At 46.1% G+C, this 72,089-nt stretch overlaps 2 protein-coding genes and 1 pseudogene across 2 annotated transcripts; all 3 read right to left on the bottom strand.

The window, feature by feature from the left end:
• Positions 1 to 22,693: 22,693 nt before the first annotated feature.
• On the bottom strand, positions 22,694 to 46,294 carry LOC136493048 (uncharacterized). The gene is given in 8 exon segments (XM_066489079.1): positions 22,694 to 23,019; positions 23,441 to 23,535; positions 25,466 to 25,577; positions 25,580 to 25,676; positions 25,776 to 25,877; positions 26,028 to 26,110; positions 39,714 to 39,755; positions 45,810 to 46,294. Coding segments are annotated over 8 exon segments (921 nt in total). The 5' UTR covers positions 45,958 to 46,294; the 3' UTR covers positions 22,694 to 22,777.
• On the bottom strand, positions 43,060 to 44,744 carry LOC136493797 (uncharacterized; annotated as a pseudogene).
• Positions 46,295 to 56,674: 10,380 nt separating the features above from the next.
• On the bottom strand, positions 56,675 to 60,781 carry LOC136494183 (endo-1,4-beta-xylanase 4-like). The gene is made up of 6 exons (XM_066490342.1): positions 60,579 to 60,781; positions 60,456 to 60,490; positions 60,196 to 60,346; positions 58,617 to 58,792; positions 58,108 to 58,209; positions 56,675 to 57,998 (listed from the first exon to the last, which is right to left on the bottom strand). The coding sequence occupies exons 1-6, from the start codon at positions 60,685 to 60,687 to the stop codon at positions 56,844 to 56,846; spliced, it is 1,728 nt and encodes a 575-aa protein (XP_066346439.1). The 5' UTR covers positions 60,688 to 60,781; the 3' UTR covers positions 56,675 to 56,843.
• Between the last annotated feature and the right edge of the window lie 11,308 nt (positions 60,782 to 72,089).

The raw sequence follows: 72,089 nt of genomic DNA, 5'->3' as shown, positions 1-72,089 counted from the left end.
TAAATAAGCCCTACACTTAGCCCATTTCACCCCTTATGTCTAGAATGTGTTTCTATTGTTCTCCCATACAAAAGTTTTGCACCCTAGGTTCCAATCCTACTCTAGTATGACAATTGTAGGAATGTAAAGACATAAAATGAGTTGCTCAAATGTAAATGCTCAAAATAAAGAGAGGAAAAGGAACACGGCGATGTTTTCCTGAGGTATCGGAGAGTCTCCACTCCCCACTAGTCCTTGTTGGAGCACCCACGCAAGGGTGTAGCTCCCCCTTGACCCACGCAAAGATCAAGTGCTTTCTACGGGCTGATTCTTTGACACTCCATCATGGTGAGTCACCCACAACTGCTCACAACATGACTTGGGTCATCCACAAGCTCCACTGGATGATCACCAACATCCCAACCACCAAGCCATCTAGGTGATGGCGATCACTAAGAGTAATAAGCACAAACTCTCACTTGACCAAGACAAGCCTAATGAGAAAGGTGGATGCACACTTGCTACTCCCTATGCACTAATGAGGTCCTTAATCTTGGATTATCAAATCTCAATCACCCCACTAGGTCCTTGCTCTCCCTTGCACTCCAAAGGTGTTTCTCAGCTGAACAAATGGGCAAGAGACCTTAAATGGACGAGTGGGATATGTATTTATACCCCCCATTCAAAACATAACGGTTGAGGTCCAACTCAGCAAGTATTAGGGCCGGTCAAGGTGACCGGACGCTCCGGTCAAGGTGACCGGACGCACCGGTTAGTGTGGTATGTTAGCGTGTCAGAAAGAGCCATTTGCTTTGACTAGACTCTAGCCTACGTCTGGTCAGCACCCACCGAACACGTTCGGTCATCAAAAACCCTCTCTAGAACCTTACTGTTGTTGACCAGACGGCATCTAGAGTCTGGTCATTTCTCTGTTCAGCGTCTGGTCCGTGGTCAACAGCATGTCCACGCTGCTACAGATATGGCTAACATCGCGACCAGTGAGCACTGGTATCTAGTGTCCTATCGCACTTTGACTGTTGCTGCCGATCAAATGAACTGACCGGACTCTCCAAGTTATGTCTGGTCATAACCAAACCAGCGTCCGATCAGTCATTTGACTCTCCATTTACTTCCAATTCAAAATTCTTTGTGAATGAAGTTGACTTCTATCGATCTTGGGGCTATTCCTGAGCAACCTAGTGTTAAGTTTGACAAGTGTGCATCACACCTAATCCATTAGACTCACCTAGGTTAAGCTACTAGTCCATACCCCCCTTAATAGTATGGCCAAAGGAAAAACAAAATCATATACTACTCTAAGTGTCTCTCCAACACCAAACGACACTTAGAACTAGTCCGTCCTTAACCTTGGGCGTGTTTGGCTGGCTGGCTAGCTTTTTTCCCAGCCAGAGCAGTGTTTTTCTCTCATAAAATTCCAGGATGAACAGTGTTTTCCCGCTGCTATAGTAGAAATTTAATACCAGCCGAACACTCTCCTTGTCGTCCAACCTTTGAAAACCAAAATGATTTCCATTGACAGGGGCATGACAACTATGATTGCCCAATCAATTTCTATTACCATGACAACTCAAATTGCCTCTGCAAAACACACATTAGTCATAGTAATCTCATGTCGTCATTAATCACCAAAACCCAACTGAGGGCCTAGATGCTTTCACATGCGTTGCATATCTTGTCAAGTCATAACTTGGATCCATAGAGGGATGTACCATACAATCTTTCAATCTTTTTATTGATAAATACAATCTTTCAATCTAGGTGTGCAGGTGTGTCGAAGATGGAATGACTTTTTGACTCTTTTATTTAGAGGATACCTCTCCATTTATTTTGAGAACATGGATTTTTTTCTCTTTTCCCATTCATTATTTCTTTTCTCATATTTCTCATGTTCTCTTTTTCTCATATTTCCATAGTGCATACATGTTTCCAAAACTTCGTGAAGAGGGATCTTTATTTTTAGTCTTTATTTGGTGGAGAATGGGATGTCAATTGCTTACTTTTAGTGTAGAATTAGTGTAGTTGAGGTGGAGTGTGCATGAACTTGATTTTGAAAGCATGAAAATTCTCTCACTAGAGTCACAAGACTCAACACAAAATACATAGAATGTTTGTCAAGTAAAGCAACTTGCCATGATTTTCACTTTTTTCAAACAAAATTCTCAAAGGTATTACAACCTTATCCAGGACAAGATGTAGTGGTGTCAGCAGTGCTACTTTGTGTGGCAGCAACAGTGGGTTGCGATGGCTTCTCGTAGTCGTGTCCATGACGATTGCTCCTGCTATGCAGTGGTTAGTTTGGTGTGGTCATAGTGGTCCTACTTTCGATGCGGCCAAGCGGATACGTTTGTGGTGTCAGCATGGCTACTACCAGCCTTGGAGTATTATGAATAGTTTTGGGTGGTGGCATCCAATGAGTTCCATCTCAATGGTTTTTTTTGCTTTAGGTTGGCAGAAGTTGGGTTGGCTACCATCCATGTCAACCTAACAACCTACAAGGCTGCAAAAGACAATTCGTTGTGGATGGCGGTCTTTGCAGGGATGCTTGTGGTTTTCTCTATCTAGAACCTTATAAAGGACAACAATGTGCAACAGCATCGATGATATTAGCAAGATGTGGCTTCATGCAATGATCGGTGCCATGTACTCCGTCCGTTCTAAATTTCAAGTCGCTTTGACTTTTTTGGTACATCCATTTTATTATGCACCTAAATAAATAATATCTAAAATACATAACAAAATGTATAAACAAAAAAGTCAAAGCCACTTATAATTTGAAACGGAGGGAGTAGGATGGAGGTAGCTCTTGCAGCCTAACAATATGGGTCAAGCATGCCTCGACAATAGATCACGCATGCCTACATCAGTGCTAAGCAATCTCCTGCTAGTAACAGTTTCTACGCTCGTTGCCTTGATGGCTTGTCTCGCATGGCGATGGCAAATTCAATGCTGTTGTGACAATCCAAAACATGTTAGGGTTTGGATCTAGGGCAAAGAGGGTTTTCGAGCGTCTTGTAGCTTCTCCCAGAATTGCGATGTATCATGTGGTATACGTGGCACCACCACTGGTCTAAGTGAAGTTTCTTCCTTCTCCCAATTGGTCTTAGGCACGCCACCAAAGCACCGACTAGCCACAAAGGCAAGCTTCACTATCACGGAATGGGCCTTATGCCATGCATAGTGTTGGGTTGCACTAGCTAATGGGCCGTAAGATGACTTGTATGTCGCAGGGGTGTATTTCATGGGCTTGGCCCAATATCGTTTTGGTACTTGGACTAAAAACTTGCTGTGTGGGCGGTTGGGCAGTCAGAAATGAGAAAACCTAATTTCCCGATCCTTCCTCTTCCTTTTGGTGCTGACCAGTTCTGAGGTGGCGTTGCCGTGCTCCTCGCTGTGTGTATACGCCAGCAAACCCTCCTTGCATCTCTAGATCAGGACATTTGGTACCAGAGCCTCTCGATCCATCGTCGATACTAGATCCATAAAATCCCATCGCCAATGGTTGGATCCAGAGTTGTCGCGTGGTCATACACCAGATTTTTTCATCGCCGCAGCTGCCCGATTCATCCTTGTCGCCGTTCAGTTTGTCCACCACCTCCTTCCCCTACCTCCACCATCATCGATTCCACTATGCCACCAGTGTTCCTTCCACCCCAATCACTTCCCCACCACCGCTTTCGATCGATCCCTAATTTCCTGTCGATCCACCACCACCTCCATTTCCGTCACCTCACTCACTGGCGCGTAAACCCAAACCACCAACCCTCACCTCCTGCATGGCAACAACTGAGGAAAAGCTTGAGTCGCTCGGTGCCTAGATGAAGTCCATGCTCCTACTCATGGAGACCTTCAATCGCTGGCGTCCTAAGGTTGATAACTTCTCCAACGAGTTAACCAAGGAGATCCAGACTCTCACATCACACGTGGAGGCGTTGGAAGCGAACAACGCTCCACCATCGGCCCCGAAGCGTGAGGAAGAGGGGTGGGCCATGGGCCACGGCGTTGCCACATCACCATAGGGGAATGAAGGGGGACTTTGATCCTCACTCATCCCCTGGCCAATGGTCAGTTATCCTCCTCCACCTCCACAGTTCATTATCCTACTACGTCTACACACAATGAATGTTGTTTACCTAAGGCCTAGTTTCCCAAATTTGATGGGTCTCATCCAAAAGTCTAGAAAGAAAAAGCAGAAAAATACTTTGATATGTTCAATGTCCCGGTCCATCGCTGGGCTCAATATGGTACCCTACATTTCAAAGGGCATGCTGCCTTATGGTTGCAAACCTATGAGGCACAACATGGGGTGGATAACAAGGTTGATCTCTGCATTGCTATTGAATCTAAATTTGGGAAAGATCACTATCATAACTCCATGCAAGAATTACTAAGCATTAAGCAAATCTCTGATGTTCAGGATTATTATGATAGATTTCAAACTATCATGCATGAAGTGCTGGTGCATAATAATCATTTAGATGATGTGTTTTTTGTTAGTAAATTTCTTCAAGGCTTGCATCCTGACATCTGCATTGCTATTGTTTTACATAAGCCGAGAACAGTTGATGTGGCCTTGTCATTGGCTCTTATGCAGGCCGATGTGTTGGAATCTCAACCCAAGTATTTTGTCAAGTGCAATTATTGCGACTACAACAAGTATCCCGGCAAACCACCACCAGCTACAACACCTGGCGTTCTGGGAGCACCACCAGCCACCAACACAAAGCCAAAGTGGGAAGACAAGCTTGCAACATTGTGAGCTCAGCGACGTGCACAAGGCCTCTGCATGAAGTGTGTCGACAAATGGGGTCACAACCATAAGTGCCCTGATAAAGTAGCTCTACACGTCTTGGAAGAGTTCATGGAGCTGTTTTCAGATGACAGTATGCCTGACTAGAATACTTTAGATTCTAGTGATGAAGATGAAGCTATGTTTGCTCTATCTCAGTCCGCAGCAGTCGGTGTTTCAGGCAAGAAAACTATCAAGCTCCGTGGCATCGTCAACGATCAAGAACTGCTCATCCTCATTGATTTGGGCAGCACCTACACATTCATTAGCACCAAAATGGCTACCGCACTCAACTATGTACTGATGCCTGCTCCTCCCATTCAAGTAGTTGTGGCAAATGGTGATCAACTTTAGAGCAACCATCAGGTCCTCAACTTCAGCTGGTGGTCTCAGGGGCACACTTTCACAACTGATGCTCGTGTGTTGCCCTTGCAGTACTATGATATGGTGTTAGGTATGGACTGGTTAGAACAACACAGACCCATGTGGATACACTAGAAAAGGATGTTGTTGAGGTTCTCTTATCAGGGCAGCAGAATCAGCTTAAAGGGCGTCAAACATACCTTATCTAGTTGTCCCAAAGTGAAAGTTAGGAAATTACAAGGCCTTATCAGGAAAGGTGGCATAGCTCAGATGATTCACTTGTGTCAAGTAACACCACCTTTGCCTCCAGACACTATTCCTATGCTAGTACATCAGTTAGTGGATAGTCAGGCTCATCTTTTCAAGGACCTAGATTCCTTGCCGCCCTCTAGGGAGTTTGATCATCAAATTCCAATGTTACCTGGTGTGAAGCCTATAAATGTCAAGCCCTATAGATACTCATCGACACAAAAAGATGAGATTGAGCGTTAGATCATAGAAATGCTCTCCAATGGCATCATTAGGCCAAGTCAAAGTCCTTTTGCTTCCCCAATGATCTTGGTCAAGAACAAAGACGGCAGTTGGTGTTTTTGTGCTGATTATCGGCAACTCAACAACATTACTGTCAAAAACAAGTATCCATTACTAGTGGTCGATGAACTTTTGGACGAGTTGAATGGAGCAACTTGGTTCACCAAGTTAGATATGCGATCAGGCTATCATCAAATTTGGTTGGCCCCTGAAGATGAGGCCAAAATAGCCTTCCATACTCACAGTGGGCATTGGGAATTCCGAGTCATGCCATTTGGACTCACAAATGCCCCAGCTACCTTTCAAGCCTTGATGAACAATATCTTCTAGCCACTGTTGAGGAAATGTGTCCTGGTCTTTGTTCATGACAAACTTATTTACAGTCCAACATTGGAGACTCACCTAGATCATCTGCAACAAGTCTTCAACATTCTAAATGATCATCAATTCTTGCTTAAGAGGTCTAAATGTTCTTTTGGTCAACAAAAGTTAGAATATCTGGGTCATATCATTAGTGGACATGGTGTGGCAATAGATCCTAAGAAAATTGAGGCTATGGCTAATTGGCCCCCACCATCAGACACCAGACAGTTGAGAGGATTTCTCTGTCTATCCGGCTATTATAGGAAGTTCATCAAGAATTATGGCATCCTAAGTCGACCTCTGACTAACCTATTGAAAAAGGATGTTCTATTTCATTGGACACCACAACTGCAAACATGTTTTGACACCTTGAAACAAGCTCTCATTTCAGCACCTGTGCTAGCATTACCAAACTTCAACAAAGCCTTCATAGTTGAGACCGATGCTTCATCCACTGGTATTGGTGCAGTGTTATCTTAGGACACACACCCAGTGGCTTACCTCAGTAAGGCCCTTGGCCCCAAAGCTCAAGCACTCTCAACATATGAGAAGGAGTGCATGGCACTCATTTTGGCAATCACCAAGTGGAAACCTTACCTCCAGCATAAGGAATTCACCATTGTCACTGATCACAAGAGCCTCATTCACCTAGGGGAGTAGAAGCTACATGAGGGTATGCAACAAAAAGCTTTCATCAAGCTGTTGGGCTTACAATACAAAATTCTTTATAAGAAGGGTTTGGAAAACAAAGCTACATATGCTCTTTCTAGACAAGCTGAGCCTGTATCTTTGACTGCTATCACTGCAAGCACTCCAAAGTGGTTGGAAATCATTTTGGAGGGTTATCAGCAAGATGACCAAACCAAATAGTTGCTCACTAAGCTCAGTATTACTGGATCCAATGACAAAGTCTTTACTCTTAGTGATGGTTTGATCAAGTACAAAAATAGAATCTAGTTGGGAAACCATAAGGAAGCACAGCAAGCTATTTTATTGGCTCTTCACTCTAGTGGCTTGGGAGGACACAGTGGCATTATAGCCACATATCACAAGGTGAAGTCACTATTTGCCTGGCCACATATGAAGCAGTCTATCACGGATTACATTAATGCTTGTGAGGTATGTGCCCAAGCTAAACCTAAACACTGTAAATTACCTAGTTTATTGCAACCACTGCCTGTTCCTACCCATGCTTGGCACACCATTAGTTTGGATTTCATTGAGGGATTGCCTAAATCCAAAAGCTTTGACACTATCCTAGTTGTCATGAACAAACTCACAAAATATGCACACTTTATTTGTTTAGCCCACACCTATACTGCCTTTATAGCCCAAGCCTTCTTGGCCAATGTGTACAAACTGCATGGCTTGCCTTCCATCATCATCTCTGATAGAGATAAAATTTTCATTAGTGCCTTTTGGCAAGAACTATTCAGGCTCACAGAAACAACACTCAATATGAGTTCTGCCTACCATCCATAACCCGATGGCCAAACCGAACAATTGAATCAGTGTCTTGTGAAAGCATCTAGGCCCCTAGTTGGGTTTTGGTGATTAATGACAATACGTGATTATTGTGACTAATGTGTGTTTTGCAGAAACAATTAAGTTAGGTCACGGTAATGGAGATCGATTGGGCAATCAAGGTGGTCATGCCCCTATGATGGAAATCATTTTGGTTTTCAAAGGATGGACGACAAGGTTAAGGATGGACTAGTTCTAAGTGTCGATTGGAGTTGGAGAGACACTTAGAGTAGTTTAGGACTTTGTTTTTTCCTTTGGTCATACTATTAAGGGGGTATGAATGGGTAGCTTGACATAGGTGAGTCTAGTGAGTTAGGTGTGGTGCACACTTGTTAAAACTAGCACTAGGTAGCTCCAAAATAGCCCTTTGATCCAATGGAGCAAACTTCATTCACATATGATCAAGAGTTCGAAGTGAATGGAGGGTCAAATACTGACCAGATGTTGGCTTCGGTGTGACCAGACGCTGACTCAGTGTTCGATCAGTTCATTTGACCAAGGTGAAAGCGTCTGGAAGTGACCGGATGCTGAGAGGTCAAGTAACTGGACGCTGAGGGCCAGTGTCCGGTCGACTCTAGTAAGGTCCCAGAGAGGGAGAATCCTGATCGGACACATCCGGTCAATGTTGACCGGATGCTGATCAGGTTCCGGCTACTGATCGGACACTGTTTAGTAAGTGACCGGACGCTGGGGGTCTAGCGTCCGGTCGACATCAATAAGGTTCCAGTGAAGGGAAAATGTGACCGGACGCGTCCGGTCAGTGCTGATCGGACGCTGGCCAGCATCTGGTCAACACTTAACCACTGGAGTTCAGGGTGTACTGACCAGAGCATCCGGTCACCCCGTAGAGGCACATAACGGTTCGTTTTTTAGCCGGTGTTATAAATACAACCTCCACTCGTGTGTGGGGGTATTTTTGCTCATTCCAACAGCTAAGAAACACGTTTGAGAGTGCCAAGAAGAACAAGGTCCTAGTGAGGTGATTGAGATTTGAGAATCCCAAAGAGAGCCCTCATTAGTGAAGATCAAGAGTAGCAAAGTGTGCATCCACCGTTCTCGTTAGGCTTGTCGTGGTCAAGTGAGAGTTTATGCTTGTTACTCTTGGTGATCGCCATCACCTAGATGGCTTAGTGGTGATTGGGAGCTTGGTGATCATCTGGAGAGCTTGTGGATGACCCAACTCAAGTTGTGAGCGGTTGTGGGTGATTCACCATGATGGAGTGTCAAAGAATCAACCCGTAGAGAGCACTTGATCCTTGCGTGGATCAAGGGGGAGCTACACCCTTGCGCGAGTGCTCCAATGAGGACTAGTGGGGAGTGGCGACTCTCTAATACCTCGGCAAAACATCACCGCGTTCCTCCTTCTCTATTTACTTTGAGCATTTACTTTGAGCAATTCAATTCTTGTCTTTACATTCATAGAATTGCTATGCTAAAGTAGGGTTGGAACTTAGGTTGCAAGTCTTTTGTGCGGTAGAACAATTAGAAACACTTTCTAGGCACAAGGGGTTGATTGGGCTAACCATAGGACTTAATTATTACAAAGAATTTTAGAATTACCCAATTCACCTCCCCCCTCTTGGGCATCTTGATTCTTTCAATTGGTATCAGAGCCTCATGCTCACATATTTAGGCTTAACCGCCTAGAGCAAGATGTCTCACGGGGATGGACCTCCTTCTATCTTTGAGAGAGATGATTTTCCTTATTGGAAAATTCGCATGGAGGCGTATTTAGAAGCTCTAGATGTTGGTATTCTTAGAGCCACCTCACATGGCTTCCCAAAACCTCGAGATGCTACTCACCTACAAGGCGATGAGGTGAACTATGAGAAGTGGAATGCAAAGGCTTGAAACACCATCTTTAGAGGCCTTTGCAAAGATGTGTTCAATCAGGTGAGGAACCACAAAGACGCTCATGCACTATGGTCGGATGTTTGTGCGCTCCATGAGGGAACTAAGAGTGAGCGTGAGGAACGCTATCATCTTGTCATGAAAAAGCTCAACTCTTTTGAAATGCTTCCTAAAGAATATGCTATTGAGATGTATTCACAGTTGAATGTTCTTGTAGAGGAAGTCAATGGGCTTGGACTTACTCAAATGCAACCATCGGATGTTGTAAGAAAGATTTTGAGTGTCCTCCCCATTGATAAATATGGGCATATTGTGACCGTGCTCCATCAAGGTGATCTTTCCACCACTACACCGACATAAATCTTGGAAAAGATCAATGCTCATGAGATGTACATGCACATCATGCCACAAGATGGCTCATCCTCTACCAAGAAGAAAGATAAAGACTTAGCATTCAAAGCTAGCCAAGAGAAGGGTAAAGCAAGACTTGAGTATGAAAGCTCAAGTGATGATGAAGTTGATGATGAAAGTCTTGCTCTCATGGTGAAGAAGACCGCCAAGATACTAAAGAAGCTCAACAAGAGTGGCATCAAGTTTGATGGCAAGAAGAACTTCTTCACTAGCTCTAGAAGGAAGCCAATCTCTGAGATGGATTGCTTCAATTGTGGAGAACTTGGTCATCTAGCACACCAATGCACTAAGCCCAAGAAAGACAAGTTCAAGAACAAATACAAGGGCAAGAAGGATGACTCAAGTAATGAAGAAGAAGAAGAGAAGAAGAAGAACAAGCCATACAAGAAGAGAGATGGCAAGAAGAGGGACTTCCACAAGAAGAAGAGGAGTGGAAAAGGCATACATTGTCGGTGATTGGCTCACAAACATTGATTCATCTAGTACCTTATCCGATGATGATAGTGACAACGAGAAGGTGGCCACAATTGTTATCAACTCTTCATCATCTTCATCGCCACCACCACCATCATCCTCTACACACCTATGCCTTATGGCCAAGGGTGACCGCAAGGTATCGAACAATGATGATAGTAGTGATGATGAGCATGCTAGTGATGATGATAGCGATAGTGATGATGATGAATATGAATCACCTTCTTATGATGATCTTGCTAGATTGCTAAAACAATACACTAAGATCATTATAAAAACTAGAGCTAAGAATGAAAAGCTAGAGGCTAAAAATGATGCACTTTTAGCAAAATGTGATATAGCCAAAAATGCTAGTGTTGAGCTTAGAGAAGCAAATGATGCTATATCATCCAAACTCAAGGAGCTCAAATCTTCTAAGAAAGAGCTTAAAGATAAACATGATAAACTTGAGAGGGCACATAATGAGCTCATCACTAGCCACAAGCTAAGAGAAGAATATACTACTCTTAAGGTTAATCATGATAATCTTGTTATTGCTCAAGAATTCTTATCTAATGAGCCATATGATGCTACTAACGATGTTGTTAAGATTGATATAGCTACATCATGTGATGACTTGATTATTGAGAGCATTGAGCAAAGTTATAGTAGCAAGGGCAAGCAAGTGGTTGAGGCCGATGATTATGATGAGTTTGTCAAGCTCAAGAATGACAATGCAAAGCTCAAGAAAGATCTTGAAGAGATCAAAAGCCACAACACCATTGTGCTAGAAACTCTTGATCATGATGGTGAGTTGATGCTTGAAAATGAGAAGCTCAAAGAAGAGAACAAGAAGCTCAAGGAAGAGAAAAACAATGATGCTCTCAAGGAAGAAAACAAGAAGCTCAAGTTAGAGAAAGAGCATCTTAAGATTGGATTGAGCAAGTTCACTAGAGGCAAGCATCTTCAAAGTGAACTACTAATGAACACCGTTATGAAGATGGATAGAAGTGGCATTGGGTACTTGGCAAATTAAGAGAAGAAGGCTCAAGCTCAACAACAACATAAGTCTAAGCCAAAGCCAAAGAGATGTTTTGAGTGTGGACAAAAAGGCCACTTTTCTCATGAGTGCCAAACTCCACCACCACAACCCTTGCCCAAGCATGCTAGACCTTTTGCCTTCAATGCTCACTACATGCTTAGAAAGGATTCTAGTGGAAAGATGAAAGTGATGTTCTTAGGTCCTCCCAACAAGAATAGGTCTAAGAAAATTTGGGTTGCAAAGTCACTTGTTGAGAAGGTGAAGGGCCCTCAACAAGTTTGGGTTCCTAAAGCTTGATCTCTTGTGTGTAGGTGAACTACAAGACTGGTGGAAGTCATTGGGTTATTAATAGTGGTTGCACACAACATATGACCGATGATCCTCGTATGTTCACCTCACTAGATGAAGAAGTAGATGGACAAGAAAGAATCACATTTGGAGATAACTCAAAGGGCAATGTCAAAGGATTGGGCAAAGTGGCTATATCAAATGATCATTCCATCTTCAATGTGCTATATGTTGCTTCATTGAGTTTCAACTTGCTATTCGTTGGACAATTGTGTGATCTTGGCTTCCAATGCTTGTTTACCGAGAAGGAGATTGTTGTATCCAAGAAAGATGATGATCAGTGATATTCAAAGGATTTAGATACAACAACCTATATCTAGTGGACTTCACCTCTGAAGGTGCAAACTTGAAGATATGCCTATTCACTAAAACAACACTTAGGTGGCTATGGCATAGAAGGCTTGCTCATGTTGGGATGAGCTCACTCAAGAAGCTTATGAAGAATGATTTGGTGAGAGGGTTGAAGGATGTGAAGTTTGAGAAGGACAAGCTTTGTAGTGCATGTCAAGCCAGCAAGGAAGTTGCAAATACCCATCCAACAAAAGCTTTCATGTCAACTGCAAGAGTGCTAGAACTCCTTCATATGGATTTATTTGGACCAACAACATACAAGAGCTTGGGAGGAAATCTTTATTGTCTTGTGATTGTTGATGACTATTCAAGGTATACATGGGTTTTCTTCCTTCATGACAAATCCAAAGTTGCATCTTTCTTCAAGAAGTTTGCCAAGAGAGCACAAAATGAATTTGAAGTGAAGCTTAAGAATATAAGAAGTGACAATGGGAAAGAATTTGACAACATAAACATAGAAGCTTATTGTGATGAAGTTGGGATCAAGCATGAGGTCTCCGCAACAAATACTCCTCAACAAAATGGTGTAGTTGAGAGGAAGAACCGAACATTGATCACTCTTGCAAGAACAATGCTTGATGAGTACAACACCCCCGAAGCTCTATGGGTGGAAGCAATCAACACCGCATGTTATGCATCCAACCACCTATTCCTTCAAAAGTTCCTTGGCAAGACACCCTATGAGTTGCTCAATGGGAAGAAGTCGGACGTCTCCTTCTTTAGGGTGTTTGGTTGCAAATGATACATCTACAAGAAGCAGCAATACCTAGGGAAGTTTTAAAGATGTTGTGATATTGGTTTTCTTGTTGGTTATTCATCAAAGTCCAAAGCATATAGAGTATTTAATCATGCCACCAGCTTGGTTGAAGAAACATATGATGTGGAATTTGATGAATCTAACAGCTCTCAAGGAGCACATGAGAATCTTGATGATGTAGGTGATGAACCATTGAGGGAGGCTATGAAGAACATTCCAGTTGGAGACATCAAGCCTAAAGATGATGAAGATGATGTACAAGTGATTGATCCACCTTCTTCATCAAGTGTGCCACAAGATGGTGAAAAAGATGGGAGAGTAGAAAATGAAGATACTCATGTCTCCCATGAACAAATGGTGGTACAAGCACAAGATGTTGATGCTCCACAACCTCCCCCTCAAGTGGCCAATAGAAGAAATACACCTCTACTTCAAGATCATCCACAAGATCTCATCATAGGGAGTCCATCAAAGGGTGTAACGACTCGATCATAAAAACTTGCTTTATTTATTGCTCATCACTCTTTTGTCTCTTGCTTTGAGCCTACTAAGGTAGAAGAAGTTCTTCAACATCTGGATTGGATAAATGCAATGCATGAAGAGTTGAACAACTTCACCCGCAATGAAGTTTGGACTCTTGAAGAGTGGTCAAAAGGTGCAAGAGTCATTGGAATAAAGTGGGTGTTCCGAAACAAGCAAGATGATCAAGGTGTTGTTGTGAGGAACAAGGCAAGACTAGTTGCAAAGGGGTTCTCTCAAGTTGAAGGTTTAGATTTTAGAGAGACCTTTGCCCCGGTTGCAACATTAGAAGACATCCGTATCCTCCTTGCATATGCATCACATCATGAAATAAAACTTTATCAAATGAATATGAAAAGTGCATTTTTAAATGGTTTTATTCATGAACTAGTCTATGTTGAGCAACCTTTCAGGTTTGAAGATCCTAGATATCCTAATCATGTTTATAGGTTGTCTAAGGCATTATATGGGCTTAAGCAAGCCCCAAGAGCTTGGTATGAGCGCCTTCGGGACTTCCTCATTGAGAAGGGCTTCACCGTTGGAAAGGTCGACACCACACTATTCACCAAGAAGCTTGATGGGCATATCTTCATTTGTTAAGTATATGCTGATGATATCATCTTTGGATCATCAAATGAAGATTCATGCAAAGAGTTTGGTGAATTAATATTGAAGGAGTTCGAGATGTCAATGATTGGAGAGCTTACATTCTTTCTTAGTTTTCAAGTCAAGCAAATGAGAGAAGGGATTTTCATCTCTCAAGAAAAATATACTAATGATCTTCTCAAGAGATTTAAGATGGATGAATGTAAGCCAATCAAGACACCAATGCCAACTAATAGACATCTCGACCTAGATGAGGGAGGTAACCCAGTTGATCAAACTCTCTACCGCTCTATGATTGGTAGCTTATTATATTTGACCGCATCTAGGCCCGACATCATGTTTAGTGTGTGTATGTGTGCTAGATTTCAAGCTAATCCTAAGGCAACTCATTTAATTGTCATAAAAAGAATCCTTAGGTATCTTAAGCACACACCAAGCATTGGCCTTTGGTATCCCAAAGGAGCTATATTTGAATTAGTTGGCTATTCCGATTCGGATTATGCCGGTTACAAAGTTGATAGAAAGAGCACATCTGAAGGGTGCCATTTGCTTGGTAGATCACTTGTGTCTTAGTCCTCCAAGAAACAAAATAGTGTGGCTTTGTCCACCGCCGAAGTGGAATACATTGCCATGGGTGCTTGTTGTGCACAAATATTTTACATGAAACAAACTTTGCTAGATTATAGTGTAGTTCTAGATAAAGTACCTCTTTTGTGCGACAATGAAAGTGTGGTAAAACTTGTAAATAATCCGGTTCAACACTCTCGCACCAAGCACATAGATATCTGCCATCACTTTCTTAGACATCATGTTGCAAAGAATGATATATCACTAGAAGGTGTAAGGACCGAGGATCAATTGGCGGATATCTTCACTAAACCGCTAGATGAGGCAACATTTTGTAGATTGCGAAATGAGCTTAATGTGCTTGATTTTAGTAACTTCACTAAAAAATGTGCTTGTGTTGTCCCTTGTATTGCATTGTAATATACAACATGTTTAATGTTTTGTAATGCATATAGGGCTTGTCTAACATGGTTAAGATAACCACCGGAAAGCGTGTGAAGAAGCTTAACCTTGGATCAAACTTGACAAGCAACTAGATTTACTTACAAGTATTGCATTGCATATGCATGAATGTTGTTGCCATTTGTCTTCAAATTGCCCTCTTATTGCCTATTTTCTTAAAAAGAATTATAGCCTAAGGCAAAATATTTTGAAAAACTTGAGGGTTTGAGAGAGGTCACTCACATCAGTCTCAATTGGTGTTTATTTGGGTCTTATTTGAGTTGGGACTTGATTGGGAACAGGCAGCACGAAGGACTTTGAAGATTTGCTGAAGAAAGAGTGACTGGACGCTGCATTGGACTCTAGAGTCTAGCGTCCGGTCAGTTCATAGGAGGTGAACTTGATGCAAAGGAGTGATCAGACTCTGCGTTTTAGCGTCCGGTCAGAAGGATTTCAGCGTCCGATCATGTGGAGAAGACGAAGGCTGTATTGACTGGACTCTGGCTATGTCCGATCGGTGTCCACCGGACGCGTCCGGTCGTGATTCTAGAGGAATTGAACCTCTCTGGAATCAACCAGACACTGGGTGGCAGTGTTCGATCGCTGCCACTGGAGCGTCCGGTCAATAGGAATCATGTTGTTTACGAACTCCTTCTCCGTTTCCTATTTCATCCCACGGGGGACCCCTTTTTAAGTTGAGCCATGTTCTTTTCCCCGCATCAGCGCCCCCACCTAGCCCTAGCCGCCGTCATCGCCACAGCTCTCTGCGCTGCCGCACGCCCCGAGCTCCTACGCTGCTCGAGCCCTAGCACCATCGTACCTCCGCTCTATGCGCTGCCGCAGCGCCTTCCTGTGCCTAGCCACAGCTCCCCGCGTCGCCGTAGCACCTTCCCACACCAAGCCACCACTCTCGTGCCGTCATGCTGACCACAACGCCGCCGCCTCTGCCCTCGCCACCGTGACCTGCTGTGCTTGGTTCCAGTGCCACCCTAGCATGCTCCAGTGGCCTCACTACCCTAGTTTCATTGTTTGACTAATTCCATGACTGATCCTCACCGGAACCCTAACCCTAGCCTCGCGATTTGGTGGTTCCCCGTGCATTGTTTCTCCTCTCCTCGGATCGCCGGTTCATCAGGTAGCAAGCCCGTGTTTCAATTTTGTACCTAATTGCTTGCTTTCTTAGGATTTCGTATCTCTAGATGTATAATTTAAATTATTTATATATCCTATCTATTCCATCATGCAGCGAGTCGGTTCCGTTGAGGTGTCAGTGATAGTTTTTAGTTAACTCGGGGCCAAGCTCGCGAGTACGGAATGAGGCCAAGCCTCGAAAGTGACAGTTGATCTTTGTCAACGGCAGTTGATTCTTCTCAGATCCATCAGATGGCTCATACGAAGAATGTCGGAGGTGGTCCCGGTGACGAGCATCCAAGGCCCCCGCCTCGCTAGCCTACAGAACCAAAAGGCAAGGCGACAAAGAAGTTGGTAGTAAGGAAGCATAAGTATCTAGATGCAGAGACAGCGAGAGCCGCTATAGTTGCTGAGGCCGCAGAGCATGCCGAGAGAGGAGGTGCTTGCAGTGGAGTCCGGATTGCTGATCAGCTTTCACCAGAAGTGAGGGCTTCACTTGAGCGAGTTGAGCACCTTCATGGTGGTCCAGCTGGGACTCTCATGATTGGAGGATGGTGTGTTGCCATTGATGAGGTTCAGCCTCAGGGGGAGCCACAGCAGTAGCCATAGGTAGCGGAGCAGACTCAGGAGCCTCAGCCAGCATAGTAGACTCAGGAGGGTGAGAAGGCCGAGTAGACCATGGAGACAGAGATGGCACCTCAGCCATAGTTACGCCGCTCTAGTCGTACTCATGCTCTAGTCATGTCGAGGGTAGACACTCAGAGGAGGGGTTCTCATCCACTGCCTCGACCATAGGGTCTGTCTCCAGTGGCCTATCTTGACCTGAGGGCTGCCATGACCAAGCAGGTGGAGCAGCTGAGGTTCATGGACTTTGAGGTGTGGTTTCCACCTAGGAGGGATGAGAGAGCATCAGAGGGATTCTATACACCCTTGTAGGAGGATTTCTATAATGCCTATATGAACAATGGAGCAGTATTCAGATCACAGAGGGTGTGCAACATAGAGTCTATAGTAGCAGCAGCTGGAGAGCACATTCACCCGTATCTATCCTATTTACCAGGGCTAACAGATCTTATTGGATGGACAGGGCTGTATGTTCCATCTTGGGTTCAACAATTCTATGCTACACTCTGGATTGACCCGCAGCACAGGTTTATACACTTTGCATTTAGAGGCAGAGACTATCGGCTGACGGGCACTAGGGTCAGGGAGATACTTAGGCTTTAGGAGTAGCTAGTCAGGTTACATGAGGTGTGCTATAGATAGACCACACCCCTAGACGCCCTCATGGTGGTATGGTACCTCCTACGAACTTGGTTCATCACTGTTTCACAGAGCCCTTTGGCAAGGGGGCGAGGAGGAACCCCAGTGGTCTCACTCCCACTGCTCGAGTGATTGAGGCTATCATGAGGAGGACATTACTTCCGAGGATGGGATATAGAGAGGGATTGACTCGTATACAGCTATGGCTTCTCAACTCTCTGATGCAGTAGACAGTTTTTTATATTTGGGATCTTCTTCTATCAGAGATGGAGGATACTATAGCTGAGGGCTTTAGAGGTCATAGGCAGCTACCCTATGCTCACTGGGTCACATTCCTTATCCATAGAGCAGTTACAGTCAGGCCGCATGAGATGATTGCTGAGTATAGTGGTGCCACTATAGAGTTTCCTGCTTATAACCTGACTCAGATGATCCGTCACAGTACACCACAGGCACCTAGCTAGCCACGCTGTCACCCAGAGGTGCCAGAGTCTATAGCCCAGCAGGATGATATTATTAGGGGTATTGTAACTACAGAGGAGGAGCAGCTTGCTCAGTAGGAGGGGATGGTCGTGAGCAACCCCAGTGATAGTTCTGATGACGACTACCAGCCCATTCCTCAGATACCTCCACGACGACATGATGCTGAGGCCGGTAGCTCTAGTTCAGCGCCACCTACCCCATAGACAGACCCTGCTCTTCTTGCTATACTTGAGCGGATGAGGCAGGACCAGGCACGATAGGCTTAGGAGATAGCTGCTACATTTGCTCAGTTCCAGACTCGATAGGACAAGTTCCAGTGATAGTAGCTAGCTATTCAACAGTAGACATAGGCTCTCCAGCAGCAGCAGCAGGACATGCATCAGCAGTAGATCCTCATGCAGCAGCAGCTTCTTGAATTCATGCAGCATGTAGTGACAGCGATTGGGGCACCACCGCCACAGACTTCACCCCAGCTTGGTCAGCCTGCCACCACTTCGATGACTCTAGCGTTATAGCCTAGTGGGCTTCAGAGTCAGGGATAGCCACCAGCATAGTATGCTTCACCGATAAAGTAGGTGTCCAAATGGTTCGCTTCGCTAGTGATAGCCCGCAGTTCACACCACTTCAGACGGGCTTCACACCGGCACAGACGTCATCGCTGCTAGTGCCAGACACTTCAGTCTCTAGGAGTCTTGGAGCCTCCTTCAGTGAGTTGACAGGGTAGCCCACTCCTCCATACCGCATGTTCTAGGACCTTCTATGGCTGCACCTATCACAGCGACTACAGAGACGCTCCCCTCCTCAGTGGCATCATCAGAGCCGGTTGCCTCAGTTATACCAGCCTAGCCTACAGCAGCATCAGTTCCTGATCCAACCCAGACTGCTTCAGCATCACTACCAACTTCAGAGGGTCAGACAGCTCAGAGCTTAGGATCAGATGATGATGGCACCCAGTTCCACCTCGCTCCTCGTACCTCAGCGCCCGGCTCGTCCGCTGTAGCCCCGCCGACCGACCCTTAGGTTTTGGTGTTTCACGCCAAAGGGGGAGAGGGTTCGAGTACGTTAGCCTTAGGGGGAGCGACATATCTAGGGGGAGCTTAGTTATTATATTAGCTTATCTACTATATTTGGAGTTTTTATATATGTGATACATTATGCATTCATGTTTACTACTATATTTATGTGACAGTGATATCTACGTGGTCGTGATATATGACATGTGTGCTCTCTACTTTCAATTCTTTATATGTCATATCACTTGTGCTATGCTCATTTGCTTTGCTTCAGTATGTTAGCCTTAGGGGGAGCGACATATCTAGGGGGAGCATAGTTATTATATTAGCTTATCTATTATATTTGGAGTTTTTATGTGTGTGATACATTATGCATTCATGTTTACTACTATATTTATGTGACAGTGATATCTATGTGATCGTGATATATGACATGTGTGCTCTCTACTTTCAATTCTTTATATGTCATATCACTTGTGCTATGCTCATTTGCTTTGCTTCCGCGTTTTACTCCGATGCAAATGAGTTTTATTACTTGTACTCATGCTTATTTCATATCTTTTGAGTACATCATATTGGCTTGGGTCATATAAGCTTGTCTAACACTTTTGTTCTTATTGTCAAAAGCTTATATGAACCAAGCATGTTAAAAACCTCATCTCTTTCACATACTCGAGGTAGTATTGTCATCAATCACCAAAAAGGGGGAGATTGAAAGCATCTAGGCCCCTAGTTGGGTTTCAGTGATTAATGACAATATGTTATTACTGTGACTAACGTGTGTTTTGCAGAAACAATTAAGTTAGGTCACGGTAATGGAGATCGATTGGGCAATCAAGGTGGTCATGCCCCTACGATGGAAATCATTTCGGTTTTCAAAGGATGGACGACAAGGTTAAGGATGGACTAGTTCTAAGTGTCGATTGGAGTTAGAGAGACACTTAGAGTAGTTTAGGACTTTATTTTTTCCTTTGGCCATACTATTAAGGGGGTATGAATGGGTAGCTTGACCTAGGTGAGTCTAGTGAGTTAGATGTGGTGCACACTTGTTAAAACTAGCACTAGGTAGCTCCAAAATAGCCCTTTGATCTAATAGAGCAAACTTCATTCACATATGATCGAGAGTTGGAAATGAATGGAGGGTCAAATACTGACCGAACGCTGGCTTAGGGTCCGGTCAGTTCATTTGACCAAGGTGAAAGCATTTGGAAGTGATCGGATGTTGAGAGGTCAAGTAACCGGATGCTGAGGGCCAGCGTCCAGTTGACTCTAGTAAGGTCCCAGAGAGGGAGAATCCTGATCGGACACGTCCGATCAATGCTGACCGGACGCTGATCAGGTTCCCGCTACTGACCGGACACTTCTCAGCAAGTGACCGGACGCTGGGGGTCCAGCGTCCGGTCGACATCAGTAAGGTTCCAGTGAAGGGAAAACATGACCGGACGTGTCCGATCAGTGCTGATCGGACGCTGGCCAGCGTCCAGTCAACACTTAACCACTGGAGTTCGGGGTGTACTGACCGGAGCGTCCGGTCACCCCATAGAGGCACATAACGGTTCGTTTTTCAGCCGGTGTTATAAATACAACCGCCACTCGTGTGTGGGGGTACTTTTGCTCATTCCAACAGCTAAGAAACATGTTTGAGAGTGCCGAGAAGAGCAAGGTCCTAGTAAGGTGATTAAGATTTGAGAATCCCAAAGAGAGCCCTCATTAGTGAAGATCAAGAGTAGCAAAGTGTGCATCCACCGTTCTCATTAGGCTTGTCGTGGTCAAGTGAGAGTTTGTGCTTGTTACTCTTGGTGATCGCCATCACCTAGATGGCTTGGTGGTGATTTGGTGCTTGGTGATCATCCAGAGAGCTTGTGGATGACCCAACTCAAGTTGTGAGGGGTTGTGGGTGATTCACCACGACAGAGTGTCGAAGAATCAACCCGTAGAGAGCACTTGATCCTTGCGCGAATCAAGGGGGAGCTACACCCTTACGCGAGTGCTCCAACGAGGACTAGTGGGGAGTGGCGACTCTCCGATACCTCGGCAAAACATCACCGCATTTCTCCTTCTCTATTTACTTTGAGCATTTACTTTGAGCAATTCAATTCTTGTCTTTACATTCATAGAATTACCATGCTAGAGTAGGGTTGAAACTTAGATTGCAAGTCTTTTGTGCGGTAGAACAATTAGAAACACTTTCTAGGCACAAGGGGTTAATTGGGCTAACCATATGACTTAATTATTGCAAAGAATTTTAGAATTAGCCCAATTCAACCCTCCCCCCCACTTGGGCATCTTGATCCTTTCACCTTGAAACCTATCTCCGCTGCATGGTGCATTCCTGTCCCCAGAAGTGGGCACAATGGATTCCCTTGGCTGAGTTTTGGTATAACACGACCTATCATTCGGCACATGGGCATACACCCTTTGAAGCCTTGTATGGCCATCCCCCCAAACACTTCGGCATCACAGCTACTGACACTTGCACAGTTTCTGATCTGGATGACTGGCTTCAGTCCAGAAATACTATGATGCAGCACATCCAACAGAATCTAGCTCGGGCATAGCGGCGCATGCAACATCAGGCAGATAAGCATCGCCAAGAGAGAACTTTTGCTGTGGGTGACTGGGTTTATGTTAAACTGCAACCTCATATTCAACACTCAGTTCAGCGAAGACCCAATCACAAACTCAACTATAAATATTTTGGCCCTTATGTGATCTTACAAACTGTTGGCAAGGTTGCTTATAAGATCCAACTTCCAGCCACCAGTCAGATTTATCCGGTGTTGCATGTCTCTCAACTGAAGAAGGCCTTGCCTCCTGATGCATCTCTTTCCACGGATGCTGAACTGTTGTTGCTGCTCACTATGGACAGTCTACCACCTCCCAGGTATTGGCTGAACGTCTAAGTCTGGTTGGGCGTCATGTTACTCCTTTGCTTGTGCAGCGGGAGTCCTGTCCGATGCATTGGGCGACCTGGGAACCGGCTGCTACCATCTCCGACCTCATCCCCAGGGCACTGGCCAGGGCGACTACGGCATCACGAGGGCGTGCTACAACTTAAGGAGGGATTGTCACGAAATGGGCCTTATGTCATGCATAGTGTTGGGCTGCACTAGCTAATGGGCCATAAGATGACTTGTATGTCGCAGGGGTGTATTTCATGGACTTGGCCCAATATCGTTTTGGTACTCGGACTAAAACCTTGCTGTGTGGACGGTTGGGCGGTCAGCAATGAGAAAACCTAATTTCCCAATCCTTCCTCTTCCTTCCGATGCTGACCAGTTCTGAGGCGGCGTTGCCGTGCTCCTCGCCGTGTGTATACACCGGCAACCCCTCCTTGCATCTCCAGATCGTGACATTCACCTGCTTCCCTTCTTGTTACATTGACGATGTGACCACTAAAAAAGACAAGATTCACTATACTTCCCTTCATGTTACCTTGACGATGTGTCCATTATAGAGCTTCTTCACCAAGCGTCCACTGCAGAGCTTCTCCACTCCACGAAATAGTCCTCCGTGTGACTACTCGTGTGTGATGGGGTTGCCTACAGTGATTTATTCCCTGAACTGTGCACTCTGCTTCTAAATATGAGTCAACAAAAAAAAAACTTTGGTGACAGTGGATGACCAGGGAAGCTTGAAATTTTCATTACATCCGGATTTACTTGGAACTCTCACAATTGTGATAAATAGCATGTAAAGATACAGTATATATACATCAAAATCAACGGCATAAGGAAAAGGTTTACTTAAAAAATATAGCAAAGCTGAGGCAACACATGATAGGGACTACTGACAGGAAACATACACAAAAAGAATGCACATGTGTATTGTCTTGTTTTGCGGAATGGGGTGACAAAAAGAAACCCAGCAATAGTAGTAAAGGGCGCAAGATCATGGTGAAGTGGTCGAAAGAAACAATCAGCCGTAATGAAAATACGATTGGGTAAAACTATAACAAAAAATTGACACAATGGCTATGAAGTTGTCTCGGCTAGGCGGACTGAGCGTGGAAGCAAAAACTCAGCAAACATAGGGAAGTGCGATGACGGATAAACACCATCTATATTGTCATTTATGACCTCACAAAGTGCAGGAACCAGTGGGCGTCTTCTAAATAGGATCCAGTCAATATGCAAGTCCTGTGTCTGTCGATCCCAGCAGAGGCAAAGAGCTCTAAATATTAATTTAAGAAATTCTAGGGCACCTTGTTTCTCCCCTGCAACAGAACATTTATTTGGTATACGATTGCTAAAACAGATACTAGGATAAGCAACTAAAAAAGAACGGTGGGTATAACTAAAAAGATAACTAGTTATAGTGGACGGATCTCAATATTCGCCCATGGAGCATATTAGTACAAAGTCATCATGATACATAAAATAAATAACTCAAAACTGTAACCTATGGCACTTGTTTCAAGAAGCCGATTAGGTAAAAGCCAAAAGACTAAAATTTGATTTATCCCGACATGAACTGAATAAACGATCAAGTAACACTGTCAATTCATTCTTTTCCTCAATTCCAAGTTTTATTTTGGCATAATAAATGCAAAATTTTCATTGCAATTTTACAATGGAAACTGGAAAAGAAGACAACAGAAACTAGAAAAAAAGACTTAAATGAAGTATCAGGGGCACCTTTAAATCCATGATACGTGTGTATTAGTGAAACATTTTTTCACACTCGAGCATTTGGCCAAGCATCTCTCATATCACCAACAACACCATGTTCTCTGTAACAACATAACCAAGAACTGCGTCAACTGAAGTACTGAAGGAAATTGCTCAGTTATTTCACTGAAACACAGAGATACATATTAAATATATATATATATATATATATATATATATATATATATATATATATATATATATATATATATATATATATATATAGCAAATAATATTCAGATGTGGTTTAGGTTTTAGGGTTTAGGTCACATAAAAGTGTTATTAGTAAGTTTATACTTAAAGTTCCTATCAAATGGTTAGATTCCCATAAACATCTAATGGAAGATACTTAGAGAAAGTAATGGCCCAAGAGGTGTATTTGAGACCCTGACAATATGTTTCATTGGGTTAATTTCTCTATGGATCCAACAAAGCAGTTCAAAAAGGTTATTTAAAATCCCAAATGGAGCAACAGCACCTACTCAATCTGCAGTCAGTATTGATCAATGCACAAATGAAAAATGTGGAGGGTGAGAAACCCATTCTCCAGGAAGACTGAAGTATTTTCAGACAGTAAGTAGTCATCCATCCATTCAATTACCACCTTTCTTCTCTTGAGCAAGAAGGTAAAGAATATCAAATGTGTTAATTAAACAATTCAATGATGTAGTATGATAGTATCAACCATTGATTTTTCCTAATTCCATACTAGTTGAGTGCCCATGCGTTGCTATGACCAAAACATATGTTATATCCCCTGACATATAACCACACTGGCGAAACATATGTAAAATCTCATGACATGCAACCAATATTGAAACTGGACCAGTATCAAGCAGTCTGACAATTTTGTTAGAGATTTTGGGCCACTATTGGGCCTTGCCCACAACGGACTGTATTGCAGATTTAGTTGTTAGAATATGTACCGCAGAGTGCAGAACACTTGTAAACAATGCATTCATATCAATGCTCATGTTTGCGCCTTTAGTTCAAAAATACATATTCAGTTCAATATGATCTCAGCGCTCTTAGAGCAGCCACAACATACAGACATTGCCACCGATGTATGATAGTATCAACCATTGATTCTTCCTAATTCCATGTCATTGAAACATTTGCGTATCTTACAAGCCTTCCGACCGATATGTTTCCAAATAGCTAAGGGTACCACAGAAGCTAAAAAGCAAGTTTTATAGGACGTCGATTAGACCTGCTATGTTGTATGGTGCATACTGTTGGCCTACGAAAAGACGACATGTTCAACAGATAAGTGTTGCGGAAATGCGTATGTTGCGTTGGATTTGCAGTCATACAAGAAGGAATCGAGTTCGGAACGATGATATACGTGATAGATTAGGGGTAGCACCAATTGAAGAAAAGCTTGTCCAACACCGGTTGAGATGGTTTGGACATATCCAACGGAGACCTCCAGAGGCACCAGTGCGTAGTAGAATCCTAAGCCAGGATAGTAACGTGAAGAGAGGCAGAGGAAGACCGAAGTTGATTTGGGTAGAGGCAATAAAAGAAGACTTGAAATGATAGAATATACCCAAAGACTTAGCCTTAGATAGGAGTACTTGGAAGACAGCTATTCACGTGCCTGAACCTTGATTGCTTCTGCTGGGTTTCAACTCTAGTCTACCCAACTTGTTTGGGACTTAAAGGCTTTGTTGTTATTGTTATTGTCGTTGTATTAAATGCAAGACTTTTCAAATTATGTAAGTTCTGGTATTTAAACTGGACTAATTCCTGAAGTTTGAATGCTTACAATATCAAGTACCTAGGAACTGCAGAGTCATAGAAGGTTGTGGGTGTGCATTGGTGGTTGCATTGCAGGGATGGGCCGTGTTCACAAACTGTTGGGAATTGATGCAAGGGGAAAAAGTTTTTTTTTTACAAAATTAAACAAATGTACCTCCTATTTGTAGTTTATGGTTATATGTGGGACATGTTAATTTCAACAAAAATTCAAATCATCCACCAAGTTATTACCTGGATCTGCCAAGCAAAAACCGCCCAGTCATAGATTCCTTCTGTGTATTGAAGCCTCCACAATAGATAACAGGCAAATTGGGTGGCAGCGATGGTATATGTTGCCATGTAAAGCACTTCTTCGTCGAGCATGAGGGCTAACTTCATCAAGATTTGTGTTTACGATCTGGAAACTGAATCCAGGTGGTTCTAGTCTTTTGAGTTGAAACGTGTGTACACCATGTTAAGGCAACAATCTTCACCTACAACCAAGATACTAAGAAAACAATAGAACAATAAAGAGCAAGAAAAGCATCGCATTACAGGATATTGCCCATGTTGCAATGCAGGGTGCATTTGCTCCACATGAAATGCTTCCTGGAACTGATGGTGATTCCGACAACCAAAAAGTGCCACCTTCAGTAAGCTCCACCTTCAATAAATGCATGGAAGTTCATATCATCAGTATACATTATTGTTTCTTTCAACATTTCGGATTATAAAAGAAGGATGGATATGTTTTGAAGTGCAATGAGATGATTACTGAAGAGTGTACAGAAATGATTAGCCAGAAATGTCGAACCTTCTCCTTTTCATAGAATATTGTGCAGTATTCATCAGTGTTGTCCTGTGAGCCTTTTCTCGAGATTCCAAACTGTTCATAACCTAGATGAGAGCAAAAGCATGTTCATTCAACTTGTTGATACATGTCGATCAACTAATAAAACCCATTCTCTTTTAAAGTGTCCAACATCGTATGCTTATAAACTTGTATTTGATGGGATAAGTCTCATGTGTGGGCTGGTCTTTGTGGGGCTGTGCTGGTCACATGGTCCTTGTGGCTGCATGGTCTGGGTTTAGAACAGCATCTTAGACTAGAGGACAGCATCTTAGACTAGAGGGCAGTATCTTAGAGGACAGCATCTTAGCATCTAGGTCAACATCTTAGACTAGCATCTTAGCATATGCTTGGCTAGCTAGCAGCCTATAAATATGTACCCCCAACCCCTTAGGTTGACATGACATTTAAAAATAAACTAGAAAATTGCCCCAACTCCTAGTGTCATCCTTTCTCGATGAAAGTAAAAATTCTGTTACTACCAAGAGTAAGAATTCAGTGATTAACAAGTGGTATCAGAACCGTACTATCCTGTAGCCTGAGCATCTCCTGCCCATCTCCTTTCCCAGCTGCACAACAGCCCCAGCTAGGAGCAGCAGCAGCTCCAGCCGCTCCTGCTCACTCCTCTCCCTCTGTGCAGACAAGCAGCAGCTCATCTGAAGCAGCCCTCTCCCCACGTAGCAGTCCCCCGGTAGCGCGTCATGTCCGTAGGGCAGTCTCAACATTCGGTCGCCTCGAGCACGCGGCGTCGGCAGGAGGCCGAACTTGCCGCGGCAGAGGAACATGAGCGAGCGGCGACAGAGACTGCTGTGGCGGCGGCAAGGGCGTCGAGGCTGGCAGCGGCGGAGCTGGCAGCAGCCAGAGCGGAGGCGAAAGCAGCGGCGGCAGCGGATGCAGCGCATGCGGCGGCAGCAGAGGTCGAGGCCCTGCAATGGAGACGGGGATCCTGTTCTTCTATCAGGTGATGGTAACTATCATTGTGGCGGAGAATGACACATCGATCTGGCTTCAGATCAAAAGATCGAACCCTATAATCTTAGCACCACAGCTCCTCTGGTTATCAACCAAGTCACGGACCAGGTTGACCTCGCTAAGAAGGCTAATCCCTGCCTGCGCAACGAAGAACACAAGCAAGAACAAGAAAGAACGCAACCAAATTGTAGATGAATGATTATCTCACGAAGTTGGGGTCCCACAAACCGATGAACAGCGAAACTGTTCTTGACAGAATATTCTAAGCAAAACCCGAACCCTAATGGAGGGGCGGCAGCTATTTATGAAGACTTTAGGGTCGTGCAAGACCCCTAGACGCGCCCCCTAATGGGCCCAAACTCGATACATGGTCCAACGGACCAAAAGATGGTATCGCAGCACCCTGGCAGATTCTGGACGCTGACTTGTTTCAACGATTCCTATTGATTCCGAACAGCTTTTGACGTGAAACCACTTGGATTGGCTTTCTTATCAAATTAGCGTTCCATCCATATGTGGATCATCGAAAACGGAGTCCGGATGTGTCCTGGGTGATCAATTTAAGACAGACTGGTCCTGAAGGCCAAGGCAGACTCGAATTCTTATTGGATTGGGCCTCCGCCTTGTGTTGGACGTCCTTGCTAGTCATCATCACCTCCACCACTTTCTCTAAGTCCTTCATGACCCTCTCCAATGTTCCTAAGCAAGATAACATCATTAGGTAGTAGTCTATTCTCAAAAGTATGAAAAGTATCGTTTAAGAACGAGCTCACCTCTAAATTAAGTTGTCACTTTCGAGCCCGGGTCATTGGACCTTGCATGACGGTTGGAGGATCAGTGGGTACCTCTGAAGAAGTGATGTCCTCATCATCCTCCCCCTCTTGAATTGGAGTTGTCCTCGACTCAAGCTCATCTTCTGCTCCCAAATATGGTTTCAAATCTGCAATGTTAAAGGTGGGACTAACCCCGAACTCGAGTGGCAATTCAAGTTTGTAGGCATTATCATTTATTTTCTCAATGATCTTATAAGGACCAGCTGCTATTGGCATTAATTTAGACTTACGCAGCTCAGGAAATCTATCTTTTCTTAAATGTAACCAAACCAAATCACCCGGTTCAAGTTTAATCTCTTTTCTACCTTTACTACCAGCAATTCTATACTTTTCATTCATTCTTTCAATATTTGCTTTAGTTGTTTCGTGCAACTTACGAATAAAATCAGCACGCTCTCTAGCATCACTATGTATTCTCTCAGTGGTAGGTAAAGGCAAAAGATCAATAGGAGCACGAGGGTTAAAACCATACACTACCTGAAAAGGACTTACCTTGGTGGTGGAATGTTCTGCCCTGTTATATGCAAAATCCACATGCAGCAAACACTCTTCCTACATCTTCAAATTGCGCTTCAAAATGGCTCTCAACATGGTGAACAATGTTTGATTCACAACCTTAGTTTGCCCATCGGTTTGGGGATGACATGTTGTAGAAAACAGTAGCTTGGTCCCCAATTTATTCCATAACGTGCGTCAAAAATGACTCAAGAATTTTGCATCACGATCTGAAACAATAGTAGAAGGCATACCATGCAAGCGAATGATTTCTTGAAAGAAAAGGTCAGCAATATGAACAGCATCGTCGCTCTTATTACAAGGAATAAAATGTGCCATCTTAGAAAAACGATCAACCACCACAAAAATACTATCCCGCCCCCTCTTAGTCCTTGGCAAACCCAACACAAAATCCATAGATATATTAGCCCAAGGAGTAGAAGGAACAGGAAGAGGCATATACAAACTATGTGGGTTCAACCGTGACTTAGCTTTTTGACATGTGGCACACCGAGCCACGTACTGCTCTACATCTCGCCTCATCCTTGGCCAAAAGAAGTGTGTGGACAGCACCTCCTCCGTCTTCTTGGCACCAAAATGTCCCATTAATCCGCCCCCATGTGCCTCCTACAACAACAAAAGACGAACAAAACCAACTGGAATGCATAGGCGGTTAGCTCTAAACAAAAACCCATCGCTGATCATAAACTTATTCTATGTGCGTCCCTCTCTATAATTAAGCAACACATCCTTAAAATTAGGATCAAGCACATATTGTTCTTTAATGGATTGAAGACCAAAAATCCGGCAATCAAGTTGGGACGGCAATGTATATCTTCTAGACAAAGCATCAGCAATCACATTATCCTTCCCTTTCTTGTGTTTGATAATATAAGGAAAAGATTCAATAAATTCAACCCATTTAGCATGCCTACGATTCAGATTATTTTGAGAGCGAAGATACTTAAGCGATTCATGATCAGAATGAATAACAAATTCTTTAGGCCACAAATAATGACGCCACGTCTCTAAAGAAAGAACAAGTGCATACAATTCTTTATCATATGTGGAATAATTAAGAATGGGACCAAGCAATTTTTCACTAGAGTAAGCAACTGGTTTACCATCTTGCATCAAAACACCACCAATGCCAACTCCACTAGCATCACATTCTAGCTCAAAAGTCTTACCAAAATTTGGAAGTTGCAGCAATGGTATATGTGTAAGCTTGTCCTTCAAAGTGTCAAAGGACTCCTCTTGTGCCTCTCCCCAATGAAACACCACTCCTTTCTTCGTCAACTCATACAATGGGGCAGCAATGGTGCTAAAATCTTTGACGAAGCGGCGGTAGAATCCTGCAAGACCAAGAAAACTCCTCACCTGTGTGATGGTTTGGAGAACCGGCCATCTCTTTATGACTTCAATTTTCATCTCGTCCACCTTAATTCCCTGTAGAGTTACAACATAGCCAAGAAAAGAAACTCGATCCGTGCAAAAGATGCACTTCTCAAGGTTACCAAATAGACGTGCATCACTTAAAGCATTAAAAACAGCACGTAAGTGATCCATATGTTCATCAAAAGACTTGCTGTAAATCAATATATCATTAAAGTAAACTACCACAAAATGTCCAATAAAAGCTCTTAAAACCTCATTCATTAAACGCATGAAAGTGCTAGGTGCATTTGTCAAACCAAAAGGCATTACTAACTACTCATACAACCCGAATTTGGTTTTAAACACAGTTTTCCATTCATCTCCAAGTTTCATTCTAATTTGGTGGTAGCCACTTTGTAAGTCAATCTTAGTAAAAATTATAGAACTATACAACTCATCTAGCATGTCGTCTAGCCTAGGAATAGGATGACAATACCGAATAGTAATATTATTGATGGCTCTACAATCAACACACATACGCTAAGTTCCATCTTTCTTAGGAACCAAAAGTACAGGAATGGTACAAGGACTAAGGCTTTCACGTACATACCCGCGGTCCAATAGGTCTTGGACTTGCCGCTAAATTTTCTTAGTCTCCTCGGGATTGGTTTGATAGGCAGTACGGTTGGGCAAGGTTGCTCCCAGAATCAAATCAATTTGATGCTCTATCCCTCTCATAGGTGGCAGCCCCGGGGGTATCTCAGCTAGAAAAATGTCCTCATACTCCTGCAAAAGGTTAGTGATAGCAGGAGGTACCGAGCTAACAATATCATCAAGCGAAAACATAGCACGTTTGCATACCAAAGCATAGCAAATATCATCATCAGAAATTTCAGCAAAGTCATATTTTGTTGCAAGCATAACACCACCCTTCAATTTAATCCCCTTAGCCTTAGAAATAGATGTAGACTTATCCTTTTTAGGTGGGAAAATAGAATTAGCAACTTGCTAATTTTCAGATTGAACATCATTCAAACTAGCAGCGCGTTCTCTATCAGCTTGTACAATTTGAGCAGGGGTCAAAGGTACCAAAGTAATTTTCTTTCCTTTATGCACAAAAGTGTATTTATTACTTCTACCATGGTGTGTAGCATCATTATCATGTTCCCAAGGACGACCCAATAAGAGTGAATAAGCTTGCATAGGTACATCACAATCAACAGAATCAGCATAAGAACCAATGGAAAATAAAACTCTGCAAGTTTGTGTTACCTTTGCTTTACCAGAATTATTTAGCCACTGAATATGGTATGGACGTGGGTGTGGGCGTGTGGTCAAGCCAAGCTTCTTGACCAAATAAGAACTCACCAAATTGTTGTAGCTACCTCCATCAATAATGACACGTGCTCAACGGTCGCTGATGACGAAGAAAATCTGGAACAAGTTATGGCGTTGTAGCTTCTCAGGTTGCTGGACTTGTGAGCTGAGACCCGCTATACAATGATGCTCCTATAGGACGTCGTGGCCTCGTCACCAAGGACATCAACATCGTCCTCATCTGCATCTTGGTCTTCTTCATCCTCAATGTCAGAGGTGCTGATGTAACCATCTTCTGTAGCAATATATGCCCGCTGACTTGGGCAGTCCTTCTGCACATGGCCAATGCCATGGCAGCGGTGGCACTAAATACCCAAAGTGCGTCCCATCGATGCAACGGATGAGGAACTCTTGGTAGGCACCTGCAAAGAATTTTTACCTGAATCTGAAGGTCGTGCGGGAGGTGCCTTAGGTGTAGTGGAAACTCCAGAGGTTGCTAGTCGCTTGCTCGCTGGTGGAGGCGCCCAAAAAGTGGTTGGCTTGGTTGGCCCCGAAGATGGTGCCGAGCGTGGCATGTATGTGCTAGTGCTGACCTTGCTCTTGCCCTGCTGTTTACGCCCCTGCAATTCCTTTTCTGCAAGCATAGCAAATTGAAACAACTGGTTGACAGTGTTAAATTCTTTATAATCAACAATTTCCTGAATCTCACGCCTCAAACCCGAATAAAAATGACAAATAGCATCTTTGTTTCCCTCCACAACACTACAGCGCATCAATCCCTTTTGGAGCTCACCATAGTAATCCTATACAGATTTATCTCCTTGTTCTAAACACATCAATTTCTTATGCAAGTCTCTATGATAAGGAGGAACAAAACAATCACGTATAGCTACCTTAAGTTCTTCCCATGTACCAGGTAAAGCATTCTGTGCAGCTAGCCCATTCCACCAAATAATGGCAAAATCCTTAAACTCACTAGTAGCTTGTTTAACTCTATGCTGCTCAGGTACAAGGTGGGCACTAAACTTTTGTTCTACCGTCATCTCCCAATCAAGATATCCCTCAGCATCATAATGACCCAAAAAAGATGGTATTGTGAACTTAATTTTAGCATAAGGATCATCGGGCACACGGTGATTATTACCTTGACGGTGGTGGTGGACAACACCCATACCTGTCGTGTTGCGGCGAAGACGTTCTCGTAATCTCTCTTATCAAAAAGCTGCTCGACCTATGTTCCCATTGGCATCATACACCGTGTCTTGACCATCGGTGTTGCTGCCGGAGACGTCGTTGTTGCCCACCACAAAGGTTTCCAACTCAGTAACCTTGTCGGTTAGCGTGGAAATTCGCTTGTCCAATCTCTTCATGCTATTGCCAATGTTGAGTTCAATGAGTGCGTCAGTGATGGCCTTCCTGATGGCCTCATTCACCCTTTTTTGGGCATCCTCTACAATAGCTTGTAGTTGCTCTTGACTGACACACTCGTTGAAACCCTTAGGATTGTTATCTCCAGTCTGTTCATCTCCTGCCATTGAAAACACAAAAACAGGAACAAACATGTGAAAGTTATCCCTACCAAATGACTATGTGGTTGCAGTGGTATCACTTTTCACAGCAAGTGGAAGCGTCTTACCAAGCTCTTACAAAGTTCTTACCAACACAAGCAGTGGGCAGTACAACCGGCGGCTGGTTCGTGATACCTGTGAGGCAGTGGTACCGAGATTGCAAGGCCCTTTGTCTATACTGATCTGAAGAGTTTGTGGAGCTTGGAAGGCACACAAAGAGTAATATGTAAATCTAGCACATAAGTCAGTAACAGAAAGTAATGCTGAATTATAGTTCAAAGTACTTGTTCTCGTTGCTGGTCTAAAATGTTTCAAGTACCAGGCGTGTGACAAATGTATGGTGGATAGCAAGATGACAGGTGGATAGCAAGGTGACAAAAGTATGGTGGATAGCAAGGTGACAGATGTATGAAAAACAAGTATGGTGGATAGAAACAGTAACACAAACAAGGAACCAGACAGCACACGTAAACACAGCTCACTTTGGTCTTCTCTATGTGCTCCTCTAGATATTGTTCCTCTTTTGCCCCTCTCTTTTTTTCTATTTTTTGGGTTGTCGTTATTTTTTTAGAAAATTTCAACTTTTTTATTTTATTTTTTTTTTTTTGATATTTTTCCTTGACTTAGGAGCACAAAAGAAGTAACCACAGAAAATATGAGCTCAAACAAGTGTAAGATGTGTCCTGTGGAATTTTCAGAAAACTTGCTCAAAATCGACACAAACCTTGTGACCACGAAATAAGGATCTTGTGACCACTTTTTGACCAATTTAAAAATCTCCGACCTCAACAAAGCGGGGATGGATGGATCCAAAAATTTTTTCTGATCGATTTTGATATATGGAACGTTGAAATCAGAGTTCGTATGCGAAAACTAGACCAATTTTAAGAATTGGCTCCGAATTAGAGGACAAAACGGGAACAATGTGCGCAAAATTAGTCACAACAGCAAAGATTTGATGGAAACGATGGGGGAAAACACATGAACTAGACTCTAACACAACCTAACCAGCAACAAGACCTTGACCAGGACACAAACTCAACTCGACGAACTCTGAAACTAAAATATGCAAAGGCTATGGCACGGAAGGTTCTATGACAGGGAAAACGAGTATGGCACTGGAATATGGGACGAAATCGAAACACTCAAAACTAGGGAATAAAAGTGAACCTGACGGTATACCTTAGCTCTGATTATGACTTAATGGAGACGGGGATCCCGTTCTCCCGTTAGGTGATGGTAACTATCGTTGTGGCGAAGAATGATACACTGATCCAGCTTCAGATCGAAAGATCGAACTCTGCAATCTTAGCACCACAACTCCTCTAGTTATCAACCAAGTCACGGACTAGGTTGACCTTGCCAAGAAGGCTAATCCCTGCCTATGCAATGAAGAAGACAAGCAAGAACAAGAAAGAACGCAACCAAATTGTAGATGAATGATTATCTCACGAAGTTGGGGACCCACAAACCGATGAACGGCAAAACTGTTCTTGACAGAATAATCTAAGCAAAACCCGAACCCTAATAGACGGGTGGCGGCTGTTTATGAAGACTCTAGGGTCATGCAAGACCCCTAGACACGCCCCTAATGGGCCCAAACTCGATACATGGTCCAACGGACCAAAAGACGATGTTGCAGCACCCTGGCAGATTCTGGATGCTGACTTGTTTCGACGATTCCTGTTGATTCCGAATAGCTTTTGACGTGAAACTACTTGGATTGGATTCCTTATCAAATTAGCTTTCTATCCATATGTGGATCATCGAAAACAGAGTCTAGATACGTCCTGGGTGACCAGTTTAAAGCAGACTGGTCCTGGAGGCCGAGGCAGACTCGAATTCTTGTTGGACTAGGCCTCCGGCTTGTGTTGGACGTCCTTGCTAGTCATCATCACCTCCACCACTTCCTCTAAGTCCTTCATGACCCTCTCCAATGTTCCTAAGCAAGATAACATCATTAGGTAGTAGTCTATTCTCAAAAGTATAAAAAGTATCGCTTAAGAACGAGCACACCTCTAAATTGAGTTGTCGCTTTCGAGCCCGGGTCATTGGACCTTGCATGATAGTGGGAGGATTAGCGGGTACCTCTGAAGAAGTGATGTCCTCATCACCCTGTGCGGCAGCATCAGCAGCTCCATTTCTGCTGACAACAGCGCCGACGCAGACCTCGAGTTGCTGGGGAGGGAGGCAGGACAAACGCGGGCGGCGCAGTGTGTAGCCGCGCACGCCCACGAGCGCGGCGGCAGCCCCGATAGGCGCGGACACGCCAGTGGCGCTCATAGAGGAGGCACGCACGACGACAGCGCTCCTGGTGGAGGCGCGCACTGCGGCGGCACTCCTAGAGGAGGCACGCATGGTGGTGGCGCTCCTAGAGGAGGCGCGCAGGGCGACCGCGCTCCTGAAAGAAGCGCGCATGGCGGTAGCGCTCCTGGAGGAGGTGCGAACGGCGACGGTGGCGGATGGGTCGATGGAGACCATGGTCTTCACAGACTACATGGCTCTCTCTCCCTGGATCGGTACCGTGGTTACCACGGGCTCCAGGCTGTCGTCAGGGAGGTCGGCCCCGGCGGTGGGTGGCCTACCCTCACCAAGACCAACTACGTCGAGAGGGCCACGGTGATGAGGGTAAAGCTCTAGGTGCGACACATATGGGAGGTAGTCCAGTACGGCGACGTCGACTACAACCTAGATCGACAGGCGCTGGATACCCTCATCGCTGCAGTCCTACCCAAGATGTAGTTCTCGCTTACCAACAAGCGGACTGCCAAGGAGGCTTGGGACGCCATCGCTGCGGCACGCATCGACAGCGACCATGCTCGCAAGTCCACACTGCAGGCACTTCACAAGGAGTGGGAGAACCTGGCCTTCAAGCTAGGTGAGGACGTTGATGACTCCGGCGTGGAGATCAAGGGCGTCGGCTCCGTCATTTTCACCGCCATGTCTGGTGAGCACAGGCTGCTCATCGGAGTCTACTACATCCCCGCGTTGAGGAACTCCATCATCAGCTTAGGACAGCTGGATGAGAATGGTTCATGCGTGGTGGTTGAGGATGGAGTCATGAGGATTTGGGATCACCGTCGTTGCCTTCTTGCCAAGGTATCTAGAAGCGCAAATTGACTCTACATCCTTAATGTGCAGGTGGCACAACCCCTCTGTCTCGCTGCTCGTTGGGATGATGAGGCGTGGCAGTGGCACGAGCGCTTCGGGCTCCTTCACTTCAAGGCCCTGAAGTGGCTCAGTGCCACGGAGATGGCGCAAGGCCTGCCGTGCCTCGACCATGTGGAGCAACTCTGTGACGTCTGCGTGTTGACGAAGCAGAGGCGACTCCCCTTTCCCTAGCGGGTGAGCTTTCGAGCCAAGGAGAGGCTCGAGCTTGTGCATAGGGACTTGTGTGGCCCGGTGACATCGACCACACCAGGAGGACAACGCTACTTCCTGCTGCTCGTTGACGACCTCTCCTGCTACATGTGGGTGATGGTCCTCGGCAGTAAGGGAGAGGCTGCGGACGCCATTAGGCGCTCGTAGGCTGCTACAGAGGTGGAGTGCGGCCGCAAGCTTCGCGTGCTGCGCACCAACAACGACGGTGAATTCACGACGGTTGAATTCGCATCGTACTACGCTGATGAGAGCATTTAGCACCACTACTCTGCGCTGTACAGCCCGCAGCAGAACAGCGTCGTCGAGCGGCGCAACCAAACGGTTGTGGGGATGGCTCGGGCCCTTCTCAAGCAGAGGGGGATGCCGGCTGTCTTCTGGGGAGAGGCGGTGGTGGCGGCCGTCTACATCCTCAACCGCTCACCTACCAAGGCGCTCGACGGCAGGACGCCATACGAGGCTTGGCATGGGCACAAGCCGACAGTCTCCCACTTGCGGGTGTTCGGCTGCCTCGCGTTTGCCAAGGAGCTTGGTCACATCAGCAAGCTCGACGATAGGAGCACTCCGGGAGTGTTCATCGGCTACGCGGAGGGCTCAAAGGCCTACCGCATCCTCGACCCGAAGACACAGCGTGTGCGCATGGTGCGCGACGTTGTGTTCGACGAAGGGTGAGGATGGGCATGGGACAAGGCGGTGGACGACGGCTCGGCTCCGACGTACGACGACTTCACTATCGAGTACGTCCACTTTGAGGGAGCTAAGGGAGTAGGCAGCTCTTCTTCGGCGAGCGCGTCTACCCCAGTCCCCGAGCCTCCACCGACCCCACCGCCTGCTACTCCGACAGCACCACGCTCTCCAGCCAAGACCTTGGCTGCGATGAGTCCTTCACCGGCTCCACCATAGCCGGCACTGCCACGCACTCCAGCACCAACAGGCACCTCTCCGGGCATGTCTACTCCAACACCAACTCGTGTCGAGCACACACCAGTTGAGCTCGCTACTCCGCTCTCTCACGGCGAGGAGCGCATCGATGCGTACCACGACGGCGAGCCGTTGCGGTACCATACTCTGGTCGCCGGGACTGGTGCCTCACGACCTGGAGGCACAGTTGCACCTTGTGTGTGATGACGGCAAGCCTCGGTCGTTTGTAGAGGCCAAGAGACACGCGGCATGGCGCGCCGCAATGCAGTTGGAGATGGATGCGGTCGAGAAGAACCGCACCTAGGAGCTTGCTGACCTTCCTCGTGGTCACCGTGTAATCACCCTTAAGTGGGTGTACAAGTTGAAGAGGGATGAAGTCGACGCCATCGTCAAGCACAAGGCTCGCTTGGTGGCATGAGGTTTTGTGCAGCAGGAGGGGGTCAACTTTGATGACGCCTTTGCTCCCGTGGCATAGATGGAGTCCGTGCGACACCTCCTTGCGCTAGCTGCTCAAGAGGGCTAGCATGTTCATCACATGGACGTCAAGTCGGCGTTCCTTAACAGCGACTTGAAGGAGGAGGTCTACGTGCACCAGTCGCTGGGATTTGCGATCCCCGGCAAGGAGGGCAAGGTGCTCTGCCTGCGCAAGGCCCTCTATGGCTTGCGGCAGGCACCGAGGGTGTGGAATGCCAAGTTGGATTCCACGCTAAAGGGGATGGGCTTCGAGCAAAGCCCGCACGAGACGCCATCTACTGACGGGGCAGTGGAGGAAATGCTCTGCTGGTGGGTGTCTACGTCAACGACTTGGTGATCACCGGCACCAAGGATGCAGAGGTGGCGGCATTCAAGGAAGAGATGAAGGCCACCTTCCAGACGAGTGACCTAGGGCCTCTCTCCTTCTACCTAGGAATCGAGGTGCACTAGGATGACTTCAGGATCACGCTTCGACAGACCGCCTACACCAAGCGCATCGTTGAGCTAGCTAGGCTCACTGACTGCAACCCAGCTCTCACTTCGATGGAGGAGAGGCTGAAGCTGAGCCGCGACAGCACGACAGAGGAGGTGGATGCTACGCAGTACCGGCGTCTTGTGGGGAGCCTTCACTACCTCGCCCACACATGGCCGAACTTGGCATTCTCCGTCTACTACGTTAGTCGGTTCATGCAGTGACCGACGATGGAGCACCAGCAGGCTATGAAGAGGATCATCCGCTACGTTGCGGGGACTCTCGATCATGGCCTCTACTACCCTAGGTGCCCTAGGGCGGCACACTTCATTGGGTACAGCGACAACGACCACACCGGCGACATCGACACCAGCAAGAGCACGAGCGGGATCCTCTTCTTTCTCGGCAAGTGCCTCGTTAACTGGTAATCGGTCAAGCAGCAGGTGGTGGCCCTATCTAGCTGTGAGGTCGAGTACATAGTGGCCTCCATCGCTTTGACTCAGGCGCTCTGGCTCGCTCAACTGCCCGGTGATCTCCTCGGCAGAGACACTAGAGCGATGGAGCTCAGGGTGGACAGCAAGTCCGCTCTGGCCCTGGCAAAGAACCCCGTGTTCCATGAACGCAGCAAGCACATTCAGGTGAGGTACCACTTCATCCGAGGTTGTTTGGAGAAAGGGAGCATCAAAGCGAGCTACATCAACACCAAGGACTAGCTTGCAGACCTACTCACCAAGCCCCTTGGGAGGATCAAATTCCTTGAGCTCTGCTCTAGGACCAGGATGGTTCAACTTTCCCACAGGACGATGCACAAGACTTAGGGGGAGAATGATGGGATAAGTCTCATGTGTGGGCTAGTCTTTGTGGGGCTGTGCTGGTCACATGGTACTTTGTGGCTGCATGGTCTGTGTTTAGGACAGCATCTTAGACTAGAGGACAGCATCTTAGACTAGAGGACAACATCTTAGAGGACAACATCTTAGCATCTAGGACAGCATCTTAGACTAGCATCTTAGCATATGCTTGGCTGGCTAGCAGCCTATAAATATGTACCCCCAACCCCTTAGGTTGGCATGACATTTGGAAATAAACCAAAAATTGCTCTAACTCCTAGTGTCATCATTTCTCGATGAGAGTAAGAATTCTGCTACTACCAAGAGTAAGAATTCAGCGACTAACAGTATTTGTCTAATAGGTATGAGCTATAGAGTGTAAACTAGTACTTGTTTCTGGACTAGACAGAAATACATAACGCTTCTATATGTGGTAGAAGATGGTGGGGTAGGGTAACAGTATTTATAGAGGTTTGGATAACAAGGATGCTGACTATCCATGCAGTACTCCCTATTAGACATAGAGCTGTACCTGAACTTGAGCTGCCCCCCCACCCCCTGTGCCTCAAAAGGGTGTGAGGTGATTTCCCATACTCGACATGGTATAATGGATCTAGGTCCCCTTCTAGCTCCTTCCACTGCCCTAGTTTCTCTCGCATGCCACTGACTCCATAGTCATGTGGCCACCCATGACGTCCTATGCGCGCAATCTCATTCCACAGCCATGTGGGCACCCATGATTTGAATCATTGTTTTAGCTAGGCGGCTGGCGTAGCCTAACCTATGCATGCAACAATTTATTTCTAACTGCTGCAACAAACAGGGTATCTTTCTAGTTATGCATAAATTGCATCACTATCATCAAGGTGAGGGTAAAGCTTACCACTAACACCCTTCCCTAGACCCCGCACAGAGTGGGAGCTCTCTGCACTGCGTACGCCCTTTTTATCATCAAACAGTAGCCAAGTCAGCAGGCAAGATGAGTAGAAAACAGTGTGGAGTGAATGAATTACCCGGCAAGCACTGTTGTAGGTAGTCTAGTTGCCATCTTAAGCCTGCATACCAAACCCACTATTTTTATTAGCCTACAAACGAAAATAATAAAAACCTTGTCAAGGACCTGGGCACCTAGGGTTGGAAGCCCTTGGCTTCTCAGTTCATAGCTTGAACCAGGTAATGGAGGTGCCAGGGTTTTTGCCTGACTACCACAGCAGGGGATGAGATTAAGAATAGTAGAGAGAGGGGAGATTAGGGAATAACTTCTTTCTTGATTGCCTTGAACGAGTACAGGGGTACATATAGGAGATGTGCTCCATTGCTACTTGTGCCAGCCCTTTAACTGCTAACTAGCTGGCTATTTAATTCCTTAATCTCTTCAACTTCTACTTAATTACCTTAGAGACTGCAGCCCCTCCAGCCGCCTAAGCCTCCTTGGGTTCCTCCAGGCCATGCGCCCCCTTGGGGACTACCCTAGCTGCACCTCGTGTCCGAGGCCAGCGGCTGTACTGTTGGCCCCACATGACATCTCTCCCCCCTCGATGAGCAGCTCATCCTCGAGCTAGAAGCTTGGGTAACCCTCGATGAAGCTATCAATGTCTTCCCAGGTATCGGAGGCTGAAGGCTCGCCTTGCCAATGTATCAGTACTTGGCGGATGCCGTGGGCCAGCCTGGTGCATGAGGCGTGTTCTAGAACTAGCTGTGTGGCGCCATGATGTATAGGAGGCAGAGCCGGGGGGATGGCCGAGGGAGTGCCCATGAACTTCTTTAGGAGCCCGACGTGGAAGACATCATGTAGCCGAGCGCGGGGAGGGAGCTCGAGGCGGTAGGCGACGGTGTTGATGATGGTAGAGATGCGGTACGACCCATAGTACTAGGGTCACAGCTTCCCTTTGGTGACGCCGTGGAGGGAGGCCGGGGCGTGATGGCGGAGACGAAGCCAGACCCAATCACCCATGTTGTAATGAACTTTGCGATGATGCTAGTCATAGAACCGCTTGTAGATGGCCTGAGCTTGCTCTAGCCGGGCCTGGGCATCAGCCAACATTTCATCACATTCAGCCATGGTCTTGGCCACCGCAGCCACTGAAAAGCTGAAATGGTGTGGTCTTGAGCGCGGACTGAAAAGCGGTGTTGTAGATGTATTCCGCCCATGGCAACCAGCGCAACCACTGACGGGGGCGATCGCTAGTCAGGCAGCGCAAATACATGACGATCACCTTGTTGGCTGCTTCTGTCTGGCCATCAGACTGCGGGTGGAAGGCCATCATCATGTGCAGCTTGACTTCGGCGAGGCACAGCAGCTCTTTCTAGAAGATGGAGGTGAACACGGGGTCCCTATCTGAGACAATGGACTGCGAGATACCATGCAGGCACACGATGTCAGAGAAGAAAGCCTGCGCCATGGACTCCGTGGAGTAAGGATGGGCCAGCGGAATAAAGTGGCAGTATTTGCTAAAGCGATCAACAATGGTGAGGATGACGGATTCGCCTCCCACGTGTGGCAAAGCTTCGATGAAATCCATCCCGATGTCGGCCCAAACTGTTGTTGGCACCAGCAGGGGAAGGAGAAGGCCTACTGGGTGCAGGTGCTCGGACTTGTAGCATTGACAGGTGGCGCATGCGTGCACATAGTCCTAGACCATAGCACGCAGGTTCGGCGAGTGGAAGTCGTGGCGGAGGCGCTGGAGTGTGCGTTGGACTCCTTCGTGGTCGTCATCGTGAATGGCAGCGAGGAGTTCTTGGAGAAGGGGGGCACTAGGCGGGATGTAGAGGCACCCCTGGAATGCGACTAGCCCGTCGACGAGGGACTAGGGAACCACGCACTGGGAGGAATTGATCTCCTCCTTGATGGCGACCAGCGCGGGGTCCTAAAGATTAGCTTGTCGCAGGCGCTCGATGAAGTCAAAGCACGGTCCCGAGAGCGCCAAGATCGCTGCCTCCTCCGTGTCACGACGGGACAGGGCGTCGACCACCGTATTGGTGCTACCCGCCTTGTATTCCATGAAAAAGTCGAAGCCCAACAGCTTGCCCACCCAATGGTGTTGGGGAATGGTGGCTAGCCACTGATCCAAAAGAAATTTAAGGCTGAAATGGTCAGTACGTACCAGGAAGCGGCGTCCCCAAAGGTACGGCCTCCAGTGGCAAATGGCCAGCACCAATCCAATCAGCTCCCGCTCATATGCCGCCAAGGATTGATGTCGAGGGGCAGCAGGGCGGCTGAAGAAGGCGATGGGGTGCTGATCTTGAAGGAGAATGGCCCCAAAAGCCATGTGTTGAAGCGTTGCACTCCACGATGAATGGCTGCTCGAAGTCGGGCAGGGCCAGTACTGGTGCTGTAGTGATGGCTGTCTTGAGGGCGATGAAGGCTGCCGCTACTGCCTCATTCCAGGTGAACCCCTCCTTCAGTAGGGCCATCAGGGGTGCTGCTATGGCGACAAAATCCTTAGCAAACTTGCAGTAGTACCCCGCAAGCCTAAGGAAATCGCGGACCCCGCGTGCCGATCGAGGCTGCGGCCAATCAGCGACGACCTGGACTTTATCAGGATCCATGGCCACCACCTGTGCTGAAATGATGTGCCCCAGATACGCGATGGAGTCAACACCGAAGGCACACTTGGATCTTTTGATGAACAGCCGGTGTTGATGCAGCACAGTGAGGATAGCGCGCACATGGCGAAGGTGTTCAGCCAGGGAGGCGCTGTAGATGAGTATGTTGTCGAAGAAGACGAGGACGAAGCGGCGCAGGAAGGGGTGGAGAACGTCGTTCATCAATGCTTGGAATATTGCTGGGGCGTTGCATAGCCCGAACGGCATGACGAGAAACTCATAGAGCCCATCATGGGTTTGGAACGCCGTCTTCTCCACATCGGTTGGGTTCATGCGAACTTGATGATAGCTGGAGCGGAGGTCTAGCTTGGTGAAGAACCGGGCGCCATTCAACTCATCCAAGAGCTCATCGACCACTGGAATGGGGTAGGCATCCTTGACTGTAATAGCGTTGAGGGCCCGGTAGTCGACGTAGAAACGCCACGTCCCATCGGCCTTCTTGACCAGCAAGCCCAGGGAGGAGAATGCCGATGTGCTACGCTAGATAAGCCCCTGCTCCAGCATGGTGGTGCATTGGCGCTCCAGCTCATCTTTGTGTGAAGCGGGGTAGCGGTACGGTCGGACCGCCACCGGCGAGGACCCCGGGATAAGGTTGATGCAGTGATCCCGGGATCGAGGCGGAGGCATACCGGTCGGCTCGGTGAAGACCCCGGCGAACTCATCCAGCAGGGCCAGTAAGAGATTAGCCCCGCTACATGCTCGGAGAGAAGGGACGGTGCCCCCAGCGATGCCCGTCCAGCATACCCGGTGATCTCAGTGCCAGAAGGACATGGTGAGTGCACCGAAATCCCAGAGAATCGGGCCAAGGGAGGCCAGCCACTCAGTGCCGAGGACGTTGTCATAACCAGCCAGCGGTAGTGCGAAGAAGTTAGTGGAGAACGGTTCACCGGCGATGGAGAAGGGAACTGCATGGTAGACGCCGGGGCACGGCACCCGTTCCCCATTTGCCACCGTGACCTTCATGTTGCCGCAGGGTTGAAGCCTGAGGGAGGTGCATGCCGCTGCTTCCTCGGACACAAAGTTGTGGGTGGAGCCCGAATCCAGCAGGGCCAGTAAGGGCACCCTACCCAGCTGGATGCGAACCTGCATGGTCTCGCTGGAGCGGACGCCTGCCATGGCCAGCAATGAGATGATCGGGCTATCAACCGCCGCGTCGGTCTGCTCAGGGTCATCGTCGTCGTCAGCCTTGGCCAGATCAAGGAGGAAGATGTGCTTGCAGACGTGGTTGTGACCCCTGCCAAATTTCTCGTTGCAGTTGAAACAGAGGCCCAATCGGCGCCGCTCCTCCATCTCTGATTGGGACAGCCTCTTCACTTGGCGGCCTTCGATGGTGAGGGAAGGGGCTACTACACTGGGTGGGGGTGCTGGCAGGGCCAGCTGTGGTGGTGGCCCTGTCAAAAGGCCACGCGTGCCCTGCCTTGGCGCGGGCGGAGCTGGAACAGCAGCGGTGTAGTACTGCTCGCGCAGCTCCAGCTTGCGCGCGAGGCTCATGGCGATGATGAGGGACTGCGGATTGTGGACTTCCACGTCGAGGCTGAGCGGCGGCTGCAGTCCTGCCGTAAACGCTTGTACTCATTGTGCCTCCGTGAGCGTGCCGACGCGAGGAAGCAACGCCTCAAAGCGGGTCTGGTACTCTGCTACCGAGCTCGTCCGCTTGCACGCCATCAGCTCACCAAGGGGATTGGAGTGGATCGGCGGCCCAAAGCGAAGGTTGAGGAGCTCGGAGAAGCGGCGCCAAGACGGCGTACCCTCGTCCTGCTGCACTTGGATGAACCACATCTGAGCGCCATCTTCCAGGTTGTATGACGCCATCCAAACTTGCTCCTCAGTTGCAATCCGTTGTTAATGGAAATACGACTCACATCGGTTAAGGAAGGCCAGCGGATCAGATTTCCCGTCGAACTTGGGAAAGTCTAGCTTCTGGAACCGAGGTGGGCGGTCCCCGTGGTGGTCACCATGGCCTGAGCCGCGCGATCCGGAGCCGGAGAACGCCTAGGGTTGCGCCTGCTGAAGAATGTCGACCTGCTGTTGAAGGTCGCTGATGGAGGCGTTCATGGTGGTGGTGAGGGCCTGGATCATTTTGGCCAGGTCAGCGGTGGACGGCTCAGCCATTAGCAAGGATGTGGAGGCTGCTGAGGCGGTGGGTGAAACATGGGTTAACGGCGAGGTGGCTGTTGGTTTGGAGTGTGGGGCGGAGGTGGAAGAAGATCGCCGGCTAGCTGATACCAAGTTGTCAAGGACCTGGGCGCCTAGGGTTGGAGGCCCTTGGCTTCTCAGTTCATAGCTTGAACCAGGTAATAGAGGTGCCAGGGTTTTTTGGCTGACTACCACAACAGGGAATGAGATTAAGAATAGTAGAGAGAGGGGAGATTAAGGAATAACTTCTTTCTTGATTGCCTTCAACGAGTACAGGGGTACATATAGGAGCTGTGCTCCATTGCTACTTGTGCCAGCCCCAAGAGAGTTTAAAAAATGGTTCTCTATATCCTTAGAGAGTCCTATCCAATATTCAGGCTCCAACACACATCTCCTAGCCAGCATATTCTCCAAACCTGGCTCCCTATATTCTAATTTTTTGCCACGTAGGCAAACTACCAGCTGTAATGGGATTTACTGAAACTGTACAGTCATTTCCATTGATAAACAAAACAAAAGAAAACATCGTTCTCAAACTAACAGACGACAATCAATAGAAATGAGACCAGAATCAGTGAACAGGGATTCACTACACTGCAGATGAGACAGGCATTGCTCAATCTAACAGACTAGTATTGCTCAATAGTCAATCCAAGAGACTGCAGATGCATTCACTAAGCTGCAATGATTTTGACACAAAACAATAGACTAGTATTGCTCCTCAGCAATTGCCAAATAAGGATGTTCAGGAACAGGCTGGAAGGGCAGCGGCATTCAACGATGGTGAGGTCCACAGGAGCAGGGAGCAGGACTTCGGAGCGTGCGGGCAAGCTGGCCCTGCAGTGGATTGGGAGCAAACCTTGCTCTCAACAAGTGGAGAGAGAGACCACTGGATTTGGGATATTCAAATTTTTAGACCTTCTTTGGGGAACTGTTTGAGGCTGTTTTTAGCTCCAAAATCCTAAATCTAAGGATTCAGATCCATTTAGGATGTCCATTGGACTTTGCAGGCTAGAGCTGAAACCAGCCGGGAATTAGCAACCATGCAGAAGTGGAACACAAATTCAAGAACTACAATCCCATTCATAGGAATTAACAACTCCAGAACTTAATCGAGTGAACAACTCCTAGAGACAATAGAATTGACCAATTCAGGTAGAACACCTCTTTGCCAATAAGGGAAAAAAGAACGGAAATATAAAACCTATCTCAGACTAGCAAGCATCAAGTTCAGTTCCATCCCTAGTCTGCCGCGACAGCGCTACTTTACATCTAACAAGACACAAAATCAGTAGCTACTTGCGAATCAATTGAGTACAACAGATGCGAAAGCCCAGGCTCCCATGATTTGTATCACCACCACCTACCTTGCTGGGTGCAAAGGATGGTGGGAGAGTAGCTGGTGATGACGCTGACGCAGATGTCCCGGCGCTTCTCCCAGCTGTTGGGACTCCCGCTCGGCTGCTCGCCTTCATGCAGGTTTAGCGTCATCACTGTGATCGACAGGCTAGTCATCTCCTCTTCACTCCCTCCGTCCCACCGCTTTTCCTGAGCTCCGCTGTGAGGCGCAGGTTGGTGACGACTGGCGCCAGTGGTTACCGGAGGCACCCGTCCGAGAGCCGCCTCAAGACACCGCAGCTCAGCCGCCGCTGACCGCTGCTGCGGGGACGTGGTCCGCCCGCCGCCAATAACCGCCGTGGAGGCGAGAAACACCGCCGGAGATCCGATCCACGCTGACCAGATTGAGATCCGCTGCACGCCCACCGGATTTGGTTGCCACCGAGAGGGGGCAGGCAGGCTGCGGGCTCGAGCTCTGCGCTGGGATGATTGGGCCTTTTCTTTCCTCTATCATTTCATATTCATAAGAGCATCCACGCTATACTCGTCCATTTGGAATGCCGGAAATTGACAGGAATTTTAGGGAACGTTTGGAGCGCTGGAAATTTTCCATGTTCATATATACGTTTTCTGAAATTCTGATTTCTTTGAAATTCCTACGTCTCAAACAAGTTTTTAATAAAATCAGTTTATTTTTATAGAAAGAACACAAGAAACAGAAATTTTTCTACATTCCAAAAGCGGTCTAAAAGTAGTCGTAAATATTAAATATTTAGGGAAAAAACAAATTACTCTACCAAAGTTTTAGCCTACGGTCCAAATAACCTCTAAACTGACATTTGGTTGAATTTACTCCTTCAACTATTTTAATTGGTCTAGTTTACCTCTTAATAGGATTTGTTATTTTGGTTTCTCCATGTAGCGGTTAAGTTTTAATATCAAATTTTATGACGTGATAGAGGACATCATAAATTATGGCAGAAAAATATATCTTAATGTTTTGGCACTGTTTTGATAGCTTAGAAAAATTAATAATAAATTAACACTAGATATATAATATCGTACAAAACATAATGATGAAAAAATTGTAATATATTTTTCTAACACAAAATATGATGTCCTCTATCACCTCACATAATTTGAAACTAAAACACAATTTGTACATAGAGAAAAAAAAATCTTTTTGAAGTGTAAATTGAACCAATCTAAGTAGTTCAAAAGAGTAATTGAATCAAATGTTAGTTTAGTGGGCTATTTGAGCATAGGTCAAATTTGGAGGGAGTAGTGTGAATTTTGCTCTATATATTTATTACAAATTATCTCAACCATTAGATTAACTAGATGAATACCTCACGCATCCTGTGTGTGTTAGAGAACTTCAAATATATTAACACAATATAGTATAATAATAAATAGAGAGGCATATAATGAAGTAGTATAATGTGAACCATTATATATTGGCATGCATCCATAACAAAAGTAAGTTAACTGTCAATAGATTTATCATTTTCTTAATTAATTTAAATAAAAGATGGTACTCACACAGAGAAACCAAATCACATGGTTAACTTAAAATACATTCATAAATCACACTTTTCAAATTTAAACCAAAACATACATATAATCTAATTAAGATAAAAGTTGTAGAAAAAACAAATGGCAAAAAGAAACTGAGCAGGATTTAGTCAAAAAAGAAAGAAATTGAGCAGGTGCCCAATGCTCTGAACATTAGGATATTGTTACTATAGTGGCTAGTTAAACATAAGAAATTTGACCAACTTACGTTTTTACATATGATTAACTTTTGTTACATCAAACATTTTGGCTGTGTTTGGGAGGGCTCCTTTTCAAGGGCTCTTCCGAAGGAGTCCTCCTTTTTTCACTGAAAAATGGCTCCTCCTACTAAACCGTTTGATAGGGTTCCTTCAGAGGAGACGGGGCCAGAAAAGAGCGCTACCAAACGGGGCTTTCATCGTTTCATGTAGCACAAGTTATCTTATCATAGTACATCATACGAACAAAGCTGAGATTATTAATAGAGCAGAAGGTCCAGAAGGTAGGACATGATGGATCTTCGACCTAAGTCTACTATTAGAGAAGCATTTGGATAAAAACAGATTGGAGATGAAACTTGCTTAGGTTAAGCAAACTAAGATGGCGTCCAACCGAAGAGGACTAGATATGCAGAGAAGAGATTAAGCTTGAGCAAAATAATGTTACTTTCTGCACATAGATCTATCTATCTACAAAGGAATTGAAGTCCTAAGCAAGTGCGGTAAGAATTATGAGCGTTTATCTGTGCATCACAAAATCAATAGCGTCAGATTGCTTGCTGCGTGCGAAAGGGAAGCGAAGAGGCGGCAACAAATATGTGCCAAGTGCTAATAAGGCAGTAAGGATCATCAATGCTAACCTATGCGCATAGGTACACATCAGAATGAAATCAATGAATCGATAGGGGGTAGCGAGCTATTGCTAGCAAGATTGAATATATCCGTCTTGCTTCATGATCCTGTTAGTGATGATCCCTTTTTTATCCCACTTTGTCGTGCCGTAGCCAAAACCACTGACCGTGGCTAGCTAGAACCCTTGACATCCTATTCTTGTTTTTTTTATAATATCGCTTCTCTGTTGTATTGGTATACTTGCTAAGATTATTCCATCCCACTTGTTTTCCTATTCTAGGCATTTTTTTTGCAATCACATCGAAGCACGTTTTCCATTAAACAGAAGTAGAGTTTAACAATACAAAGCTTGGATGGTAATTGGTGATTACCAAGCCAAACACACCCAAAGCTGACACGGTTGTGATTACAAAAGAACTACTTAGCGATAGTTACGAGGAACAAGCACGGCAGCAAACACCAAAGCACGCCCTGAATCAAGCAGCTAAAGATTGCGTAGTAGAAGCATGAGCATGGGTCATAGGTGGCACACATTTTACCAGCACTGTGTTTTGTCATTTGAGTTGGAGTCAACTATTTTTCTTTCTTTATAAAGAGGACCTGATATGAACCCGCTAGGGTTTGTTGACGATCTTCCGATGAGAGGCGTGAGACAACTCGATTTGGTGGATGGAGATGACGTTCACGGCCCGACTACAGCCTTCCAAGACTGCGCCTTAGCAACCGATACACCACCTCCAAAGGCCGTCACGATCTTGTGGAGCGCGACAACCAGCCACTAGGGCTCCCGTCCTGCAAGCAATCGAAGAACTAGCAAGAACAAGGAAACAAGCACTGAATTTGCAAGATGAAATTGAAAGCCTCAAACTGAATCTTATTATGAGTGGGGTTCCGAAGACAAGGAGACGGGTGGCTGGATCAACACGCGCGCCTACAAGCAAGTAGCAAAGGCTAAACTTGATCTAAACAAAACCCGAGTGTCTTGGCGGCGGCCAAAGGGTATATAACATGGGGTGGACGACCAACAAGGTGTTTGGGTCATACTCCAACCCTAAGACACGTCCCTAATGGACCCTAAGACGATACACAGCCCATCGGACTAAAATAAGGTGACGCAGCACCCTAGACATAAAGACCTCTCGATAGTAATTGAATAATTGCCGATGCTGCCGAACAGATATGGACGTGGAACTGGTTCCATATGAAAATAGACTTGATAAGCTTTCCAACAAGTCCTAAAGCGCCCGAATCTGACTTCGTATACAACCGTGGTGATGGTCACAAGTTGGTGCCTTTCTGCAGTCCGAATCCAGCCATCGCGAATCCTTCTCCCTTTCGGTCTTCTCCTTGGTTCCTAATCAAAACAAGAGTGCACGCGTTTCCAAGATCTAAACAAGATGGACAGGAGCTCAAGAGGCAACTCACTTGATGATTAATTTTACGAGCACGAGCATGGGCACGAGTAAGAGGACCAGCGATAGGTACTAGTGTCGGCGCGGATGCGTCGTCGATGTTGATGTCCTCATCATCCTCCCCTTCTTGCATTTGAGTCGTCCTCGACTCAAGCTCATCTTCCTCACCCAAATATAGCTTTAAATCTGCAATGTTAAATATGGGACTAACCCCAAAATCTGCTGAAAGATCAACTTTATATGCATTCTCATTAATCCGTTGTAATACCCTAAATGGTCCATCAGCTCTAGGCATCAATTTAGACTTTCTCAATGCAGGAAACCTCTCCTTTCTTAAATGCAACCAAACCAAATCTCCAGGTTCAAAATTTATTGCTTTTTGACCTTTATCACCAGCAAACTTATATTTAGCATTCATACGCTCTATGTTTTGTTTAGTTGTTTCATGTAACGATGCAGCAATGGTGCTGAAATCTTTCACAAATCGGCGATAGAAACCAGCAAGTCCTAGGAAACTCCGCACTTGTGTGATCGTTGTGGGTACAGGCCATCCTTGTATAGCTTCAATCTTGGATTTATCAACCTCAATTCCCTGTGGAGTAACAACATAGCCAAGAAACGCTACTCGATCGGTGCAAAAAGTGCACTTCTCAAGGTTACCAAATAAACGTGCATCACGTAGAGCATTAAAAATAGCACGCAAGTGATCAAGGTGTTCATCCATGGATTTGCTGTAAATCAGTATATCATCAAAGTAGACGACAACAAATTTCCCAATAAAAGCTCGCAAAACCTTATTCATTAATCTCATGAAAGTACTAGGTGCATTAGTTAACCCAAAAGGCATTACTAACCACTCATACAAACCGAACTTAGTTTTGAAAGTCGTTTTCCATTCATCTCCCAATTTCATACGAATCTGGTGGTACCCACTATGCAAATCAACTTTTGAAAACAGAACAGCACTACTCAATTCATCAAGCATATCATCTAATCGCGGAATAGGGTGTCGATATCGAATGGTGATATTATTAATAGCCCTACAATCAACACAGATACGCCAGGTTCCATCTTTCTTAGGCACTAAAATTACTGGAACAGCACAAGGACTAAGAGATTCACGCACATAACCTTTGTCTAGTAGTTCTTGCACTTGTCGCTAAATTTCCTTTGTTTTTTCCAGATTTGTCCTGTATGGCGCACGGTTTGGCAAAGATGCACCAGGAATAAGATCAATTTGGTGCTCAATCCCACGTATTGGTGGCAGCCCCGCTGGTATCTCACTTGGGAACACATCAGAATACTCCTGCAAAACGTTAGCAACAGCAGGAGGCAAAGAACGTTGCATATCCTCATTTGAAATCAAAGCATCCTTGCATACCAAAGCATAAGCAACAGAGGTGGATGCATTGAACTCATTAATATCAGATTTTGTGGCAAGCATGCATCGTCCTTTCAGTTTTATCTCATCTTTGTCTTCAATTACAGATTTGTCATTTTCATTGCTCTCGCTCTTGGATTTAGCAGCCCTAGCAACATCAGTTTGCATAATAGCTTTAGGAGACCTAGGATGCAACACAATTTTTTGATCATGGTATAGAAAAGAATATTGATTTGATCTACCGTGATGCATAAAATCCCTATCAAATTGCCAAGGTCTACCTAGCAGAATATTGCAAGCTTGCATAGGCACAACATCACATTCAACAATATCTTTATATGTCCCAATGGCAAAATTGATTTGCACAAGTCTAGTTACCTTGGCCTTACCACTGTTGTTCAGCCATTGGATGTAGTAGGGATGCGGATGTGGTTTGGTGGTGAGTGCAAGCTTCTGTACCATGTCGTTGCTTGCCAAGTTGTTGCAGCTACCCCCATCAATGATCATGTGGCACAAACGGTCTTTGATGACACACTTTGTTTGAAATAAGGTGTGTCGCTGATTTTGCTCTGCCTTCTCCATTTGTGCACTAAGCACTCGCTGTACGATTAAGCTCTCATAGTGGTCCACGTCATCTGCATTAACATGTTCTTCTATTTGTTCTTCACTACCTGCATGGTCAGCCGCAAGCAATGCAAGTGTATCTTCATCAAAATCACTAGCAGATAAACACTCACCATCATCTTTGACAATCATGACACGCTTGTTTGGACAGTCATGCATCACATGCCTATATCCCTGGCACCGGTGACATTGTATGTTGCTTGTTCTACCCGTCGATGCCACAGATGAAGTACTTGCAGTAGGCTTTTGTATTGTCTTCGCAACTGAATTTATGGGAGCAACTCGAGTCTTGTCACTGGATGATGGCGTAGGAGTATGTGGAGATGGAGTTGTAGCCGTGCGTTGTTGCCATGAACTAGCTTTCCCTACAGAAGCATTAGTCCTTGCGCTAGCACGTCGTCCCTGCACTTCCCTTTCAGCTTTACAAGTAAGATGAAACAAACAGTTTACGATATTGTATTCTTTGTAAGCGAGGATGTCCTGAATTTCCCGATTTAACCCGCCCAAAAATCTAGCCATAGCAGGTTCCTCATCCTCCTCTAAATTACAACGCAACATACCCGTTTGTAATTCCTGATAATATTCTTCTACACTTTTAGCACCTTGTCTCAATTGCTGCAACTTATTTATCATATCACGAGCATAATAAGATGGAACAAATCTAGCTCTCATGGCTCGTTTCAGCGCATCCCAAGTTTTAGGTAGTTTATTAGGATTTTTCTTGCCATATTCTATCCACCAAATAGAAGCAAAATCTGTAAACTCACTAGTAGCAGCCCTAACACGTGTAGTCTCAAGAAAGTCATGGCATGCAAACTTTTGATCAACAGCAATCTCCCAAGTAATATATGCATCAGGGTCATATTTACCATCAAAAGGAGGTATCTTAAATTTAATCTTACTGAAGGCATCGTCATTATTGTGTACCTCGCGTCGGCTGTTGCCACCCATACCTCTACGGTTGTGACATGGACGATGGCGTTCACGAGTGTCTCGATCATCATGTTCAGTATCACCAGTGTAGTCAACGTCATCACCCCCATCCTCGTGACCTGCCTCCTTTTCTTCTTTATACTTCTCTTTATCATCATTGTGCAAGGCATCAAAACGCCTTAGAAGAGTGATAAGGCTTTTGTCCACACTAGCAACAGATTCCTCCAAACTTGCGAGCTTGTTATTGGTGGCAATCTGCGTTGCCTCCAACTGCCCAAGCTTTTCATTTGTCACCTGCAAGTCGCTATCAAGGCCCTCGGTGTGCAGCTTCACTTTCCTTTCAAAATGTTGTATCATCACCTGACCCTGTCATGGTTCAAAGGCAAAGACAACACGAAAACAAGTGAAGAGATAAAAGCCCTACAACTACTAGGAAGTAGCTACAGCAAGTCGCTCGCTCTCAACTTGTTACATAAGTTCTTACCAATTCTTACTTTTTCGACAGTAGGGGTCGCCTACCAACAAGTCTGCAGCAATGGATGAAGTGTATCGGTGCCGCAGCACAAGACCTGTCAAGCTGTAAAATATGTGGAGCTATAGGTGGGCTGAAAACAAATGAACAACTAGCACCACGTTAGTTATAAAAAGCAAGCTGAATAATCGTTCAACTGGCGGTACTGTGCTGGTCCTAGCCTAGACTGTGCTAGAGACGCGAGCCTAGACACAAACGAAGGCACAACGCACCACCTGAAGCGAACAAACAATCACAAAACAGCCCCTTTTTTTCTTTCTCTTTCTTTTTCTTTTTTTTTCTTTTTCCTTTTTTTTGCAGGGGACACTCAAAACTGATTATATGAATAGAGAGATGACAAATGAGCAACTCACCACTCACACTTTTTCTGAAAGTGTAGGGGTATAAAGGTAATTAAAAGATACTCTCTCTCTCTCTCTCTCTCTAGAGTAAGATCACTCGAAGTATGGTATGACTTGAGTCGTTCGGTCAACAACTCAAACTTGGACTTGCACACAGCAAACAACTTAGATTCAGAAATAACTAGATCACTGAAACCTACTCAGATTCGGAAACAATGAATCACCGAAATCTACTTAGATTCAGAAACAATGGATCACCAAACCTGCTCAGATTCGGAATATGGTATGACTTAAGTGGTTCGGACAGTCACTCAAACGTGCACGATTGTGACTAGAACGTGACAAGAACTCGAAACTCTAAAGGACTAAAACTAAGACCAGCAACTTGACACAACCGATGCAACCGACGACTCAACAAGCCCTAACTAGGTAGCACTAGCACGGCCCAAAGGTTTATAGGATTGCAGGAAACTAATCTACTATTTTTTGGCTTTTCTGGACTGTAGGAAAAATAAAAACAGTGAAGAATTGCAAGTCTCTCACCGATAAACCTTGCTCTGATTACCAATTGATATGAACCCGCTAGGGTTTGTTGATGATCTTTCGATGAGAGGCGTGAGACAACTCGATTTGGTGGATGGAGATGACATTCACGGCCCGACTACAGCCTTCCAAGACTGTGCCTTAGCAACCGATACACCACCTCCAAAGGCCGTCACGATCTTGTGGAGCGCGACAACAAGCCACTAGGGCTCCCATCCTGCAAGCAATCGAAGAACTAGCAAGAACAAGGAAACAAGCACTGAATTTGCAAGATGAAATTGAAAGCCTCAAACTGAATCTTATTATGAGTGGGGTTCCGAAGACAAGGAGATGGGCGGCTGGATCAACACGCGCGCCTACAAGCAAGTAGCAAAGGCTAAACTTGATCTAAACAAAACCTGAGTGTCTTGGCGGCGGCCAAAGGGTATATAACATGGGGTGGACGACCAACAAGGTGTTTGGGTCATACTCCAACCCTAAGACACGTCCCTAATGGACCCTAAGACGATACACAGCCCATCGGACTAAAATAAGGTGACGTAGCACCCTAGACATAAAGACCTCTCGACAGTAATTGAATAATTGCCGATGCTGCCGAACAGATATGGACGTGGAACTGGTTCCATATGAAAATAGACTTGATAAGCTTCCCAACAAGTCCTAAAGCGCCCGAATCTGACTTCGTATACAACCGTGGTGATGGTCACAAGTTGGTGCCTTTCTGCAGTCCGAATCCAGCCATCGCGAATCCTTCTCCCTTTCGGTCTTCTCCTTGGTTCCTAATCAAAACAAGAGTGCACGCGTTTCCAAGATCTAAACAAGATGGACAGGAGCTCAAGAGGCAACTCACTTGATGATTAATTTTACGAGCACGAGCATGGGCACGAGTAAGAGGACCAGCGATAGGTACTAGTGTCGGCGCGGATGCGTCGTCGATGTTGATGTCCTCATCAGGACCGGTCCAGCGTGTTAAACATTTTGTTATTTTTTGCTTACGCTTATGACTCTTTTGTGTGATCTTTCAAGATTATAATATGAAGAGATATTTGGACTTTTATAAGTGTTGCCTTTTATGGTAGCGCATTTGTTAGATGCGGAGCACTACAATATCCCTTGGAAGAACGATGATGAATCTACCTATTGAAGTCTAATCTCCATCCTTCAAACCATCATGCCTTGATGATAGGATCCCTAAACCCTAAACCCACATGTAATCCATGTGCAACACCCTGATCTACTTTTGAAACATCTAGATGCAACTCTTGCAACGTATGTCTGAAGGTAGATGAAACACTTAAAACATGCATCTGAAATACTTGTAAAAACACATGAAAACACTAGAAAACCATTACAAACATACGCAACATTCAGATAAAACACTTGCAACATGTGTGTAAAACATGTACAACATCCAGATAAACACACTTGCAACATACACCTAACAAACTGATGAAACATTGGGGATAGATGCTTGCAACATACGTGTACAACCATTACAACATATGCAACATCCCGATCTACTTTTGCAACATCCGTATAAAACACTTGCAACATACCTCTAAGATATCTAAAACATTTGAAAAACGCTTGCAATATGCATCGTATCCCGGTATGGCCTCCGCCGTCGTATGCATCCGGGCGCCATAGCCGTAGAAGGAGGTGAGGCCGGAGGGCTTCCACGCAAAGGCCCGGCGCTTCTCATTGCGCCAGCACCGCCTGTCGGTGTCATCGGGCTCGAGCACGCGTGCAGCGTCCTTGGGTGGCCAGCTCGTGACCAAGGAAGCGGTCCCTACGCGCAGGCGCAACAGTGCCCAAGCCGTCAGACAAGGCGGGCGGCGGAGCAGGAGCAACGGCAAAAGGGAGGTCCGGTGGAGAGTAAGGATGGCGCCAGGCATGCGGCCGGCGCGCGCCGCAGCAGTCGCTGTGGACCACACCGGAATCTGCGGCGACGCGGGCAAGTGGAGGTCGCGTCTCTGGAGTGGAGATTGCGTCTAGGCGAGTGGATTTTTTTTAAAAAAACTTCTGGAGTGGAGTTGTTGAGGGCAAGACGCAGTGGGCCGTTTGGCCCGTCGCGACCCATGACAACGGGAGCGTCCGGACGCCCTAAGCAAAGCATTTCCGTTCCGACATTGTTTTTTTTCATAGAGTTTTTTATAATAATATGAAAATATCACTCCTTGACATGGCAGACTCATGCCTGCTATGTTAACATTGGCTCTACTGCTCTCTTGCCTACTAATTTAACGCATTCAAAATTCATCGAAGTATAAGATGATATCGAGATATTTGTTTAAGATACATGGAGCCTGTTCGGTTGGCTGGTTCGTATCGTTGCTGGTTCATGAAGAAGTACTGTTGGCTGGTTTGTGTGAGAGAAAAATACTGTTCCGGCTGGAAATTTACGATCGTTTACGACAAGCCACAGCCAAACGAACGTACTGACGTTCCGTGACCCTTCTAGACACTGAAACACCTTCGCAAACTTATTGCACCACTAGGCACTAGCAGCAATGGGTCATCAAAAGTTTTTGCATTCTATATTTGCATGGACTTCAAAACCTCAAAGCTGTAGAGTAAAAAAGCAAAAGTTTTCAGGGACTACTATCAATTCCATGTGTCTAGTCGAGTTTGGTTGTACAAAAGCAGGAGATACTTTTTTTTCACAAATGTGCTTGGCACTTATTTCATTAAGATGACAAGCAGGAGATACTTGCGCGCGTAATTCTATCAATCCACGGACTTAACTTTGTTTGGATGCGATTTTTTTTCTGACACCAACGAACACAGGCACCACACCACACCACACCATGGTTCTTAAATTCTACTACTACATTTCTACTCGACTCGAGGGAGAGGCGAAGGTACGTTAAGGTCTGGCCTCCGATATGATGGTCAGGCTGCAGAAGCAGGTCCTGGACCGGCCGGCAGACGGATGTTGATGTGCTTGGTGTCGTCGCTGCGAGCCAGCGAGAAGGTGGCGTCGGCAGTGCGGTTGAGGTAGGTGACGGAGAGCCTGTACTCGCCGAGGAAGGCGCTGAAGTTGAAGGAGCCGCGGTCATTGGTGGCGCCCAGCACCTCCTTGGTCTGCCACTCCCCCAGCAGCCTGTCGACGACGTCTCCGGCGGGGAGGTTGGTGAAGTTGGCGTCCGTGAGGCACATCTGGTAGCAGCTGGCGTTGGCGCCCATGGCCGTCCACAGCATGATGCCGTCCACGGACGGGTGCGCGAACCCTTCGCGGAGCACCTCCTCCAGGTAGTCGGCCTGCGTCCTCTGATCGAAGGCGGCGCTGATGTCGATCTCGGTGAGCCAGATGGGCAGCCGGAGCGTGCCCAGCTTGTCGAGCACGGCGCGTACGTAGGGGATGTTGGGCTTGCCGAAGTGGCCCTCCAGCCCGATGCCCTCGAAGGTGACCCCGGCGTCGGCGAGCTGGCGGAGCCTGGAGACGTAGGAGTCGGCGCTGGAGCTGAGGTCGTCGCACGCCTCCACCACGTTGAAGTCGTTGAGGAAGAGCGTGGCCAGCGGGTCGGCGCGCTTGGCCGTGCTGAAGAAGTCGGCCGTGGCGTTGCCGCCGAGCCGGTTCTCGTAGAAGTCGAAGTGCAGCATCTCGTTGCTCACGTCCCAGTGCACGAAGTCGCCCTTGTACCGGGACAGCAGGCTCTCGATGCGCCCGGCCACCGCCGCCTTGAGCTGCGACCCCGTCAGGTTCTTCACCCACGCCGGGGTGTACTTGGGGTCCTCCCAGAAGATGTTGTGCCCGCGCGCCATCACGTCGTTGGACTGCACGAACTGCAGCAGCTGGTCCGCCGCCGCGTAGTCCTCCTCCCCCGGGGACGGCTCCGTCGCGTACCACTTGAGCTCGTTCTCGAACACCGCCGCGTTGAACCGCGCGTTGAACCACTCCTGGTACGGCTTGTTCCCGATGATGCTCTTGCTGATGGCGGAACCGAAGGGGAAATCTGGGGTGATCTGATGCACGGCGACGTTCGCCCCGACCACGCGGCTACCGTTGCCGTCTGAGACATGGACGTTCACGAAGCGCTTCCGAATCTGGCAGTGGCAGGCATACCATCGTCAGCAGTCAGCTCCATATTAAATTTGCTTGCTGCTACGTCTGATATATATGATAGCAAATAATGTATAATTATTTTGGTTTTACCAGTTGGATACGGTCCTCCCTGTGCTGATTCCACTCATCAGGTGAGAAGGGTTGCAAGGAGGCGCTTCTGATTGAGATTGTCGAAGCATTTGGGGTTGCAGTCTGTGGCAGTCAATTAAAACACGCATGAGAACAAAATTGCTGAATTAGTCACCTCTGTAAATTCAAAAATATAGTTGTAAACTTATAATATCTAATATTCGCTATGTTCTAAATTATAAGATTTTTCGGATTTTTTCTAGATACATAGCTTTTGTAGACACCTAAATCTATGTTATGTTTAGATAAAAAAGTAAAAAAAATATATAAAAAAATTTAAAAATACCAAAATATGTTATAATTTAGGGAGGAGAAAGGAAGTATGAGACTGCAAAAGTGCATTCCAGGACTTATTATCTTCTAAAACTTATCGATGACGAAAGTTTTAGAACTCTAACTAAATTTTGATCAGAACGTCAAGTATTTCTTACCAAAAGCAAAAGTATATATTGTTCAACGTCAGAACTCACCTGGAAATAGAGGACCGAGGTTTGAGACGGCGAGTTGAGAATAAAACCTCCTTTGAGAAAAGACCAGCAGTCGTTTCGCACGATAGCTGTGCCAATGCATTGTGATGCGGCGTTTTCTAGGGTCAGGATCTTTGCCTTCACATGTGCGCTCTCTGGTCCATCGATTTTCACCCAACCTGGATATAACAGTGCAGCATCAAGCACTCACCATATTGCAAGTTCGCAACAATAAAGCAATGAACCTGCTGCTATATCATTACTAGTATCTCCCTGACGCGGCCAGGCCGCTTGCGCCTTGGACGCACGCACGGCGGCACGGGAGAAGGCACGGCCGCCCGTTTTTGCCCATGTTCCGCGTGCGAATCTCGCATGCCCACCGGTGGTGGCCCGGAAAGTTGGCTGGAACCACAACCACTGGGTGGGCCGACGGAACATGCGCCGGCTCTCCTCCCTCTTTTATTGCTCGCGCGGTGCCTCTGTTTCTACCGCTTGGCTGCTACTGTAGCTCCTGCCCGTGACGAGACGCTAGACGCTGGCTGCTGCCTCAGGTCGGTTTCGGCCGCCTTGATTCCTCCGTGTCGCTTTCCTGGATCTGAACGATCGATGTGCGTCTACTTCTACGGACTCATTCGTTTCATTTCTCTTCTCGCTAGCGCCGTGTTCGCTTAGCTTAAAAGTTATATTTTTTCGAGTCAACGAATAATATTTTTTTCTCACAATAAATTAGTCAACAGTACTTTCAATCATAGCTTATTAGTCATACGAACAGGACATAGGACGTTTCTTATTCTTATTTCGGGTCGTACGCTGCTAACAGAGGCAGGGCGACACAGTGGTGCAGTTGTGCTTGGAATGTACCAGTGGTAGGGGGTAATAAAGAGTGAAAATAATAGAGAGTGAAAATAATATTTTTCTTTCACAACAAAACTTATCAGTCGACTTTAATACCAGCCGAATACCCCCTCTCAGATCTACGAGCGAGCTCGTGTAGAGTTTACGGTGGGTCCAAGGCTGTAGTTGGAAGTAATACTTGCAAACTAAGCTTATCCCGTCCGTTCTCTTTCGCTCCCTTTTCTAAACAAGTTTGCAGGCTAAAGAAAAGGAAAAATGCCATGACAACTTCTCATGCCACGCCTTCCCTTACTGCAGGTAATTGATTGGAAATTACACGGTACTACTCTTTAATACAACTGAAAGGTGATCTCAACAAGAACGCGGTCTTCAGATCTGAGTATAGTTGTATGTTTGTTTGTACACGGGTGGTGTGAGTGATGTGCGTGTGTTGTGTGGACGTGCGTGTATACGAATAGATGCTACAGCTGTACTCAGATGAGAGGCAATAAAAAAAACTGAAAGCAAGTGTTGTACAACTATATATAAATAAATAATAAACTCTATGTGTTTCCCTCCCTTGGAAAGGAAATAAAAATCATGGCCGAACTACTGATTAATTAAATTGCTCAGAAAATTTGTTACTATCGTCGTCACCATGGCCGAACAAGTAACAATCCACTGTCAAAGTCGAACTACAGTACTTCTAAGAGATATGCACATGAGCATGCAGCGGTGAAGAACTTACAAGAGAAGCTGTATGCAGTTGCCGACGACATGTTGTAGAGCACAAATGCCGGGGAGTAGTTCCCTTCATCCTCTGTTCTGAAGTCTGTTATTTTGCTCGCCCAGCGCAGGACGCCACCATTGTACAGAGCAGGCTCTGGGTGAGGTTTGCACTGAAAACAAAGACAAAAGTTCAGCAGCAGCAGCAGCAACAGAGAGAGAGAGAGAGAGAGAGAGAGAGAGAGAGAGAGAGAGAGAGAGAGAGACGATGCATTTGCATACCTCAGTGTAAGCTCTATAATCATATCGCACTCCATCTGCAAGCACGCAATATAAATATCAATCCAACAAACTAGGGCCCAAAGTAAGTTCGATGCATGCTAAGTCTTTTCCCGGAGGACTCACCAGAAGAAGCTCGTCGAGCCATGGATGCAGCCATGAGGAGAAGCAAGGCCAGGATGAGCACCTGCCGACGAGCAGGACGAACAAGTGCCCTCGCTGCTGCAGCCTCCATGAGTCTGCAGATCCTAAGGGTCAGCAACAACGCAAGAGCTAGCGAGCTGTAGAACACTAGCGTACAGTGCGTGCGTGCGTGCTCCTGCGGTCCTGCCGCGCGTGATTCCTCCTCCTCTAGCTCTCTCTGTCCTTTGTAGTTGCCTAAAGCCTTGAGCACTAGAATGTTTCCGAGGGTTGAAAAAAATCACTGAATTATTTGCATGGCTGTGTTACGTCAGTTTGTCTTATAAATGTCCATGCAGCTCGAAGCACGCTAGCTCGGCACGAAGCACGCTATTTTGGCCCGGCCCAAACACGGCACGGCCCGATGGTTAGCGGGCCTGGGCTGGCCAGGCCCGATGTTGCAGGCCGTGCCTGGGCCGCTACTCAGGCACATGGGCTGGCACGGCACGGCCTGACTTTTACAATTAGGCACGACTTTGGCTCGGTGACTACAGTGGCCTGGCAGCCTGCTAAGAGCCCAACTTCATTTTCTGGTAACCCTACTGCCTACTTCATTTCCCCCTTCCTCCCTCTCCCCCCGCCGCCGCACTCCCTGCGAGTCGCGCTTCCACGCCCCCGCGGCCCCGCTCGTGCCTCGCAATCGCGGCAGCCACATCGCTTCTCCACGCCCCAGCGCCCCCCTCGCGCAGCCGCAGGCGGTGGCAAGCGCGGTGGCCGGCCTCCACGCCTCCCCTCGCACGACTCCTCCCTTCGCGCAGCCGCATCGCTCCTCCTCGCCCCCTCGCGCAGCAGCAGGCGCAGCGCACGCGGTGGTGGCAAGCGCAGTGGCTGGCCTCCACGCCTCCTCCGGATCTAGGTCTAGGGCGTCGGCCTCCTCCACATCCGGCTCGAGGTCGAGGATGTCGGCCACCTCCGGATCCAGCTCGAGGTCGAGGACGTCGGCCACCTCCGGATCCAGCTCGAGGGCATCAGCCTCCACCACGCCTTGCGGTCTTGGCCTCCTCCTCCCCGTCCTCCGTTCCCACCCTCTCTCTCTCTCTCTCGCTCTCACCTGTTTCGGGTTGCTGGGCTGGCCTGATCCCCACCTCGGACCGTGCTTCTCGGGCCGGCCTGGCCCGAAAAACGGCCCAGCAGGTCGTCCCTGGGCCGGGCATTCAAGCCGGGCCCGGCACAGGCCCGTGCCGGGCTGGACCGGGCTGACCGGTTGGCCATCTATAGTTTGTCTCCACTGGCCGGGTTCATTCGCCTATTATGTTACTAGCTCCAAAATGTGTCACTTAATTACTTGGTATCTCTAACAGTATCAGATTACTACTACAGCTAGCTTAGTGGCATAGCCATGGCAAGCATGCATGTTGGACTTTGCATCGTTTTTGGCCGTTTGTAGACGTGGAGGCCGTTGCCTTGCTCCAAGGCAGCAGGCTAGCTAAGCTCCAGTCTGGATAGACAGCAATACCCACAAAAGGTTTGTGGGAGTAAAAGAAAAGGCCCCGCAATGAGACGTGGGTGTGAGGGAGCCTGTGTGAGGCCATATACGTTTTGGGAGTAAAAGAAAAAGGTCCAGCAGAGGAGTGACTGAGCAGCAGCAGTGGTGGAGCTAGAGCAAATTAAAGGATGATGTACTTGTTTTATGGGTGCATATGTTTATATCAGGGATGATGCAAATATGGTGAAATTTAAGCCAAAACTACTGTTTTTTTTTCTAATTTTAGGTGGTGCATTTGCACCACCTATGAATAGTGTACCTTCGCCACTGCAGCAGGGGATACGGTAAGTGCGTGATTACCCAACTTTCGGTTTCATGTACTTGCACGTGTCCACGAAATCCGCGAGTTGTGAAAGATAGAGGCGTGTGGGTGCCGTGGTCAGCAGCTATATTATACTACTTTTGAAGAGAAACAAGGTTGACACCTCCACAGCACTGTATATTCTAATCTGGAAGATTGATTATATGATTATTATTCCAGCAAGGGATGCTAGCTGCTATATGTTACTCTTACCCCACATGCCGGCATCGTACCTACCTACCATCGTACCTACCTACCATCGAGTCCACTTGCCAACAAGCACCCTTCACTTGGTCTCCATGAACCAATCGCATATGTGTGCATCGGTAGTTTGGTACCTCATGTTGTAAGCATATTGTACTACCGGATTATTATCGTAGTATAACTTAAGTGGTTTATAGATGTCGTCAACGACTTTCAAACCGGAAACTTTTTTAGCCAGTTCACCTACCCCGTTGCTTCATAACACGCTACAAACTCGACATACATTATGGACGATGTAATGACAGTTTGCTTTGAGCTTTTCTATGAAATACCTCCCCCTGTGAGAGTGAATACATATCCAGACGTGGATTTTCTATCATCTCCCGCATAATCAGAATCTGAATATCCCACTATATGGAGTGAATCAGATCTTATATATACGTCATCATGACGCTTTTCGTTCTTTGCAAATAACGCAAGACTTTCTTTACAAATTTCTAGTGTTCTGTTTCAGGATTGCTCTAGAATCTGCCAAGTAACCCGGTAACAAATGCCAAGTCAGGGCGCGTACATACTTGAGCATATTGCAAGCTTCCGACAGCTGAAGCATATGGAACCGCTTTAATTTGATCGATCTCATATTTGTTCTTGGGGCATTGAAAATCTCGATATCTGTCGTCCTTGACTATAGGAGCAGGTGACGGACTATATTTGTGCATACTGAATTTCTTTAAGATTCTTTCTTTGTATGCCTTTTGTGATAATCCTAATACCCATTTACTTCTATCTCGGTGAATCTCGATCCCTAGAACGAACGAGGCTTCACCAAGATCTTTCATATCAAATTTTGAGGACAAAAACTTTTTTGTCTCCAGTAGTAGACTAACATCACTACTAACAAGTAAGATATTATCCACATACAGGACAAGGAAGATAAACTTTCCATTCTTAAACTTTGCATAGACACAATTGTCCTCTACATTCTCTTTAAACACAAAATTCTTTATTATCTAATCAAACTTCAAGTACCACTGTCTTGAAACTTGTTTTAATCCATAAATGGATTTCTTTAGGCGATATCCCATCTGTTCTTTTTCTTCCATGACAAAATCTTTCGGTTGTGCCTTGTAAACATTTTCCTCCAAGTCCCCGTTGAGAAATGCCGTCTTTACATCCATCTGATGTAATTCTAAATTGTAATATGCCACTAATGCCATTATGATTCTGAAGGAATCATTATATGAGACTGGAGAACATGTCTCATTATAATCAATCACTTCTCTTTACGTAAAGCCTTTATAAACGTAATAATGTTCTCACCTTTCTTTGCCATGATCATCTTTAAGTAATCGGGACAATCTTTCTTATAATGTCCCGTCTTCTTGCAATAGAGACACTGATCTTTCTCTACTATAAACTTGTTCTGCTGAAACTGATGCAGCATGGGACCTTTTCCCTTTGGCTTTGAGGAGGAGTTAGCATTATTATTCTTTTTCTTGTTGTCTTTCACATAATTGATAGTGCCACCATTGGCAGCTTTTATTCTCTCCTCCTCTTGCACGCACATAGCCATGAGCCTCTCTAAGTCTCACTTCTCGGGCTGTATGTTGTAGTTGATAACAAAAGTGTCAAATTCCTTTGGCAAAGAAGAAAAAATCAGATAGATAAAGAACTCTTCTTTGAGAGCTAGATCCATTGGTTTTAGCTTGGATGCCAAATTGCTCATCCTTAGTATGTGCTCTCTTATGCCACCATTTTCAGAGTACCTCTCTGTCACTAGCTGCTTTATCAGCTAGGTAGCATATGTCTTTGAAGAGCTAGTGAACTGACGCTTTATTCTATCGAGGTACTTGTAACACCCTAGGTGTTAGCCTTGCATAAATTGACTTGTATTGCATGAGCATGAGCATCAAACGTTCATATTTGAGCTTTTATAATTGAAACATGTGATTGAAACATGCTTGTTATTTCATGTCCCCTTGTATATATGCATATGATCATGAGTGAATACATGTAAATGATGGATGTGAGTCACTAAAACATATTAGCTACACTTATGATGACTAGTGGAACAATGTTCATGAAGATCATTTTGTCTAATCAAGTACTTAAGTGATGTTATGCATATGGATCTAGATAGCTCTATGTCTGACCAATGCATGAAATGAGTGTGTGACCTTACAAATAGCTTAAACATGTTTAGAAGATCATTATGAACAACTTTGGTATTCATGGTTAGGGCTAAAGTGGTCACTAAGTCATAGTTCATGAATAAGCCATCTTTTGAATGTAGCATGTTTGATCAAGTTTGAACTATGTGCTAGAGACTTTGTATGGAGGTGGTCACTAAAGCAAAGTTGTAGTATTTGATAAGGGGAACAACTTTTATTTTTGGGTCATAGACTGGTTTAGCCCCTAACATGGTTGAATTAGACTCATAAGAATCATCAATTCCCTGTTTTCAACACTTAGAGATTTTCTAAGTCATATACCCTGACAGTGCTGACACGCTCGACTTTGGAATGAAATAACTCGAGCTTGGTTGAGAATTAGGGCATGAGTTCTAAATAGAAAATGGAGCTAGTACATAGGTCTGTAATTTATGTTTAGGTTGTTTGCACTAATAAGCAACGGGCCAGGAGATTTTGGTGCTTGAAATCACGTTGTCAGGCTTACATCGAGGCGCTGATGTCTGAACCCGCTCGTTCTTCGGTGGCCGACCGGCTTCAGATGCTGGCCGCCACGTGGACGCGAGAAGGCCACGCATCACCGCCAGTCTGTCCAGCCAGGCAGTGTCGGGCCCGAGCGCACCCTTATCACCCCTAGTGCTTGCCCGTGATGCCCGCACTCCCTTTTTGCCTTGCACTGCCTCCTCCTTCACCGTTCGTAGCAGCGCAGCACCGCCGCAGCACGAGCAGCGTCGCTGTCTCCATCATCGGCACCAGCTCACTCCGCCTTGTCCATTCGCCACCACAGCCACTCCACTACCATCACCAAGTCTCACCGCAATCGCCTGTGCTCACCGACAGCGCCTGGTAAGCCACCGTGCCGTGCATGACCTCACCGGAGCATCACCGCCGAGCCTCGTCGTCGTGGCCACACCAGCTCCGTCCATCATTCTTGGTGTTTTCTTGTGCGCTAGGTTCTCCATGGTCAGTAGATGCTCGTCCGAGCTTTAGTTTGAGTCCCTATGGTCACTACCGGCGTAGCGCCATCGACCCGCACCGCCGCGCCGCCATGGCCATCACCGTCAAGCTCCGCGTCACTAATCCATCCAAATAACTAGCCTAGCATGTGCGCAAGGTCGAAGTGGTCACCGTAGATGAGGTGTCGTCGCCGGTGAGCTTGCCGTCGGCGAACTCTGGCCACACGAGTGTTGAGCAGCGCCACTGCCCTGTTCTTGTTTCACTGACGTGTGGGGTCGTCTGACAGTGGGTCCCGTCTATCAGCGACTGTAGTGCAGTAGGCTAGTTCATTTGTTTCTGTTTTTGTGTGCAACTTTGAAAATTTATAAATTGAGCTATAGAGATCCAAAAATTGTGAACCAAATTTTGTAGTGTTCCTTAGGAAGTTTAGTATTTATGAAAATATGACATTAGCATTTGTAGTAGATTTTATGGAAGATTTAAAATGAAACTTGAAATGTGTTTTTAAATACATGTAAACTTGTTTATTTTATATCTAGAGTTCCTGTGCTCCAAAAATTATGAAATTTGTGCGGTGAGCTGTTCTTGACAAGTATAAGCTCTGGTAAAAATTTGGGGGTCAGTGCATGAATAGATTTTTAGTTATAGATTTTCCTTTTATAATTAGGTGATCCTTGTGTGAATTTTTATAAATTATTTATGAATCTAGTATTCATGAAATTTATTGGAGGTTGTCCTAGTACCATATGGATGCTAAGAAAAATATAAATTCTATTGCTTGACACTTTTCACTAGGGTTTTCTATTTATGCTATTTTAAGCCTTTATGCCTTGTCATTTTTGCATAGGATGTTTTACTTGCTAAAATGGAATGAAACTTTTACAATAGTCTATTGGTAGCTCTAGTAAGCCACTGTAAATTTTTGAGAATTTATGATGCACCTTTGGTATATGTTTATTATTTACCCTTATTATTTAATTAAATTAAGAAAATCAATTAAATAATTAGATTGTGATTAAGCATAATGTTTTCTATGGTTGTTATGATGCATAGTAACTGTTGATGTCAATGGTAAGGCTTAGAAGCCATTGATTGTATACAAATAACTAATTATCGCTTATTCATTCAAATACAAGACTGCATGTATAGTTTTGATTGTGTGGATGATTTCGTATGGATAATGGTCTCTACTGTAAAACTTGTTAATAACAAAGTTGTAGATAACTTGCTAATCTACCTTGTGTTAAATTTTCACAGTCATAGGACTTAGGGTTTTTGAGTTCTAGCTGTTACAAGTTTGCTGTCCGAAAGGTTTACTTCCTGGACAGATTTGATTGAATGATTTCGTAGCTGCTGTTTTGCGGTATAGTAAATGCATTGTTGAAGTAGTTGATTAAATAATCAAGAAGAGATATGCACACATACTTAGTAAAATGTGATGCACTTGTTATTACTTTAACACCATGTTGTTAAGAATGCTTACAAGAATCCATTCACCATGTATCACCATACTATACTTGTCAACATGAATGCATTCGCAATATCTCATATCATACTCATGCATCTAGGATCGATAGAGGAGATAACATTGTTGGAGTTCAACGAAGGAGAGGAAGGAGACCAGCAGGAGATTCCTCAAGCCGTAGCTCCCAAAGGCGAGGAGCAGACCCCAGAAGAGCTTCCGGAGTGCCCTGACCACCGCCCCACTTCTTTTCTGAAAGGCAAGCCTCGGAGTATTCTAAGTCTCCCAGTATTTTACAAAATATTACTCGAGTCCCTTATAATTGATGCATTAGGTTATAAGAGTTGATTGGAACCACTGGTGCATATAAACTCCTTGTCCAGAAAAGTACCTTTAACCTTGTATAGGTCTAGGATCGAATATATGCTTAGCCATGCTTAGACCGGTAGAAGTCGGGTGATTTTCTGTCACCTGCGAGATATAGGTGGATACCGAAGTATGGTTGGCTATATTTGCTATCATGGAAAAAAACCATGGGGTAAGGTAAATCGAGGTCGGATGGAGTCTATGGTAGGTTAACTCATGTGATTCCGTCTGTGCCGATTAAGGACCGTACCGTTGTTGGACCTTTTGATAAGATTAAACGCATGCCTATCACTTAGCTGGCTGGATAACTCGTTTCGACCGTGAAACCGAGTAGCTCAACTCAGGCCGAGCCCCGCTCTATAAGCGTGCGCATTCTGGATGGTAGTAAGGATGTGCGGGGAGCCAGACTGAGCCCAAGGGCAGGCTGGACCTGAACATCCTGGCATTTGGTGTCCCTAATTGTGCGGCGCTGGGCGAACCCGTGAAATGTGTACTTGAGTTGTACCAAAGGAGACCTAAGGCTACCGTAGCTGGTAGACCCGGGTTTGTGTTAGGAATAAATTCCCAACTGATTGAAATCGATTCGAATCGCTGTCTCTCCCGGATAGTGAGAAACTTGGCTAGCTCCAACCTCGTAGTAATTGTATTATGGAATATGATGGTTCGAATGAACATGGAATTACAATACCTGCTATGGTTACTATTGTATGCTCTTAAAATGATATACCATATGTTTGGCATATGATAGTTGCTAATTTAGAGATGGATAGTCATAATTAACTTGACAACAGAATTATAATTGTATAACTGAGTTAATCACTTTTTATGCAAAATGTTGTTGAGCTATATCCACTTATACAGCCTTGCATGATCCTTGGAGATATTTTATTTCTGGTTTTTGACGGGTAAGTCTAGCTGAGTACCTTCTCGTACTCAGGGTTTATTTTCTCATTATTGCAGATGGCACTTTTTATCATGGTTATTGCAAGAGTTGCTTCTATCCCGCTGTAGATGAGGAGTAAGCCTTGGGCAGGCTTCTTATTTAATCCCTCTACATGCTTTTGTGAATTGTGATTGTATGTTGGCATTGTATCAAACTATGTTGGCAAATGCTGCTTTCAAACTTAATTTGCTTCCGCTTTTATTTATCAAACTTGTTTTGTAATAACTTGGTTTCATACTCTGATGATGGAAATGTATCTGCGAACTTTATGTAATATGCGACATGTATGTTGAATCATGTACGATCTTGGTTGTTGTAAATTGTTTATCGAGACCCATCGTGGTACTCGACGGACTATCGGGTTTATATGAGTTCAAGTATGACAGTGCGACCGCTTGCGGGCTGCCATTGTACTTGTACTCTTATAAATTGGTCAGTTCTGCGATAGTACTCGGTGACCGTGTCACACTCTAGGATTGAGCCCATAATTGCAGACTCAATCGTGTTCTTTATCACAGCCAAACATTTTTTGTTGGCAGTGATCCACTTTCTATGCTCAAGGTCATAAGATATCTTTTGGGATGTAAAATATCTCTCTAGTTGCCCAAGCGGTATCAGCCTCGTTTGTCTCCCTCACCGATACCACAGGCTCAGTGGGACACGGTGAGGTGACTATCCAGTCCACCTCAGCCAAGATGAAGGCTATGTCAATTTTTTTCTTCCACTCCGTGTAGTTGTCATCTTTGAGAGTGGGAATCTCTTTGATACAACCCATCAAGTTGTATCCGCCTGAAAATACAATCCATATAGAGTGAGAACATAAACATAATAATAACAATTGCATGCCTTGGTTTCAACGTTGGTCAAAATTATAACATATAATTGTCCTCTACACTAATTCTACATCACCATTGGACAGAAATAGAATTAATGCATGACAAAACATAATAATATTGCCATTAATCAATGTTGGTCAGAATAATAACAATATTATAATAAACTAAAAACATATCCATTTTTCAAAATTAAATTCTCCCGTTGGTTCAAATTTAATAATGAAAATAACAACTTTAAATACGCAGCAGAAAAATAATTCAATTTAATGAATTTTACCCACAGGAAAATTCTCTTTTCTATTTACTTTAAGTCATTTATCCATTTTCTAGAAAATAAATATTTACTGGAAAAAGAAAAACAAAAAATAACTCATTTCTTTACTGTTCCTTCGGCCCGACCAAGAAATCGCTCCGGCCTTTTTCTGTTTTCGCGCGCGCTGCCACCCAGGCCGCAACGTGGGCCTGGGCCGACAAAGTGCCGCGGGCGCGCACCCCACCTAGGCCGAAACTGGCCCAGTCGCGCTCCACCGTCGGATCGCATCCGATGGTCGCCTGGCCGTCTCGCCCGAACAAAACCGCGGACGTCGGTCTCGCCCAAACCCTAAACGCTCATTTGCGCCTCCTTCTCTCTCTCACTCTCTCAGCGAGCGAGCTGTAGAACACTAGCGTACAGTACGTGCGTGTGTGCTCCTGCGGTCCTGTCGCGCGTGATTCCTCCTCCTTTGCTCTCTCTGTCCTTTGTAGTTGCCTAAAGCCTTGAGCACTAGAATGTTTCCGAGGGTTGAAAAAATCACTGAATTATTTGCATGGCTGTGTTATGTCAGTTTGTCTTATAAATGTCCATGCAGCCCGAAGCACGACGACTCGGCACGAAGCACGCTATTTTGGCCCGGCCCAAACACGGCACGGCCCGATGGTTAGCGGGCCCGGGCTAGCCCAGCCCGGTGTTGTAGGCCGTGCCTGGGCCGCTACTCAGGCACATGGGCGGGCACGGCACGGCCTGACTTTTACAATTAGGCACGACTTTGGTTCGGTGACTACAGTGGCCTGGCAGCCTGCTAAGAGCCCAACTTCATTTTCTGGTAACCCTACTGCCTACTTCATTTCCCCCTCCCTCCGTCTCCCCCCGCCGCCGCACTCCCTGTGAGTCGCGCTTCCTCGCCCCCGCGGCCCCGCTCGTGCCTCGCAGTCGCGGCAGCCACATCGCTCCTCCACGCCCCAGTGCCCCCCTCGCGCAGCCGCAGGCGGTGGCAAGCGCGGTGGCCGGCCTCCACGCCTCCTCTCGCGCGACTCCTCCACGCAGCCGCATCGCTCCTCCTCGCCCCCCTCGCGCAGTAGCAGGCGCAGCGCACGCGGTGGTGGCAAGCCTGGTGGCCGGCCTCCACGCCTCCTCCGGATCTAGGTCTAGGGCGGCGGCCTCCTCCACATCCGGCTCGAGGTCGAGGATGTCGGCCACCTCTGGATCCATGTCGAGATCGAGGACGTCGGCCACCTCCGGATCCAGCTCGAGGTCGAGGAAGTCGGCCACCTCCGGATCCAGCTCGAGGTCGAGGAAGTCGGCCACCTCCAGATCCAGCTCGAGGGCATCAGCCTCCACCACGGCGCCCTTGGCCTCCTCCTCCCCGTCCTCCGTTCCCACGCTCTCTCTCTCTCTCTCTCGCTCTCACCTGTTTCGGGCTGCGGGCTGGCCCAATCCCCGCCTCGGACCGTGTTTCTCGGGCTGGGCCAGCCCGAAAAATGCCCCAGCAGGGCGTGCCTGGGCCGGGCCTTCAGGTCGTGCCTGGCACGGGCCCGTGCCGGGCTAGACCGGACCGCCCCGTTGGCCATCTATAGTTTGTCTCTACTGGCCGGGTTCATTCGCCTATTATGTTACTAGCTCCAAAATGTGTCACTTAATTACTTGGTATCTCTAACAGTATCAGATTACTACTACAGCTAGCTTAGTGGCATAGCCATGGCAAGAATGCATGTTGGACTTTGCATCGTTTTTGGCCGTTTGTAGACGTGGAGGCCGTTGCCTTGCTCCAAGGCAGCAGGCTAGCTAAGCTCCAGTCTGGATAGACCGCAATACCCACAAAAGGTTTGTGGGAGTAAAAGAAAAGGCCCCGCAATGAGATGTGGGTGTGAGGGAGCCTGTGTGAGGCCATATACGTTTTGGGAGTAAAAGAAAAAGATCCAGCAGAGGAGTGACTGAGCAGCAGTGGTGGTGGAGCTAGAGCAAATTAAAGGATGGTGTACTTGTCTTGTAGGTGCATATATTTATATTAGGGAGGACGCAAATATGGTGAAATTTAAGCTAAAACTACTGTTTTTTTTTTCAAATTCTGGGTGGTGCATTTGCACCACCTATGAATAGTGTACCTTCGCCACTGCAGCAGGGGATACGGTAAGTGCGTGATTACCCAACTTTCGGTTTCATGTACTTGCACGTGTCCACGAAATCCGCGAGTTGTGAAAGATGGCGTGTGGGTGCTGTGGTCAGCAGCTATATTATACTACTTTTGAAGAGAAACAAGGTTGACACCTGCACAGCACTGTATATTCTAATCTGGAAGATTGATTATATGATTATTGTTCCAGCAAGGGATGCTAGCTGCTGTATGTTACTCTTACCATCGCACCACATGCAGGCATGGTACCTACCTACCATCGAGTCCACTGGCCAACAAGCACCCTTCACTTGGTCTCCATGGACTAATCGCATATATGTGCA

The sequence above is a fragment of the Miscanthus floridulus genome, chromosome 11 (genome assembly GCF_019320115.1).
Source record: "Miscanthus floridulus cultivar M001 chromosome 11, ASM1932011v1, whole genome shotgun sequence".
Taxonomy (NCBI): Eukaryota; Viridiplantae; Streptophyta; class Magnoliopsida; order Poales; family Poaceae; genus Miscanthus; species Miscanthus floridulus.
Note: the sequence above shows the minus strand (reverse complement) of the source record. Positions and strands in the feature narration are given on the sequence as shown.

Excerpts from the sequence above, each read along its gene's own strand:
- LOC136494183 (XM_066490342.1), bottom strand. The coding sequence starts at position 60,687 with ATGGAGGCTGCAGCAGCGAGGGCACTTGTTCGTCCTGCTCGTCGGCAG. Across the intron at positions 58,793-60,195 it reads AACTGCATACAGCTTCTCTT|GTTGGGTGAAAATCGATGGA; the intron begins GTAAGTTCTTCA and ends TGTTATATCCAG. Across the intron at positions 58,210-58,616 it reads CCTCGGTCCTCTATTTCCAG|ACTGCAACCCCAAATGCTTC; the intron begins GTGAGTTCTGAC and ends TGACTGCCACAG.